This window comes from Oculina patagonica, chromosome 3, assembly GCF_052425735.1.
Source record: "Oculina patagonica isolate OP01 chromosome 3, crgOcupat, whole genome shotgun sequence".
NCBI lineage: Eukaryota > Metazoa > Cnidaria > Anthozoa > Scleractinia > Oculinidae > Oculina > Oculina patagonica.
The window spans coordinates 13,434,685-13,502,843 of NC_135760.1; the positions used below are offsets into that span (position 1 = coordinate 13,434,685).

General features: G+C 38.8%; 10 protein-coding genes and 1 pseudogene across 13 annotated transcripts in view; 5 read left to right on the plus strand and 6 right to left on the minus strand.

Moving 5' to 3' along the window:
- Positions 1-266: 266 nt before the first annotated feature.
- Positions 267-10,202, plus strand: LOC144646786 (uncharacterized). The gene is made up of 5 exons (XM_078506473.1): positions 267-555; positions 7,312-7,368; positions 8,610-8,784; positions 9,388-9,521; positions 9,947-10,202. Exons 1-5 carry the CDS (start codon positions 406-408, stop codon positions 10,193-10,195), a joined length of 765 nt encoding a protein of 254 aa, XP_078362599.1. The 5' UTR covers positions 267-405; the 3' UTR covers positions 10,196-10,202.
- A 140-nt stretch (positions 10,203-10,342) lies between these two features.
- On the minus strand, positions 10,343-19,012 carry LOC144646754 (ubiquitin carboxyl-terminal hydrolase 30-like). Its single transcript, XM_078506437.1, has 12 exons — positions 18,862-19,012; positions 17,159-17,217; positions 16,948-17,056; positions 15,965-16,065; positions 15,531-15,581; positions 15,160-15,207; positions 14,284-14,332; positions 14,065-14,153; positions 13,603-13,662; positions 12,932-13,087; positions 11,953-12,242; positions 10,343-10,911 (listed from the first exon to the last, which is right to left on the minus strand). The coding sequence occupies exons 1-12, from the start codon at positions 19,010-19,012 to the stop codon at positions 10,692-10,694; spliced, it is 1,383 nt and encodes a 460-aa protein (XP_078362563.1). The 3' UTR covers positions 10,343-10,691.
- A 56-nt stretch (positions 19,013-19,068) lies between these two features.
- LOC144646798 (PRKR-interacting protein 1 homolog) lies at positions 19,069-22,836 on the plus strand. The gene is made up of 6 exons (XM_078506487.1): positions 19,069-19,191; positions 19,317-19,395; positions 20,006-20,106; positions 21,011-21,096; positions 21,748-21,815; positions 22,464-22,836. The coding sequence occupies exons 1-6, from the start codon at positions 19,075-19,077 to the stop codon at positions 22,559-22,561; spliced, it is 549 nt and encodes a 182-aa protein (XP_078362613.1). The 5' UTR covers positions 19,069-19,074; the 3' UTR covers positions 22,562-22,836.
- Positions 22,837-23,551: 715 nt separating this feature from the next.
- LOC144646715 (complement component 1 Q subcomponent-binding protein, mitochondrial-like) lies at positions 23,552-29,610 on the minus strand. Its single transcript, XM_078506398.1, has 7 exons — positions 29,073-29,610; positions 27,993-28,081; positions 27,692-27,744; positions 26,958-27,054; positions 26,047-26,091; positions 24,677-24,850; positions 23,552-24,283 (listed from the first exon to the last, which is right to left on the minus strand). The coding sequence occupies exons 1-7, from the start codon at positions 29,281-29,283 to the stop codon at positions 24,134-24,136; spliced, it is 819 nt and encodes a 272-aa protein (XP_078362524.1). The 5' UTR covers positions 29,284-29,610; the 3' UTR covers positions 23,552-24,133.
- Positions 29,611-29,820: 210 nt separating this feature from the next.
- LOC144646714 (serine/threonine-protein phosphatase PP1-gamma catalytic subunit B) lies at positions 29,821-36,425 on the plus strand. The gene is made up of 8 exons (XM_078506397.1): positions 29,821-30,042; positions 30,124-30,255; positions 30,360-30,590; positions 30,778-30,882; positions 31,056-31,127; positions 31,912-32,063; positions 33,338-33,472; positions 34,790-36,425. Exons 1-8 carry the CDS (start codon positions 29,988-29,990, stop codon positions 34,895-34,897), a joined length of 990 nt encoding a protein of 329 aa, XP_078362523.1. The 5' UTR covers positions 29,821-29,987; the 3' UTR covers positions 34,898-36,425.
- Positions 36,426-42,861: 6,436 nt separating this feature from the next.
- On the minus strand, positions 42,862-56,266 carry LOC144646737 (uncharacterized). Its single transcript, XM_078506420.1, has 12 exons — positions 56,013-56,266; positions 55,536-55,919; positions 54,447-54,584; positions 53,894-53,967; positions 53,452-53,532; positions 52,391-52,615; positions 51,938-52,013; positions 51,026-51,172; positions 50,441-50,603; positions 46,345-47,068; positions 44,928-45,638; positions 42,862-44,252 (listed from the first exon to the last, which is right to left on the minus strand). The coding sequence occupies exons 1-12, from the start codon at positions 56,029-56,031 to the stop codon at positions 44,121-44,123; spliced, it is 2,874 nt and encodes a 957-aa protein (XP_078362546.1). The 5' UTR covers positions 56,032-56,266; the 3' UTR covers positions 42,862-44,120.
- On the minus strand, positions 48,739-49,848 carry LOC144646800 (uncharacterized). The gene has a single exon (XM_078506490.1). It carries the CDS (start codon positions 49,744-49,746, stop codon positions 48,739-48,741), a length of 1,008 nt encoding a protein of 335 aa, XP_078362616.1. The 5' UTR covers positions 49,747-49,848.
- Positions 56,267-56,300: 34 nt separating the features above from the next.
- The window catches only part of LOC144646781 (2-methoxy-6-polyprenyl-1,4-benzoquinol methylase, mitochondrial-like), a 120,745-nt gene continuing 108,886 nt past the window's right edge, over positions 56,301-68,159 (plus strand). The window contains exons 1-7 of one of the 2 annotated variants that reach the window (XR_013569477.1): positions 56,301-56,509; positions 57,022-57,171; positions 57,388-57,546; positions 58,260-58,366; positions 58,496-58,584; positions 59,436-59,547; positions 60,351-60,526. Coding sequence is in view for 1 of the 2 variants with exons in the window: in XM_078506467.1 (XP_078362593.1) it covers positions 56,332-56,509; positions 57,022-57,171; positions 57,388-57,546; positions 58,260-58,366; positions 58,496-58,584; positions 59,436-59,547; positions 60,351-60,452 (897 nt within the window). In the remaining variant the exon portion in view is untranslated. Of the gene's footprint in view, positions 56,510-57,021; positions 57,172-57,387; positions 57,547-58,259; positions 58,367-58,495; positions 58,585-59,435; positions 59,548-60,350; positions 60,597-68,159 lie in introns of those variants that run through there. The other variant, XM_078506467.1, reaches the window with a different exon arrangement.
- On the minus strand, positions 61,231-62,293 carry LOC144646716 (dynein light chain 2, cytoplasmic). Its single transcript, XM_078506399.1, has 2 exons — positions 62,168-62,293; positions 61,231-62,035 (listed from the first exon to the last, which is right to left on the minus strand). Exon 2 carries the CDS (start codon positions 62,033-62,035, stop codon positions 61,766-61,768), a length of 270 nt encoding a protein of 89 aa, XP_078362525.1. The 5' UTR covers positions 62,168-62,293; the 3' UTR covers positions 61,231-61,765.
- LOC144646717 (dynein light chain 2, cytoplasmic pseudogene) lies at positions 64,375-65,853 on the minus strand (annotated as a pseudogene). Its single transcript, XR_013569469.1, has 2 exons — positions 65,702-65,853; positions 64,375-64,899 (listed from the first exon to the last, which is right to left on the minus strand). The product of XR_013569469.1 is annotated as a dynein light chain 2, cytoplasmic pseudogene (transcript).
- Positions 65,983-68,159, plus strand: part of LOC144646719 (serine/arginine-rich splicing factor 1-like) — a 3,212-nt gene continuing 1,035 nt past the window's right edge. The window contains exons 1-3 of one of the 2 annotated variants that reach the window (XR_013569470.1): positions 65,983-66,280; positions 67,044-67,431; positions 67,548-68,106. Coding sequence is in view for 1 of the 2 variants with exons in the window: in XM_078506401.1 (XP_078362527.1) it covers positions 66,096-66,280; positions 67,044-67,431; positions 67,548-67,772 (798 nt within the window). In the remaining variant the exon portion in view is untranslated. Of the gene's footprint in view, positions 66,281-67,043; positions 67,432-67,547 lie in introns of both variants that reach the window. The other variant, XM_078506401.1, reaches the window with a different exon arrangement.

Consider the following 68,159-nt stretch of genomic DNA (forward strand, 5'->3'; position numbering starts at 1 on the left):
ATAGACTAGTATGAGAGACTGATATAAATTAATAAAGTGCAATTTCAATATCTCCACTGAGTAGCCACTGAAATGGTTTTATAAAATTCTAAATTATGGATCTGTCAAACTGCGCGTCAGGTTTCAGTTTTTAATAATTTGCAAGACAGTTCATTTGTCGGTCCTGAATAGAAGGTAAAATTAAAACCTTACGACCACTGACAAAACGCCAGTATTTTCTTGCTTGTCAGTCAATACATTTACATTTGCATTTATCGCATTAAAAACAGGTGAAGACTTTTGTTTTGTTGAGACCGTATTGCATTGGGCGGCAGTTCGAGGCAGTGCCAGTTCCTCTGAAGAAAAGTCAAGCCTTGACTCAAACAAGGAGCTCCGCTTCTATTCAAAAGGAAAACTCTCGGCATCATGTCGAATTCTGTGGAAGTTGGATTGGCGAAGTCGACTGGTATGATTGGAATAGCAGCCGGCTTATGCGGTCTTGGCAATTGTATTTGTGGGTTCATATGGCTTGGCTATAATGGCTACGGAGGACACGGACTTTGGTCTGGATTTGGTGTGAGTTTCCGGATCTCAATTTTTTGTTCTACTAATGGTTAATATCAAGTTTATTTGTAACATCATAAATATAAGTTAAAAGTCTTGTATAAGAACGCTTGAACATTAATACATGTATTTAGGCAATGTTTATTTTGAACGGAAAGGAAAACACAGACGAGACATGATGAAAAACCCGTAAGATATCAATCGCGATTTTCTTCACTTGGTTCTTTAATTTCCTGATCGATGAATTTACTGATGACAGTGTGATTTCACTCTAACTATTGTCCCTTTCTACATTGTATGAGGACTGATTTCCACTAGTGAACTAAGAATAACGTAAGTATACACGAGAGGCTGATAAGGACGGAATCAACATAAGAATATTAATTAAAATCGGGAAAGCCTCCACGATGATGAACGATTTTTAAATCATTTCCTTCTTTGTTAAGTTTTGATCACACTAGCGACATAACATAAAAGACACGATCACGGAAACGCAATAACACACCCCTGGTGTTATGTTGCCAGTGTGAACAACATATTACGACATAAAGAAAATATTTATCTCCTTATGTATTGGTTATGTTGCTAGTAATATGTAGTTAGCGAAAGCCTATAACGAACAGATTAAGGTTTTTTAAGAGTGTGTCCATAAGAGGACCAGGCAACATGTGATACAGCTCATGTCACCAAATTCGCCCAAACTTAGCATAAATGTTGGGTATGGTGAGCTATTTACTGTGGCAAAACATCAACTCAAAATATATTATTCCCTTCAAGTTATGGCACCTTTTGAAAAAATGGCCATTTTTCACTAATTTATGCATATTTAATTAGCTGACTTTGATTGACCAGTTCCACAAGAAAAAAAGACTTCTGAAAATAAAATTCACTGCGTTATATTCTGTGGTTATTAGGCTTTAAGTACAATAACTCACTTCAACCGTCTGATTTGATTTCTTCTCTTCAAACGGTCTTTTGGAAGGTACACATTTCGTACTGTTGGAAATAGCCTTTAACTAGTGCCCAATATCTCCCATGAGCAACAACTTATATACATTATTCTTACATGGGTAATGAAATCCATCATTAAACTTCACAAAAATGCCACAAAATGTCTGGGGACTTTAATATTCTATTAGTATTGAGGAACTAAACACACGTGACTTAACGATTTCTTGCTATTTCATCAAAATTCACCGAAACACAGAAGCCATTTATTTGCCTCAATTTGGCATAAAATCGGTACGAAATAGCTAATCAAGCATAAATCTATAGATAACAATCAAAATATTGGCGAAGATTGGCAGTTAGGGCATTTTTCGGAGCGTTTTCAGAGCCATATAATTCGGCAATGTTGTGATAGTAAATGTAAAAATAGCAGCGAAAGATTTTCTTCAAAAGCTCGCTCAATTCAACATTTAGGCACATCAAAGTTAAGAAACAAGAAAGTAATACTACATACATGCCACTTATCGACACACAGATGCTTTCTTTTGAAGAATTTGTTCTTCCTCGCTGCACTTCGATCCTTCGATCGATCTCAATTGACATGTACTGTTGCTTTGAGGCGCGATGAACTTAGCCAATACATCGTGGTTCATTCTTCGTGAAAGGTGTAAACAGGTTGTCAATAAAGTCATTCAAAGAGCTGTTCAAAGTTCACGGAAGGACACTTGTCTCAGCCAGTTTGCATGAAATAAATTTAACTAGAAAATAAACAGCCGCCATGTTGTATTTCTACCTTTGAGCCTGCCGTTTCAGTCAGCGGTACGGGCGTTCACTGGGGCAAGTACGTAGTGTAGTCATCATATAGTTGTTTGACTAAATCCTATATAGGGATATTCATAAAAGGGATACATAGCCTAGCCCTACACAGCTATACACGCCTATACATAGCCCAACACAGCTATACACAGCTATACACACGCGTGTTCATTTGCTTTTCCTCCGCAAATGTTTGTTTTTGTCGGAATAAGTAGCGGATGGCGTTATCTACCCTCTGAACAACCGGGGCTTGATCTTAGCCTTATAAGTAGTGTGCGTTTCTTGTAAAAGTGAGAATTTTTTTCAACTTCTCCATTGAATTTTTTTGATAAATAGTTGAAGAGAAATACACTGGATGCAGTGTAATGTATGCGATGCAATCGGTTTTGATGCTCTGAAATTGAGCTCTGAAATGTCGGAAACCATTAAATAATCAGAGCAAGTTTTTCCATCTTATATCAGGTTAAAACTAGTATGTTTATTGTTTTTTTGTTGTTTCTGTCTTTTTTGGGAGGTGGGGGAGGGGGTGAATATGGACATTCGAAGAAATGGCGGTCAGGTTGTTAGCCTGGCCTGTGTACATCTATTCCTTCTGTTCAAATCGTCTATATTATATTACACTTTGGTAGCTAGGAGACTGAATTTGTACCCACTCTCTTTTTCGGGATCCCACAAAGTTCTCCATCTGTCCATTTACCGATAAATGTCATTACTGCAGTTTTGTTTCAGAAAAGGGCTTTTATGGGGACAAATTTTTCCTCTTGAGTGCCCACATTGCAAGTGACGAATTGCGGCTTCAAATGATAATTTTCTTCATCACCGACTCAATTTAAGTGGCTATGTGAGTTACAAAGACGCGAATGCAGACTTTTGTAGAGTGCTTAAACCCCGCATTAAAACTAAACAAATTTATTGCAAGACTAGTACTACGCAAGACGGCCAAACTTATTAGCTAATGTTTCAACCAGCACAGGTAGTCTTCTGTCTTTTTCGAGGTCAACGCGAGGAAAACCCGTTTTATTCTTTGTCGTTTTCTCTCTCTACATTCACACCTTTATAGATATATGTATATATTTGCTGCGCCATATAGACTGCGTCGCTAAAGGCATGTCGTACGTGAATACTTTGTTCAGTTCAGCACAGACGCTCCCCTAACTAAAGCACTTGCGCAAGAAACGATTACAAAACCTACCTCGCTATCCACCGTATAGTGATTTATCCCGTGGTAAACGTTATTCTCCAATTTTGCTGAGTTATTCATTTTTCCCCATTTATGCCCCAGGGGTAGGGGAATTTGGTCAAAAAATGTAATCGTTATGCGCGGTATTAATCACTATTTCCGCCAGGGGAGGGGAATTTGAACAAGCTATAAAAAAAATACAAATGTCTGAAAAGTAACTGGGAGACGTTGACATTTTGATTTGTTTAACTGTGTAGCGTCTTTTATGCTAAAAATAATTGTTTATGCTCCAAAATGACGCTAAATGGCGGTATAAAACTGCTCCGACGTTTCGGCAATACTGCCTTCTTCAGGGTGCCACCCCAAAAAAGGCAGTATTGCCGAGACGTCGGAGCAGTTTTATACCGCCATTTAGCGTCATTTTGGAACATAAACAATTATTTTGATTTGGTTGCCGTGCATGCCGACCGTTGAACAGAAAAATCAAGAACTCTGTTTCGGTGAAAGTCAAATGGAACAGTTTTTTTTCTGGAAAATCTCTTTGGAAATTGACGGAACGTCAGAAATTTTCTTACCATTTGTAAGGTTTCCCAGTTCCAGTCTCCCATCCTTCAAGTCTCCCACCAACGGAAAGAAATAACAGGAAACTGAGCTACAAATGGTAAGCGACATCTATTTCGGTTAGTTTGCTAATTTTGGAAAGAAGCCTTTCCATTTTTCAGTGGTCATTCCAACCGGTTCTCTCCAACAAATGGTAAGCACCCTAGAGTTCGTTCAGCATCACATTGCGGTAAACCCTTGGAGCTGTAGCGTAGGAAATTGTTTTCCCTACGACAATTTGAAAATATTTTCATTTTCATCACAAACGCATCCAACGAACACTCGCGGAGGAAAAGCAAATGATCGCGCGTGTGGTCACGCGTGATGGACGCGTGATACCCAGTGAACGGCCGTACCGCTGACTGAAACGGCAGGCTCAAAGGTAGAAATTCAACATGGCGGCTGTTTATTTTCCAGTTAAATTTATTTCATGCAAACTGGCTGAGACAAGTGTCCTTCCGTGAACTTTGAACAGCTCTTTGAATGACTTTATTGACATCCTGTTTACACCTTTCACGAAGGATGAACCACGATGGATTGACTAAGTTCAGCGCGCCTCAAAGCAACAGTACATGTCAATTGAGATCGATCGAAGAATCGAAGTGCCGCGAGGAAGAACAAATTCCTCAAAAGAAAGCATCTGTGTGTCGATAAGTGGCATGTATGTAGTATTACTTTCTTGTTTCTTAACTTTGATGTGCCTAATGTTGAATTGAGCGAGCTTTTGAAGAAAATCTTTCGCTGCTATTTTTACATTTGCTATCACAACATTGCCGAATTATATGGCTCTGAAAACGCTCCGAAAAATGTCCTAACTGCCTTTTCTTCGCCAATATTTTGATTGTTATCTATAGATTTATGCTTGATTAGCTATTTCGTACCGATTTTATGCCAAATTAAGGCAAATAAATGGCTTTTGTGTTTCGGTGAATTTTGATGAAATAGCAAGAAATCGTTAAGTCACGTGTGTTTAGTTCCTCAATACTAATAAAATATTGAAGTCCCCAGACATTTTGTGACATTTTTGTGAAGTTTAATGATGGATTTCATTACCCATGTAAGAATAATGTATATAAGTTGTTGCTCATGGGAGATATTGGGCACTAGTTAAAGGCTATTTCCAACAGTACGAAATGTGTACCTTCCAAAAGACCGTTTGAGGAGAAGAAATCAAATCGGACGGTTGAAGGGAATTATTGTACTTAAAGCCTAATAACCAAAGAATATAGTGCAGTGAATTTTATTTTCAGAAGTCTTTTTTTCTTGTGGAACTGGTCAATCAAAGTCAGCTAATTAAATATGCATAAATTAGTGAAAAATGGCCATTTTTTCAAAAGGTGCCATAACTTGAAGGGAATAAAATATTTTGAGTTAATGTTTTGCCACAGTAAATAGCTCACCATACCCAACATTTATGCTAAGTTTGGGCGAAATCGGTGATATGAGCTGTAGCACTTGTTACCTGGTTCTGCCCTGTTCTCTCACGGGCACACTCTTAAAAAAGCATTCGAACCATTCAGTTTATAAGCCTTTATTTCAAAAACAAAGGATATCTTTCAGCTCTTACACAAGGTCAGAGGATAAAGCGGTTGACTTAAAAAAAGCTAACACATGACAAAATCAAATATCGCCGGCCGGTACAACACCCTGTTTACGAGACGTACATGCCTTGTAAACAGGGTCTTGTACGGAGAAACCGCTACTCCGGCAAGAGTATTCTCCTTGTAAACATGGCCTAAAAAATACTACTTAAAATAATAATCTTGGGCTTATTTGTGAATGTGTATCTAAACATTTTTAATGCTGATCAAGCTCAAGAAAGTACATGAACATCAGTCATCGAAAGTATCAACAGAGATTGAGCTGAAGAACTGAACGAGCTGGTGACAAGCATGCTTGAGGTTTGCCGACGGAAGATAGTCCAATTTCGTTGATGTAGTTCGGAAAACAGATAAGAAATACCCGACATGAAATTAAACAGAAAGCCTTTATTTACACTAATTTTTATTCATAACATTTATTGTTGAAAAACAGATTTTTAAGTAAGTGTGTTCAGCAGTAGTTGTCTTGATTCTGCAATTCTGGCCGTGCAAAAGGAAGTTTCGAATTTTTGACGATAAAATGTTAATTTTAATTCATATATTTTTTAGATTGGTGTCTATTCTTGCATATCAAAAAACTTGAAAAAATGTCTTTAGCCAAAAGGAATTAAAATGGAATATTTAATTTCATTTCAATATATTCAAATTGCCTATGCATGAAAGAAAACAAATATGACATTATTTACACAATACTGAATGGACAAACTATATTACAAAAAGGTTTTCCTTTACACATCAATAACACTTGTCATAAAATGTACCGCGAATTAATCTTTGCAATGTGCCGGTAGGAAATTTCGTATTTTAGCCTGAAAAATTTCAAGCATTATGGCCTTAAATCTCCGGCCTGAAACTGATCGATACCAATAGCTTCAAATATGACACATACCCATTCTGTATTATTCAAATCAAGTGATCTATCCTGCCCTCCCCACCCCGCAAAAATTTCTCGATCCCCCCGTTAATATACTGATTAGTCTCTTTACCGCAGTGCCAATCTTCCCCCCCCCCCCACCACCCACAAAGACGTTTTGGGAGTCAGTGGAGAGAGCGTGGGCCTGATAACGTTTGCATTTTGAGAGCAAAACAAATCTTTTCACCATATGTTCTCAACAATTTTTTTCAGTATGCTTAAGTGCTGTGTAGTTATCTCTGATAAATAGTTGCAAAACCAACCTAGAAGGAAACAGATCGGACTGGATACGGCTGCAGTTCGCACTTTTTGGGAGGATTGATGGAGAGAGACTTAATTAACTGACAACACTGTGGCAAGACACGAAAGAAGGGCCCTGTAAACCCCCCGGTCCAACCCCAGCTTTAACGGACACAATATTTTACGTAAAATTTTTATAACATTGTATTTCATTGGCGTAACTACTATGTTGCACTATGTCGCCGAGGTTGGAAAAGGCGGATCAAGTTTGAGGCAGTCTTAAACAACATTTGTACTGTTGTCCCAGGTGTTGTATAGCTTGCCGGTCTAACATCTGATGAACCGGCTCTTGTTTTATCAGATCATCTGCATCTCATCCAGATCATGTTATAATATCACCCAAAACCTAATAGTTTTTGTCATTTAATAATTGCATCCAACCCTTTTTACAAACGTTTTTTTTTTTGCAGTTGATCTTTGCAGCCCTCTTGGGAATCTTCGTATGGCGATACAGGAACAAGACGTTGGTAAGTAAATATGGTAAAATCCTCGTCCAGCGGACATGGAGTCTTTTTAAATAAATAGACACAAGTTTAAAGACCCTCCCTCCCACTAAATGATGAATGCTTAATGCTCCTGTCGTAGATTCTCCAGTTTGTATGAAATTATTACCAAAATAAATATGTTTAGTCCAATAGCGAAGCGCGCGATTGACGTCACGACTCATACAAGACTCAAACAAACTAGCCAGCGAAGCTTGGCGTTCTAGTCAATCGGGGAGAGCTACCAGGTGCTTAAATGAACATCATCATCAAGCCCTTCAAGATCATGGGCTTCTGAACAGCCTCGTCTCTTTTTTAATTTCATTAGAACTTCACACCGCTGGTAAAAATAGTTTTTACTCTAATCTTATGAAGATATCCGAATATTTTAATTTTAGTAATTTTAATCCTGATTTAGTAGACACCGCAAAAGTGACAATGTTTCTGCAGTCAATGAAACAGAAATATATTTCGTATTGACAGCATACTCTACAGCATTCTCAAAAACTAGAATTTTATAGATCTTTTAAGAACGAATATGCTACCTCCATTTATCTAGAGTTAACTAGGAGAGTTTCTGGTAGGAGAACATTAGCTAAATTACGTAATCATAAGTTAATGATCGAACTAGGCATATATAACAATACGCCCAGACATAATAGGCTCTGCCCGGTCTGTGATTGTAATAAAACCGAAGATGAAATTCATTTTCTCTTTTATTGTTCCAAATATACAACAATAAGAGATAACTTTTACAAGACAATACAGCCTATCATCTTAAATGTCAGCCGACTACCAGTGCCTGACTTGATTTTAGAATTAATGAATTCTTCCGATCATTTTGTGACCATGCAATTGATTAAATTTATATCATCTTGTTTTGATTTACGTAACAAAATACTGTCAATGTTATTAATTTTATATGAATCATTTTTGTTTTTACTATATATTATTATTATTTTATTATTTTTATTATTATTATTATTACTAAATAAGTTGACGCTTTTGCAATATTGTAACAAATTTACAGTCATGCAAATAAAGCTTGTTGTTGTTGTTGTTGTTGTGGTGTGATGCTCGTGATATCACTGACAATTTGATTTTTGGGGTATGGTGGGAGGTGTAGGAATGGGTTACATGGGTAAACTGCTGTGATTAAAACCCTTTTCAGCAAATCTTATCCGGACTAACAGCTATTCCTGTATCTCTGTCTATTGTTTCTTCAGATGATATTTTTCCTGGTATCTTGCATCATTCTTGTGATTATTGTGGGAGTACAAGCCGCCATAGCTGCTCTCGGTTACATTTTCTGGCGTCTCTTCCGGGTCGCTACAGACTGCCAAACTTATGGTGGAACATGCCATTGTCGAAACAGTAAAGGCGAACCTATCCCCATCGATCGTAAGTGCATCCATAAATCGATTCTGCTGAACAATGCCTTTTATGGTCGCCCTCAACCTCGTTCCCAGGGTCTCTCTCTCCCCGACCCTAGAGAGAGAGAGAGAGAGACCCTTGGAACAAGGTTAAGTCGTGCTCGGATCCCACCTGAGCCCGCGGCAACTTATAAGATTGCTAAGCAACATACACGTGGCATCTTTCACAGTTCTCGCAAGAAAGACACGTGAACACTTGCAAGTTCACGTGCTATATTTGATCGAATGACAAAAAAAAAATGGGCTTGTTCCCAGAAAGTTAGAAATAAGAGTTGTTATGGTAAGACACGTCACTACCAAGCCAGATACTTTAATGACAAAGTTTCTCATGAACTACTCTTCCAATTTGAAACTTCCTCTTCAGTATATTGCTGATTAAAGGGCCAGAGGCGGGTCTAAGGGGAGGGTGCAGAGGGTGCGCAATCCTTCCCCCACATATGACTCGCAGCTTTCTAATACAACTTTTATTCTGCCAAAAAAATCAGTTACGCCAAAACTTATGGTTTTAAGTAAGAGATAGGCCCCCTTTTTAACAGATATTGATTGATTTATTTAATTTTTCTTTTTCAAGTGGAGACATGTGATGTGATCTCCTCCATTGACAGCATGTTCCTGGCTATGACGATATTTTCTGCTTGTGGTACGATTGTTACACTTGCTGGTTCCATTGTGGGATGCATGGGCACGTGCTGCGCTAGAAATCAGGTAATAAATGTATTTTTAATCTGGTAAGTAACAAGGGCAAAATTTAACACGTTTTCCTTCACAAGTCTCTTTTTTTATTTGTCAAAAGCTGACAATTTTCTTGAGCAACAGAACTGAAGTAAGTACTGCAAGTACTGAAATCATTGCTTGAAATACTGTCAGTACAATCCGAAAGAGTTTCCTTGCATGTATCCGCTATGTTAACTTCCCAGGTGGACGAGGTACTGTAGTTACGTATCAACAGTCTATAACGAAATCGCTTGTGATTGGCTATCCGAAACCAATTCGCGGGAAAATTGTGTCTAAAAATAGCTTTACTTGTTAAAACGCCGTTTTACAGACGCAGTATGGAAGTTGCACGCTCCCTAATGGGCTCCCGAACTTGATAACGTTTGATTGGTTCTGTTCATCCTCTCTCGTTGCAGCAACCCGGCGCAGTGGTAGTGGTTCAGCAGCCGTCTGGGACCCAGTCTTCCGTGCTTTACACTACTACCCAGCACCCCGCAGAAGGTTACCCAGCTCAGTATCCCCAGGCACATTCTGGCCAATATCCTCAACAACAGTATCCCCAGTACCCCGCACCTTCAGTCGGCCAGTACCCTCCACCCCAGTACCCAGCGGCCTCAGGACAGGGCGAAAATCCTGGAGGCGAAGCAATACCACCAAAAGCATAGAATGGTTCTGCTTTGGAGCGCTCTGTTTATGCATTTCGGTAACCATGATGGCGTCCGTGATAGATATGGCCAAAGATCCGTAGGATAGTTCTTTATATTAATAGCAGTATGTCGTCTTGTTTTTTCGTACAACCATAGTTAACTATGGTATAACAACGTGAACATGTAGCTGTCGCGATCTCAGAAGACAACAACAGTTTTATTGACGAGCAGTTACTAGTTCTATAGAAACCGGAAAACCGACCATATAACACAAGCATCTAGATTGAGAAAGGGCTAACTTCTTCAGTCATTTCTAACCAAACAGTATCTGTTGTATAGACCTATTAAATACGTTAAAACTCCAAATGATTAAAGTATCACATTATTTTGTTCTTCATTCATCTTAATGACAATCAGCGCATTACACCTGTAGTATTGCGTACAACATAACCAAGATGTAACGTAACACGCTAACCAAACATGTCACGCTCTACCCAAGACGCCAAACGTCACGCTATCTAGTAGTTCTCTCGTAGAAAAGCATATACGCGCAGCTTGATAAGGCTTGATCACGTGACGCCACCTCCACATGTTCATCTGACGTGTAAAGCCATTTGGACGCATGCTCAGTGCCCTGCGGCGTTTCAAATCTCCTGTAAGTGACGTAATGACCATTGTCAACGGTTCCCAAGTGAACAATGACCGCCATTAGTTGGTACACTGCACGGCTGGTACTGCGAGACAATAACAAAACTGATCCGTTAAAAAGGCGACAACTGCTTCCTAAAACTTGAAACTACAATTTTTGAGTTGCAAATTTTAGAACGTGGAACCATGTTGATCAGAAGTGCGTGGTCACATTTCTTCCATCAAATTTCGCAGATTTTTGGTCCAAACTGTTCTGAAATAAGTGTTAGGCAACTTTACCCAGAAAACATTATCTTTCCACATTTAACTGAAGATATAACCTTTGTTTGGGGATAGAAATCAAAGTTCGGCTATAAATATCTTTTTTTTTGAAGGCGCGCGGAAACAACTTGAAAACGTTTTCAAATTGCAATCCATTTCCATTCGAGCCATACGCAGCCAACGCGCTAACAATTGTTAATAAAAATGGACCATTATTTTTAAGTTTTCTTACGACACAAATGTCAATTTTGGCTGTTCAGAAATCTGTTAAAATTTGTGACATAGTCCCTTTAACCTTACAATGACCACTACACAGAACCACTTCCAAGCCTCCCCCCAACCCCCCATTCTCCGGAAATAAACTTGAACAGGCGGAAATCCGTCTATGTTTGCTTGCCTACGTTTCCAAGTGGGGCATAAGACAAAAAATACTCGGATTTTTGTCCCCCCCCCCGGCTTTTTCCCCACTAGGGAGCTACAGTTAAACCCGGTTATTTCGAATTCCCCATTATTTCGAACTAAAACCCAGTTCCCTTGGATTTGCCTTTAGTCATTTACTATCGGCTATTTTAAACTTCCGGTATTTCGAACTATTTTTTGGTTCCCCCTGATGGTTCGATATAACGGCGTTCAACTGTACTTTATAAATGTGGCAGTTATTCTAGCACAATGCGTCGTGTTTGCTTCTATACAACATGTAAATTCATTGCCATTACGGTTGAACAGCTACGGTTTTAACACATGCCAAGCTCAAAACAATTCACACAAGGAACCAACCAAAACTCATAAAATTTTGCAGATAAGCGCAGAAAAAGAATACCAGTCTCAAAGAATCAATAAGTAACACTTAACAAACAAATGTTTACCTCTTTGTGTCTGCCTTTACAAATGAAGTGACCAGCTCATCCAGATAACCATTTAGCTCCACGCCACTGGCTCCTGTAAGTTGAAGACCTCCATTTGTTAATGAAGCAAACTTGCGTGTATTTTCATTAGCACAGTCCTTTTTAAGAGAGTTATTCGGCTCCAAAGGTTCGTATAAAAACGGCTCCATGTCAAGGAACTCTGGAAATTTAATGAAGGCGTTGTTTTTATACGGGACACCATTAGAATGCCAGTAAGTTCTTTGAATATGGATACAAAGACACCGCGGTAACTGAAAACAGACAAGAGGGAAAAAGGCTCAGAATAAATTTATTTTTAAAAGCAAAATCGTTGCAGCAGCATTGAAAGATTTTTTTGGACTTTATTAACCAATCAAATTTCAAAGAATATGCGAGAATTTGAAAAGTTGTCACGCCGCCAGTACCATGCCATAACGGCTACGTCATGTTACCTAAGGGCATAAGGATACGCCATTGGGATACGATGTTACTTAGCAACACATGATAAAAACCACCAGTTAGACAATGTTATTTAATATTTAAACTAATAAGCGTAGCAACAACAAAATCTTGAACCTGATTGGTTCTTTGTTTAAAATACTAACTGATTCATGTGCAGCTCCATTGTCATCTGTTGTTACTGGACAGATTATATTACAGAATTCACTGGGAATCATGCTTTTCATTTCAAATCTGTTTTGCTATGTGGAAAGAGTATCACTTGTGTGATGACTCCAAGGTCTGTTCATTGTGATAATTTCTTGTCAGTGAGGAGAGAGTTTGGCAGAAATAACTGTGTCACAATTATAATAGCCTGCAAACAGGCTCCTAGTGGGGCATAGGGCGAAAAGAAATCAATGAGCTCGGGAAGCCTGTTCGTAGGCTACAATTATAATTGAAACTTTGAAAGCTGCTACTGCTGCTGCTGTATAATTTGAATGCAAAACTCAGTAATGTTTACTTTTCCAAGTGTGAGTCGTTTGATAAATGTAGTCCTAACAGCGCTGGCTGATTCATCTGTGGTTTGCTGCTGTTGTCGGCAGCCATGACACTCCACTGAATCCACTGTCTCTGAACAAACAAACATGCGCAAAAGGTCTTCTAGTGCTAGGCCCATCTGTGGATAGAATCACATGACAAAGTTCAAAAGATGATTTTTTTTAAACTGATTACTATTATATTCCATTGTCACATTGCCTGTTTGAAATTGTGTTAATTCAATAGGGGTAATAATAATAATAATAATAATAATAACAATAATGAAGCATTGTAGGCACAATGTGTGCAGAGAGGGGCTATGTAGCTGTAGCCCTTTGCATGCATTGCAAGCCTTTAGTAAGTACCTGTTGTATTTAGACATTGATTGCTTGGAATATCAGTTTATATTTGGAAAACTTTTCCAATAATTTTCAAAGTAATTATGTCGTATTTATTTAGTTTTGCTTTCACAGAACTAGGAAAATTTGTGCAAACAAGCTTAAAGCATCAAAACAAAGATTGTAACCGTAGGGTGGGTGCAAAACACAACTACTAAATCTTAGGTCATTGGTTCAAGAGGAACACATCTTCCTAAAACATTGTTGAATACCCATCATCCCCTTGACCCCAGGATAAACTTGAATGTTAAAATACCTGGAAAGTTGTTGGTAAGCTGAGTGACAGACTATCATAACTGTCAAACTTCACTGGACACTAAATAACAATCAACAGAAATACAAGAATATCAAAAATTATTTACATACTACATCTATACATTATTGCATGTTTAAATCACAGTGCAAAGCTACAATCATTGGCAAAAGTCATTGGCCCACCCACCCCTCCCCCCATTCCCCACGTTTCAGTGTTGGATAGCGCAATGTGCCCAAACTCCTCGTGCAGTGCGTTTCAGTTTGTAAGCAAAAGTAGGCAGCAATTGAAGGCATTATTTTTTTTGTATGCTACGCAACATTGCAAAGGGGGAGAGGAGAAATTTCTTAACTTTTTCATGTTTCAAGTAAGAAAAACACCAACTGCTCCAAGGTTTTGTCAATGATTGTAAATATCTTACATAATTATTAGTGGCAGTGTTATTTCTATGACTTTGTAATTTACCTTTGTTCCACATTGCTTACACACCAACTGGCTTGCCAACAAGCCATGGAATGGTAGATGAGGTTTATTACAGTCTTTTGTGAGGGGCACTAAAATGATAAATTCACATTTTAGTAACAAACTTGTACTTACATTACTTTCACTGTAATCTGACTTTCATAACTTGGATTCAGTTCAGAACCAAATACATTTCATTAAAATTCACAAGTTGTAGTGTACCTTTGTTTCTGTGTACCATGGATTTGTCGTCAGTTGAATCATCATGTGTCTGTAAAACAGAGACCAGCACTTACTGTAAACACTCACATAGCTTTTAAAGGTCATTCCTTAGTATTGCATTGTACTTCTCAAACTCATTAATAATTCATCAAGTAAAACAAAGAAAATTATAACCGTGACAGTGGTTTGGAAACCCGACCTTAATTAGCATAGATTTTTACGATTTTATTTCTCCGTTTACTCCGTAGTTTTTGTTTCGATTGAGAAGATATATCACTTGAAACACTCGAGACAGTGTTTCATTGGCTATCCAAACACCTCGAATTTCGTCAAAAATACTCCGCTGCGCATCGTATATTTTCAACTCTCTTCTCCGTGTTTGGATATCCCAATGAAACACTGCCTCTCATGTTTGATATATTACATCCTGTACTGTATAGCTGATATTATAAGGAATTATGGGGCATATTCAAGGTCTTCCTACTCCCAATCTAAAACCGGGACCCCTCTTTTTTATTTAAAAAAGAAGTTCCCTTGAGATGAACAACCAGTTGGAGAAGTTTGAATGAAAACCTACTGTCAGTTCTATTTTGATGGAATGACCTGAAATCTTGATCTCATATAGTTTTTTTGCTTTTTAATTAGGCTTTTAATATTTTCTAATTAGGTTTTTTTAAATAAATTTCTGTTTGTGAATGTTTTTATACTTAGCTATTTTTAAGAGGGCAACAAGTTCCTTAGTGTTACCCTTACTAAATTAACTTTGATTTCATTTGATGACATTTTATCTTTGAAAAGACAGGGAGACCTCATCCAGTAAAACCAAAAAAAATATGTTGTTGACCTAGAGTATTTACAAATTTCATTACCACTCACCTCAACTGTGGCAATATCACTCAGATTCATTACACCTGCTGGCTCATCCTACGAGTTAAATTAGTACATTACATTTATTATGCACATAATTATATAAAGAGCATGACTATTCCTAAGCAACCACTTTCTTTTTTACTGAAAAATATAAGAGGTTGTTAGGTGTTTTTTTTTGTTTTTTTTTTTTTTTTTTTTATTCTCCCTTAATTTCAACATGAACATTAAACAAGTTTTTGTTTGATGGACTGTTATGATATTATTATAATTATGAGATAATTTAGTAAGAACTGGTAAACACCGTACAATAAAATTATACAGTTATACAGGCAAGATTTCAGAAAATATTGGTAGGAACAAATAAAAGTCATCCTCACCATTTCATCCTCAAGAGTGGAGGAAAGAACATGAAATAATTCATGGGCATCCTGTGAATAAAACAAATGTTGTCAATTCCACAGCTGCACAGCAATGTCTTTAATAAAAATACTGGTTTGTCACTGACAGGAGTTGAAAATGAAAATAATTACCTGTATATGACATTATATAGAGCCCCATGCATGACAATGTTTACCATGTATTCCTTAAAACAAAAGCAATAGTACATGGATATGGTATCAGTGGCAGATCCAGACCTTCAGATAAAGGGGGGGGGGGGGGGGCAACATCATGACCCTAGAATAAGGGGGAGGGGGTGCTATCAAAAATAATTTTTCTCAGCCCTTTGGGCCTCAACTTGTTCTAAGCATGGCCTCCCAGACCCCTCCCCTAGATCTGCCACTGGGTATTTATTCTTCTGTTACCTACTGACCTGCTGTTCTGTAGGTATTACCCAGCCATGCGAAATAAGTGCATTTAACACAGGGTCAGGACAAATGATGTCTTCTCCATCCAGACAACCACTGTTTAAAGCTGAAAATGATTTAATAAAGTAAGTCAATAAATATTAATATACCTTCAGAAATTAGTTCCGGTTAGTTACAGTGCACTCCAGTCTAGTTCCAGAAGTTGGCTGGATAACAGTTCAAACGGAAAAAAAAAAAAACCTTTTTAAAGATGAATTCCAGTCCGTACTGCGCAATCACGGCTGCAATGTTTATGTGAGCCTCACACGAAGAAATGTTTACAAGCAAAACTAAAAATTCCGTGACAAACTTACCTTTTTCTTCATTATTAGCACCAGATATCATTGCAGAACAAATAATAACGAGTAGAAGAACCTTGACGCTATTTCAAACCGACGTTTCAGCTCATCGGGAATTCTTAAACTAAACGAACCGTAATGGCGGACTAAAAAACTTCATGTATGCTGTCACCGAAGTGTAACGTTTCAACGAATTCAAAACAAAAACAAAAACAAACCCCGAGTCTGCGCAGTACGAACTGGAAATCAGCTTTAAAAACGTCTCGCTGTAAGTGTTAATAATAATAATAATAATAATAATAATAATAAATGGTGTTTATAGTGGTCATGCACTTAGCTTCATGTCTCTACGAGATAGCTAGTTTACAGGCATGCCACTGAAACAGAGGAAACAAATATTTTTAAATGAATACAACAAGTTTAAAAATCCCAACTGGCAGGAGGCAGACCAGTTGGCTATATACAAAGCGTGGTCAAGGATTTGAACTCAGGACAACCGAGAAACAAATCTAGCTAGTGGCCAGGGCAGGTCATGAACCGGAGACCTCTGGATTACAATACCAGCGCCCCAAACCACTCAGCCATGCTTGCCTCCTATAAGTGTTTCCCAGTACACACTTTTTATAATCACTTGATTTTAATGTACAAACCTTTTACTAGTGTTTTTAACTCCATTGCTAAGCTTGATAAAGGTTTACCATCTTCATCAGCAGAAAAATCCTGTAACCAGGCCACAAATGACGGCAAAAATGCAATTCCCTAAAATATGAAGATTAAAACGTAAATATTCCACCTGTACTGGAAATGGTACACATTGGTTAAATCACATGTACACATCACACATCACTAAACCATACAAACCTGTAATATAGAATTCATAAAACAAGTGTTGCCAAGATTCATGAGACCAGGAGGACGATCTGGTGATAAGCAAAGCAACAGTCTCACTAAATTTTCAGGTAAAATTGAAATACTGTAAGTTATGAAATTGACTATGCAATATTTGTAATTGGGGGGGGGGGGTGGGTTCCATATGCTTCTCCCAGTTTCTGTAGCATTAAGTGGCTAGGGGTAATTGTAATCCCACCTGGATAGTGGAGGGGGACAGGGGGGCGGGAGACCGGGAGAAAAGGGGCGGGAATTAGGAGAAGAGAGGGCGGAAAGTAGGATTCCTAAGGTGGCGGGAACCGGGAGAAAACAAGTAAATTTTGCAATGTTCGTTATATTTTGCAATAGATATGGGACAAAGAGGAGGGAACCAGTACGGAAAGGGGCGGGAAGCAGGAGTAAGAGGTACGGGAGGTGGGAGGTTCATACCCCCCTGTCCCCACCCACTGGTTAGGATGCTAGTTCTTCACAGGGTTAACTCCTGGCATCTGGGCTCGGTTGTTCAAAGCACGATTAAGCTAATCCAGGATTAGCGTGAATTTGGTTTCAATTTTCAAGAGAAATTAAAACCTCGATCATCTTTTAATCCTGGGTTAGCGTTAATCGCCTTTCGAACAACCCGGCCCTGATGTCCAAGTAGACATCTTACTCATTACGAGGGATTGCCACCACCCACCACCCCCTGGCACCATTTTGATGGTACCTATTTATACACCTGGATGTAGAGGGCCACTTTGAGAGTTACGTGTCTTGCCCAAGAACACAACATAATGACCCTGGCCAGGGTTTGAACCTGGATGGCTTGATCCAGAGTCCAGCACGCTACCAACAAAACTTTAGGCAACCATGCCTCCCACAAATAAACTGCATTAAGAACACATAAAAAGGGTCTCTCTATCGTGGTTTGGGTTGGTTCGTGTCAGGCCGCCCTCCTAAATAAACTTATTTGTCCTATAGCTGTGTGCTTGTTTGTTGTGTAGTGGAGGCAAAATAGGGTCTCTCTAAGAACGTACCATGTGTGAACTGACACAGGGTGGTGCTGTCTGTAAGGCTCAATGTGCAATTACCTGAATTTTTAATATCTCTATTTATCTCTTAATTGGCTGTGAGCAAACAGCTAATTTTGGATATCATGTTAGAGAACCTGCTTTCAGTGTTATGCGCAAAATTAGTGGCTTTCTTTCGACATCCATCTTTCGATGTGCTAAACACACAACATGGATCAAAATGCACCATAGCCCTGGATGACCTTTTATTTTTTTTTTTTTTTTTCGGTGTTAGGGTTAGGGTAAGATAGCTATGATCGTAACACTTAAAGCGGGTGTTAAGTATAATTTGAGCATGGTCACATATCTCCTGGGATTCCAGTAAGTGTTACCAGCCTAACAGTTAGCTGGACCTTTAAATCATTCTGAATATCACAAAAACACACCCAAAAAAATAATATGGGTGATGTTTTACATAATTTTAGATGACTTGCAAGAGTGATGTGATTTGTGTGCTAGACACTTTTTTAAGTTTCAGTATAAGTGCTAATGCGTTCTTTATCTCCTTTTTCTTAAGTGAGCTGCAGTCAGCTAAGATTTTGAGGATCAACATTCAAATGATTCAGTGACATGTTGTTCTTTGATACATGTTTTTGCCATTGGCTTTCGAAAGAAAGAAGAAATACTAACCTTTCCTAGGTGCCTTCTTCTTCTTTCCATTAGGAGCCAAAAATACATAAAAACTTGCTCCAATCGCCGCAGCGGCTGCAAACACTGTCACACATCGGCCATCCATGCTTCTTTCTCTTTGCTGTAATCTTCTGGCATTTTTGGATATCATTACACGAGGTAGTTTTCTGTTTTGGCGCGAAACGCTGGACACTAGTGGGAGAAAAAACAAAGATGGCGGACGAAAGTGATGCAAAGGATACAAAGAAAAAACCTTCAGAAAAGCCTACTGTTCCTCGCAGTGCAACAGAAATACAGAAGCTTAAGTTAGAGAAGCTTATGAAGGATCCTGTAAGTTATAATTTGGTAAAAGTTCTTTGTTAAAGGAGTCGGTAGAACCTTAAAATCGGTACTGTTTTGGTCAATTAACTTTAATAATTAAATGGAAAGCAAATGATGTACTATGTGCTTTGCAGGATAAACCGGTGTCAATTCCCGCTGGTCCAAAGCAATGGAAACCATCAGAGGCGCCTGAATTTATTCGTTTTGTTATGGGTAGGTTTTGTCGCTGATTTTAAAGTACTGATTAGCTTTGTATTGTCAGCTCAGTGGCTAGGGTCAGTTGAGAATACCTACCATACAATTCCTACATACACATACATAGCATACCGGTAGTTCATTTTGCAAAGCAGCTACCGAAGCCTGCTCTTAATGAACCAGTCTGACTGCTGGACAAGTTTTAAAGCAAACAAACAAACAAAGTTTTAAAGAAAAAATGATTTGTAAACACAAAAGAAAGTTTATACTGGGGAAAGCTGTGGTATTTTCTTGCACAAAATTGATATCATAAACAGTGTGTTTTTCTACTTTGAAATGTTGGTAGTTATAAAAGATACTCTGATCCAGAACTGAAGTGAGACACTTCTGAACCCCAGTTTAAATCATTTTGAACCAGTATGTCCCCCCCCCTCCCCCAGCCCACCCCCACTTAGCTTAGGCTTATGATTGTTTTTTTTTTTTTTTTTTTTTTTTTTTTTTTTTTTTTTTTTTTTGGGGGGGGGGGGGGAGGGATTACACCAGTTTTTTTTTCAATAAGACCATAAATTGATTTAACTGATTCCAAGTCATCATAAACTGAGAGCAAGTTTCACTCTTCATTTGTCAGGTTCTAGTGCTGGAGCTGGTAGTGGAGAGTTCCATGTTTATCGTGCAACAAGGCGGAGAGAGTATAATAGGATGGCATACATTGAAAAGACAGCAGAACAAGTATGAGTTGGTCAACTGTTATATTTAATAGACTAGCTCTAGCCATTAGCCTCTATTCTCAGTACCTCTTTTATCCAACTTAGGAAAATGTCTCCCCCAAGTGCCATTTAACAATTTGACAAAATAATATTGAATGTTTGTCATGATCAAAACAGTCGAGACGTATGATATAATTTTATGACAACTAAAAAGCTGTATTTCATTTAGTGCCAGAGTTGGAAAATAAAGGTTTCATATTTATGAAGTGTTAAAGGTAGATGTGCTCGAAAGGGAATGTGGTGAATTTTTTGCCTATGGGCCTTTAGTTTTGAACAAACACATAGGCGTCGGGGCAGGGGGGCTGAAGCCCCAAGCCACAGCCCCCCAAACAAAAATTTAGGGAGGCTTAGCCCCCCCACGTTTTGGTGCCGAAAATATTGCAAGCGCAGCATAAAATTAGTTTGTCAAGATGTTCCATCATATGAGTGAGTTTAAACATCTTCGAAACTTCCTTGGAAGTCTTCAGGAAGCTTTGGTTATCTTCGGAAAAGTTCGTGATTAAGGATTAGAAATGTTTGTATGGCCTTCGAACAACAATTGGAAAATCTTCGGAAATCTTCAGCCTAGAAACTGCTCAGAAATCAAAAAGTTGCTAGAATGGAAAAAAGTTACTTTAAATATGTAAACCTGCTGAGCATTTTTGGGACAGTCTTAGTCCCCCCACGTTCCCAAATGCTTCCCCACCTCTGAAACAGGAGGGGGGTGGGGGCAGGGTCTCATTCAAGTTTTAAGTTAACCAGCTTAGGACTATTTTCAACAGTTTCGTAACATAACATTTCCTGATTTTTAAGTTTTGAAGTCTGCCATTAGTTCATCTATTATTCCTGCTAGCAATATCTGCTCCTTCCTTTTTTGTGGTTTTCAGCAAGAACTTGATGAAAGTTATCGCAAAAAGCTTGAAGAACACAAGAGTCAAGCAGAAGAGAAAACAGCTAAAAAGAGAGCTAAAAGGTGAAACATTTTGCACGTCAATATAATTTGTTTTTTTATTTTTCACTCGTTGTCTAGGAAAAATGTTTTGACACCACACAGGTCTAATGCACATGCTATTTTCACGTGTTTCAGCATCTCACATGGCTTGTGCTTCTTCTTTAGTCTGTAGTCGTAACTTGAGTAAATGCCTGGCATGGCTGTCTCTAACAAATTGCTTGTTAGTGTTTCTATCAATGCAACAAGACCTGTAGCTTGTAAATGCAGAAAGAAATTTGTGACTGTTGTTTCTGTTTCAGTAGTGTGAAAATATAACAGCCAGAAAATGTCTGAATGTTCAGGGCTACAAAAACAGTAACATGCTCAGAAATAAACTGTGTACATGAGATGAAACATAATACAGTCGACTCTGCGCTTTTTTCTTTTTCTTTTTTTTTTTTTTGTTTTTTTTTTTTTTCCCCCCCCCTATACATGTACTAAAGTCTATATGCCTTGAGAATGTTCCACACAATAAACACCCCTTCTCTCTGTAAGAGGCCCAGGCATTTATTAATTTTGGAGGTTGTCAGCTTAGGCTTTAATAAGAGTGAGGCCTTAAAATGAGGGGAGGTTTTTATTAAAATTGTTAACCATACTTCAGTTCTTTAAGGTTGAATATTTTTATCTCCTTAGGCAAAAGAAGAAACAGAAAAAGTTAGGTGCTAAAAGGAAAAAAGAAGAAGGAAAGAAAGAAGAAGCTGGTAAGTCTCTTAACGTCTCACTTAATGGGAGACAGAGTCCTAACCATACTGGAGCATACTGTAAAATTCCGGTTATGAGCCCTGGGCTTATACAACTTCGTAACAGGTTTTGGTTGGGCTTATATGTGGAATAAAAAAATTTTTTTGAGGAGGGACAGGGGGGGTGTTGGTAAAAATTTTTTTTTAAAAAAAAAAATATAAAAGAGTTTTCCCCTTGGGGGCCGGGGGGGGGGGGGGGCTTATATTCGGGAGGGCTTATAAGCAGTGTATATTTTTGTTTAGGTAGATGGGCTATAGGGGCGGGGCTTATAACCGGAATTATGGATTTGTTACCTCCAAAAAGGAATATCTAAAAGTTTTTTTAGCACAATTGGACCCGCTTTAAAGTTTATTCTTAAAACCATATCAGTTGATAAAAAAAATTAAAATTAACAGTGACATAAAAAGATATCAAAATACTTTTATCTGGCAGCCCTTCTGCTGCCTTCCTCGGTGTAAAATGGCGACTTTGAAGTCATAATTTCACTCTGACAAAGGCAGCAGAAGGGCTGTCAAAAATGAAGTACCGGTACTTTAGATCTTTTTAAGTCAGAAAAAAATGCTTTTTTTAACTGATCATTTTGACTAATGTGTCATTCAATTCAACAGGCACAGATGATCAAAGACAAGTTAGCAGTAGTGATAATGATGATGAGGAGAAGTCAGATGAGGATGAAGAACCGCACTTTGTAGTTGGGGGAAAGTAACTTTTCATAGTCAACAAAGGACAAAAATCAACATCTGATTCACTTGTGGCTGTGTTTGTGGATATATCAGTCACTCATCTCTTTATACTCATAACTAGCCTGATATTATGAAGTAAGTCCAAGGAGCAGGATCTGTGTTTTTCATCTGCAAATGAATTTATCTTCAAACTGAAGAAGACCAATAAACCCTTAAGAAAGACTGGGACAGATATAACAGATCGTCATCTGTGACAGGTGCTGGTGATGACTTTTGCCATAATTTATTTTCTAAATTCCAGGGCCATTGACTGACCGGGCTGACCGCCCTGCTCGATGATCGGCAATAGAAATGGCAGCCACAAAAATCCCTCAAGCACACCGAAAGGCAGCAGACGGACCAGAAAGACGCAGACCGACGGGACACATACCTGTGATGCGAGGGAACCCCACGGGCCCCGAAGGTGGGACACGACAGGCGACCCGGCCACGCCGGCCGACGCCGCGCGGCCAGGGGAGGAGGGCCATGGAGCTAGATGGAGGACGGAGATGAGGAGGTCAGGAACTCTAAGTAGAAGTTTGGTGTATGTCAGAATATGAGAAGTGCGATAGAGTGATGAAGGGAATAGATGTAGAGAGTTTCGGCCCGGGGAGAGAGTATGATGTTGTAGTTTAGCGTAAAGAATGGATTTTTTTTTAGTACGCGAGGACTGCTTGATGGTATATGATTTGTGTGTTATTGAAGCGGTGACCGGTCAAATGACGCGAAAAAACCGGACAAATCGTCATTGGCGGACTGTCGTGACCTGCCGTATTGAGCCCTGAAATTCCCTGCTTGTATATTACTTTTTTAAGTTGGCGCAATTTCTTTAACATTGATGGGAAAGTCAGTTGGTACCTTACGCAAAGCTCTGCAAAGGAAAGCTGGGAAGGACTGCATCAACGCATTCTGAGGTCCTAGGCAATAGGTCTGATGTGATAGTGGATAAAGTACATAGTACATGTATATGAGAGTTCAAGGGTTTTAGACATTTAATAAAAAAGTATAGCCTGGCACTGTTACCATCTTTTGATTCCACTCAGTTTTCTACATTTCATGTTACTACATAAAACCAGCAAGTGAAGGCAGACCAGATGTGTTAATAAGTATGCAGCTTCAGATTACAGCATCTTTTATAATGTTGTAGCAAGTTACTGTGTTGGATTGAGAAAAACATCAACAACTCTTGAAATCAAAACAGCAACATAATCATGATGTTGAGCATTGTGAGACCAGTTTGTACGTCATTGTTGTTCTCAAGATGTCCCAATCCTTGTATGAACATTGTGTGCAACACTGTCCAAATAAAGGCATGAATTTGAAGTATTCTTACTTGCACAAGTTCAAATGCCACGTGGTTGAATGTTTTGTCGTTGTTCCGTAATGCTATTGTTCTCATTGACTAAACACCCCTGCCAGTAATGAAGCGGCAAGGCTTTGCCATAATCAAACAAAATCTCAAACCCCTTACAAACAGTCTAAAAAACATTGGATCTGTCTGCAAGAGATGCTTTGAGAAGATCTTTAGAAATAAAACTGTTCCTGGTTGCACATTTTTACTGGAGCTTGACAAATCCTTGCAAATCTTCCAGAAACTTGACATAGTGCTGTTGTTCCAGAGCTGTGCTGTAGTCAAGAAGCCATTGGCAAAAGTTGTTGTCAATTCCTCTTTCAGCTAACATGTTCAGAAGCATAATGTACAGGTTCTGTTGAACAAGGAAAAAAAATACCACTAAATTACAACTTACAAAGTTTCCCTACATATTATTATTTCGTAAAATCCAATATCTTATTATCCAACTTTAAAAAAATATATTAGAAAATCGAATTATAGGAGATACAATCATATAGCACCAATGTATTCTGGCTATTTTCACAAAATGAAACCTAACAAAATCTTGAGATTTTTGCCAAAGATGTGTAACAACCAGGAACAAATAAATATACAGGCACCACAGATAGGAAACAATTACAAAGAACAAGTTGAAAATCGCTTGGTTTAATTGTAATTTATCTCCTACTTGCAATGGTAACAAAATTTTAATGTTACTCAACTACTTATTTTAAGCCTTGGCGAAAGGACTTGCTCTCATACTTACACTATCCATGTTCTCTGTTTCAGCACAATAGACAGTTTTCTCTTTGTCAGGAGTATCCACAACTGATACATTAACAATGTTGAGCATTTCTGGGCCAGCACTATCATCTCCCATTTCATCATCTAATTCATCTAGCTGGGTGTTAAACTCACAGTAGAATTTAAGAGTCTTATCCTAAAACAAGTAAAGCAGAACTTAATTAATTGTGTTGTATTTCAACATTTCAGCTAGACTGAAAATTATGAGACTCAGGGCATAATCATGTACTCTGTTTTCACAGTACTGTCTCTCCACCCAGGTACAAGGCACTCCTAAATATTTTTGGACCAAGGGCATTGAATAAGTTTTATTAGCAATTCACTTTTTTCACAATCCCATAAAACACTTTGTTTACCCCCCAAATTTTTGCATAAGCATTGTTTTCAATTTGTCTGGGGAGGATTGTATGTAATTGTAAATCCCAAGAGAAATTGAAAACAAAGCTTATGCAAACATTTTGGGGGTAAACCAGACAAGATGTATTATGGGAACAGTGAAAACAACGAATAGCAATGAAGTAGTGGGTTATGAAACAACTTTTTCTAACTTCCTCTTAATTCTTTTAACCCTTTGACACCCAAATTTTCCCCAAAAAACGCTTTATTTTAGCCGCTAAACTGAAATTTTGGTACTATGGCCTTGAATTTACCTCAGCTTTGCTAAAGAAGCACTTTTTTACACTTCAGCAACATTTTGATAAAGATTCTGTGTAAAAACTTACAATATTTTACTTTAGTGCATGCACATAAGCCAAATTTTGAAAAGGGGACCTTGACCAATAAAATATTACAGGTGTACTGGCCTGTTTAAGCAACGATTTTGCACCAAAAATGGATTGTGCTTTTCTTTGATTAGCTCTGTCAGAATGCAACCGAAATTCAAAATGAACAGTCCTGTAAAAAGGTCGATCCAAGCTCTGTCAGATTCTTATCACGAAATTCCACTGATGTGCTTATTGATGATCTCACAAGTGAATCAATGACTGCACCTCCAAATAGTGCCTGAACGCGCGTTTAGGAGTGAAAGGGTTAATGTTAAAAGCACCCACAGAATTCACAGGGGAATGTCATTTGGCATCAGTCTTCAAAAGTCTTGTATAAGTCAGAGGCCTTGTGTTTTCTCAAGGCTTTCTCACAATCTTAAATGCTGAAAATTTCTTCTTTGACTCTTTCATTCTTTATAAATTTTAAAAAAAGCTCTCAAAAGTCAGCTCATAATTTCAGTTGCATGTGTTTTATTTATGTAAACTACATTTGCATTCTCCAAAAGAATGACTTCTATTACAGGTGTTGGACACTTAAAAACAAGCAAATAATTATTTCCTAACTTACAGTTTTCTTTGTGATTTCCACAGTGAAGTAAGGATATGACACAATCTGATAAAAAACAACAGTACTTAGTACTTTACTCACAGGCCATTCATTCATTGACTCAAAGAGTCAAATCTTGGGGGCAATTAAGGTGGATCAAACATAGTGTGTGACTATCCAAAAGGTAGCTATTGGGTACAAAGGTTTATATTTGTTTCAAACAACCACTAGAAATTAAACAAGAGAGGGTGTAGTACGAAAAAATTTAAAACATTTATTTCAAGCAACTATTCTTCTGGTTGTCTGTGACAGTTTCTGGCATCAGTTGATGACAGAGTTATCAGTTTACTTCACCCATAGCAGTGTTGTTCGCAATCACGCATCTACCAATGGTTTGGCTCAGGATGGGGGGGGGGGCAGGCAACCAACGGGAATTTGACTTAGCGTAGCTCTATCTGGTTAGTCCCCTCAGTGAAAAACTTTACTCAGTCACCATCTTGGTTGTGGATAGAGCCTGGTCAAGGGAAGGAATTTAACTTTCAATGGAGACCCAAGGATGGGGAAATTGACATTTGAAAACCTGAAAATGTCAAATTCCCCTGAGGTTGCCCGCACCCCCATCCTGGGCCAAACCATACACCTTATTCCAAAATGGCGGACAATACATTATTCTTTTGTTTTCATGTTAATTGGCCCTCGTTGCCTCGATCGTATCTGCAGAATTCAAAAGAATCATTGGCTTAAAACGAGGCAATAAGGGCTAATTAACATACAGGCAAAAGATTAATGTATTTGCCGCCATTTTGGAATAAGGTGTATTGATAGGTGCATAAATGAAAGACACTGAACAGTGTGGTGTTGATCAAAAACAAGTTTTTATTGTTCCAGGTAAACAATAATGCTTCATGTTTTGTAAATAATTCAACTGTCACCTTTCCCATGACATCATGATCATCATCTTCGACATCCTCCTCAAGAGGACCCTCGTCTTGGTTTGTATTCTCATTTAAATCAAATGACACTACAATCCTGAAACAAATATGCATGATTGTAAGTACTGTTGCTGCTGCCAGTCTACATGTCTGTCTGATTTGTAAGTAGATACAATGTACAATGCACAGCATGCAACTATACACTCCTGTAAAAAGTTCTGAAGAAAGGCCTGCGTGGCTAACTAAGGATTTAGAAAAACAGCAGATATTTTGTTACATGACGTTTGTACAAATCAAAGTATGTGAATATTCAGTGTAAAATATGTCAAGTTTGGTGTATTGCTAACCCTATTTACCAAGGGTAGATATTTTAAAATCCCACTCTCTGGGGGGGGGGGGTGCATCTCAGGACTGTAGGCAGAAGGGAGGTGATGGGTGGCCCCTTGCAGGCCACAAAGGTCCACCTAATCAGGGAAGAGGGTTAACATGACTCTCACAATGCAGGAAATGTGGACATCAACAATTTGATTTTTCAAAATTTCCCAGGGGAGAAATGATACCCTTGTACCCCCACTCATGCCTCTGCTGCTCACACCCACCCCATGCAAAATCCTATTTACAGTCCTGCATCTATACCCTTATGTATATATACCCTTTCACTTTTTTTATTCCATCCTTTGCAAAGAAAACAACTACAGGTTGCATGTACACTGCACAACCGAAGGCTTACTTACTTTTCAGCATTGTGTTCCCTCTCCAGCTTAACTAGGGTCCCTTCCACTTTAGGCTGTTCAAAGATAAAAGATATTTGTATTATGTAGAATAGTACTTTGCACATTTCAAAAAGTGCCATGATGTATCATGACACATTGCCACCTTTAAAAAAGTGTATAATACAAGGTTGATGCTTATCCTCGATATATCTATAATATATTAATTCTGTTTTGAACAAGTGCTTTTATTATAAGCAGTCTTGCTTCTTTTTCATAGATTTTCCAGCAAGAAAAAATTTCAAGATAAAAAAAAAAGGCTTACCTGAAACAAATTTGAGGGGGGGACTTTGGACACTGCTTCTTTCTCATTCTGTATTTCTTGCGTGAGAAAACTCATAATCTCACTGTCAGCTGAAACATTTATACATAGATTATTGGTCACCTTATAGAATGATGAATGGGTACAAGCAATGCTTCACCGAAAAGATACTAGGTGCTCCAACATTTGAGCTATATGGGTATGTGCTGCTACGAAGAGTACAGCGTTGTCAAAATAAGCCGGCAACCAGCTACTCGGAATATAAGTACGTCAGTTCTGAGTGTGTGTTATCAAGTTCTGAGTGTCTCATAGCCCCCTACTTTTTGGATAGAACCTGCTACTCAACAAAAACCCGCTGACAACCCTGAGAGTATGGTTTCACAAGCAGTTTAGGTGTAGGGTTCAGAGATTAGAGGTTTTGGCCTACATGTAGGGTCACATTTACTGGGAAACTGTTCCATGACCTGAAAATCTATGAAGAATTTAGTCTAGACTAGAAATTGACACTTAAAAATGAAAGATTCTTTTTCTGTATCCCCCATCCTTGATAAAGGGGGGGTATTACTTTCAGTATGGGAAGTGCGTGGCCGGGTAGTTAGAGTGCCAGACTCAAAAATTATCTGGAAGTCGCTGGTCCTATTCCTGTTTGGATAGGGTAAGAATTTTGGTATCTAGTATAGGATACGGTTGCAAAATTCAACTGAATATGGTCTAAAATATGGAATACCTCCCCTCCCCCTCCCGCACTGCCCCAATCAGTGGTATCAGTCGACCATTCATTTTTTTTTTCTTGTCCCTCCACCACTCTAAGGAAGGTATCCTCTCTTTACTACTCCTTTGGTGTGATAGCACTGCGTCAAAACCAACAAACACAATCAGCTCTTTCAAGAAATATGAGAGAGTGGTAACTAGCCCTCTCAAATGTGTCAGCTGTGCTTAGTTCCTTGGCCCCGGGAGGGGGGGGGGGACAGGGCCGGGAAATGTGTCACAGCCAATGATTTTTACTATTTATAGTAGGATATTTGCAGCTTAAAACGCAATAACGCTTCATTTACTTCTAAAATAGAGTGTTTTAGTACCTACCTTGCGTGTACTTATGCATTTCACACGAACAAACTTTTGAACAAGCGCAAGAAATCGTTAGTCTTGGGTTGTGCGAAGCACCACGTGTAGTCGCTGCAAAAATAGAGCGAGACCGACAAGACACTAGGGAACTATTAGGCACACTTCTGCTGCATAGCGCCCGTGTAGACCTCGCAATAAACAATCTTGCCAGTCCTCCAACAGTCGACATCTTAATTCAGTTGGTAAAATATAATATTTTTTGCCCGCAATTTAAAAGTGAAAGATGTTCTTCCTGCCGGAGAATCGGGATAAGGCTCGGCCGCATAGTTCCCCAGTTACTGGGCAGCCGAGCCTTCAGCCAGTCTGCCCCACCTCTCGCTCTGTAAATACCTGTGCGGGAAATTTGATGATCGCACTGTTTCATGAAAATTAACCACGTTCAACTTTCTCTTTTTATGCTTAACATGAAATAAACACCGAAGCCTTTGACTAACACATGAGTTATTTGTTCACGTTTCCAGAATCCCTCTCGTCCGGCTCCCTGATGGTTTATACAAGTTCCTGTTATTACATTTTTTAATTAATATTTATGTCCATGTTTGTGTTCCTGTGATATTCTAGCAAAATGTTATAATAGAACGTTTTAAACAGCACAAAGATTGACTTTGGCTTCAAGTTCCTCTTCGTAAATTCTGGATTATTTCCCAAGTCCAGTCCAGCTTTCCTTCTGTTTTCATAATACCGATCCTATCAATACCGGCGTTTGACGTCATAGGCCTGAGAAACCGCCAGCGGAGTCTCTTCTACGGCGCCATCTTAATATCGAAGAGCGTAGTTTGTAGAATCTTTAACCATCGAATCATCTATCCACCCTCTAACGAAACAATTCTTGTCATATTTATCGCATTAAACGCAGAAGAAACTTTTTAGGTTATGGCCGATGGTGAAAAGCTCAATGTTGACAGCATTATAGGTCGACTTTTGGAAGGTTGGTTTCGATTCAGATATATTGCGTTCGGTATTCAGACCTAAGATTTTTACGGTATTAAAACTAACTCTTGCTTTTCAGTTCGAGGTTCAAGACCAGGAAAGAATGTACAACTTACAGAGGCAGAAATTCGAGGGCTATGTTTAAAATCACGAGAAATTTTTTTGAGCCAACCGATCCTTCTGGAACTGGAAGCTCCGCTCAAAATTTGCGGTGAGTAAACGCCGGTGTTGCCGTTGAAGTTTTTCACGCCCAAAACTATGTACATTTGTGTTCGATTTGAAGATAATTTAACGTTAATATTTGATTTGTTACAGGAGACATTCATGGGCAATACTATGATCTTCTCAGATTATTTGAGTATGGCGGTTTTCCACCAGAATCAAACTACTTGTTCTTGGGCGATTATGTGGACCGAGGAAAACAGTCATTGGAGACGATATGCTTGCTTCTAGCTTATAAAATCAAGTATCCAGAAAACTTCTTTCTTCTACGTGGAAATCACGAGTGTGCGAGTATTAATCGAATTTACGGCTTTTACGACGAATGTAAGTAAATAGTTTGAAATTGTCAAATCGCTTGTTGTCGTTCATCGTTAATTTGAGATTTTTTGAAGGCGACTGCAGCTTCAAATTCATCGTTAATACATACTCGTTGTTTCTAAAATACCAATCCCTCACCTAGAATACGTATTTTTTTGATTGAAAATGTTCTTTGGTTTGTTATTCTTTGAAGGTAAAAGAAGATACAACATAAAGTTATGGAAAACATTTACGGATTGTTTCAACTGTCTGCCTGTAGCGGCTATCCTGGACGAGAAGATATTTTGCTGCCATGGAGGTAACGAGATTTCGCTGAAAACTAACAACCTACAGCTAATCACGAGTTAAATTTATTCTTGTTTGTTTGAAGAATACTTCAAATTGAGAGCGTGCGACGTTTGTGTGTGGATAGTAGTTGTAATGGGATTTCGAAACTTTCTGTTGATTCGGTACCGTTGATTCTATTCGCAGGTTTGTCGCCTGACTTGCAATCCATGGAACAGATTCGCCGAATCATGCGGCCTACTGATGTCCCTGACCAAGGTAAAGCGAAGTACAACTCAATGGCGAACATTCTAGCGTATTTGGTAAAATGTCGAAGTGTTAAACCGTTTCTCCCAGTGTGACCTTAATGGTTTGATATTTTCAAAATGAAGCTTTTGTTGTGGTGCGTTGCTTGGAACGGAAAGATAGGAAATTTCCCGTTATTGTTCAATTAACATTATTATGTACACGTACTTCAACCGTGAAACCAAGGACTTCAAATTAAAATATAAAAAGAAATTGCGAGAATCGTCTGGGAAATAATGTCAAGTAACTGAAAATTGTGATACACAGTAGCCGTGAATGATATCGACAAAAGTACGGTTTGTTTCGATTCAACTTTACTCTGTCTTAAATGTATTTAAATTATTAATGAAAAGCTGATTCGGCGAAGACACCTTTCATATATCGGAAGTTTTGTGTAGAAAAAAAAAAATGGAAACTCTGCAGCTTTTTAAAATGATGGTATAAAAGTATGAGTTTGGTTTATGATGTTACTGCTGTAAATTTTCGTGCTTCAATTTTGTTAAAAATCGTTTGCTTCTCAAGACTGTTTCTTGTATCAAGATTTGTTTACTTGTCATGGTATATTGTGACAAATTTACTTCAAGTGTAGGATATACCATCAATTTACATTAGGCATTAGGCGAAAAATTGTTAAATTTGAGGCTCATTGTACTCTCAGTGGAAGGTCTGAGGTTAAAACCATAAAAAGTAACACTTGTGAAATTTACAGTTACATTGCACAAACTCTTGTACAATAATTAATTTGTTTTATTTTTAGGATTACTCTGCGACCTGCTGTGGTCAGATCCTGACAAGGATGTCCAGGGATGGGGAGAAAACGACAGGGGGGTATCCTTTACCTTCGGCCCAGATATTGTGTCCAAATTCCTTGCCAAGCACGATCTGGATCTTATTTGTAGAGCTCATCAGGTGAATAATCTAACTGTCAATAATAGCTCCTAACGTGCCATTTTTATCTCAGATTATTATTATTATTGGTCATGTTAGCACATCTAATAACATATAAAGGAATAATCTGACTGGTGGAATAAAGATGGCTGCTGTACATTTTACACCAATACCTTGCGGGGAATGAGAACCTAACACAGGCACATAGAAAAGCCATAGTTTTGCAAAATTCTTCCCCATTCTTACAACATTGTTTGTGCTGGTTGAACTTCAAAGTCATTTCCCTCTGATTTGCCTCATGGACTCAAACACAGCAATTTTAACCCCGGTTTTTCAAAACCAATTTTTTGATTTCCCTTGGACTAGAGGCTTGAGAAATTATTAGGATATGAAAGCAAACACAGCACAGTGACTCCCATTCAGCACTCGCATCATCAGGAGTCGAAGCACTGCCGTTATGCCAACATGTCTCCCACTTCAAAGAATGTTGATTATCTAAGGCACGTACAGGACACGGTCATGAACCGCACGAAGCGTGCGGACGCCCGACACGGCGATCGAGACCACACTGCAACGGGCGGACGCGAGGGAGCGAAACGATGCGGCGGCGTGAAACAGCAAAACGGCGAAACCGCACGAGAAACGGCCATGAGGCACGAACGGCGGCGCGAGGGAAACAGGGAAACAAGCAAGAGAGCAGCGCAGCACACACCGAAAACAGCGGAAGAGGGGAAACACGAAACCGGGCGAGCGGGAGGAAACCGGCGAGAAACCGGTCAGTGTAAACGTAGCCTAAGTCTAAGACCAGTGGGGGATCTAGGGGAGGGGCCTGGGCCTCCACCTTATTTTCAGGCCAAACAAAGGCCTGTAACTCTGAGAAAAAATCGGGGGGGGACGGAAGGACGGGGAGCCGCCCGCGGGGGAAGACGGGCGCGGGGGGACGCCCACGCCAAAAGCAGGCCGAGGCAGAAACGCCACAGGGCGGGGCAGAGGCAGCCACACCCAGGGGCCGGGCCAACAGCACCCCGGGGGCCCCCCCGGGGAAAAAATTTTCTCGGGAGTGGGCCCCCTCTTGTTCTTGGAGTCCAGATGATCGTGCTCCCACATGCCTCTGAAGGCCCCGCCTTATTCCCCACACAGCGAAAAGGAACAATGCTGACGATGAATGCTACAAGACAGAGTTAACAATGCAACAAGTTTGCTAAAATAGATGAACTCCATGTTCTGTAGGTGACCTCAGGTTATGTTGTACTGTATCTCACTTCATGATTTATTTGCTTTACATTTAATAATAGGTTGTTGAAGATGGATATGAGTTCTTTGCAAAGCGGCAGTTGGTGACTTTATTCTCTGCTCCTAACTACTGTGGAGAGTTTGATAATGCTGGAGCCATGATGAGTGTCGATGAAACCCTTATGTGTTCATTTCAGGTAAAGAGTTTTTTCCATCTTTGCCCTGATACTGTCAAAATCACTAGAGTGGTAAAATGTATTCACTAGATTTTGTCTGGAGCTACATGAATCTAGATCACATCAATTAAAAACTTTTATCATGTGGACACTATTTATTCATTGGGAAAGCCAACACAAAGCTTTGCGGCTTTCCGATACTTTCTGCTACAAAACAGCGTGGAACCCTTTTAAATTAAACAAAAACCTGCTTTTCTTTAAGTTGAATACATCTTGTGTGTTTTACAACCCATTTGGCTTGATAGCACCATTATTGTTCATACAAATTCTGAAAAAAAATGTTTACATGGCCATGGAGCGACTGTAAAAAGTCACATTGCTGACAAGAAGCTCATAAATGCGAACCACTTGATTTTTTTAAGATCATGTGTTAGGAATCTAACTGCTCCTAATCCAAATTTCTAATGGATTTGATTGTATCAACAAATAGATTTCCTTAATTGGTCACCTTGTCTTTTTTACAGTGTTACTTGCCCTTGAGCAGGCAAGTCTTATGCTGGATTTCCACTAAAGCATAACCTTAAATGTGCATTAACATACCTTCTACGCCCCAGGGTGGAGGAGGGGAGGGGGTGAGAGCCGCCGGGCCCGGGAGGCGCATGGGGGGCGCGCGCGGGACCCCCAGGGCAGGGAGGGAGCGGGGGGGGGAGAGGGGGGAGGCGAAGAGGGAGGAGGGGGGAGAGGGGGGGGGGGACGAGCGGGGAGAGGAGGAGGGTGACCGGACGGGAGCAGGGACGGGGCCGCGCGGGTGCGAGGCGACCACCGAGACGCGGGGGCAACGCGAGAAGTACATGAAAAAAATTAAGAGACAATGTAGGAGGCCACTGGGGGCGACGACGGCGGCGGACCGAGTGGGAGTGACGGGGCACGAGCCCCCGGGGGGGGAGGGGGGGGAGGGAGGGGGAGGGGGGGGGGCGAGGGAGGGGAAGGGGGGGAGGGAGCAGGGGGAGAGGGGAAGGAGAGACGGGGTGACGAAGTGAGAGGAGGAAGAGAAACAAACAAAACGACATGCGTAAATGTTTATGCAAGTCGTTTCTACATTGTCTCAAATTTTTTTCACGCACGTAAATGCACATGAAGAATTCTGCGTCAGTGGAAATCCACCTTTAATCTTGTAGGGCAAGTAGAAATTATTGATTTTTTTATGTGGTTCTGAAAGTCACTTGCCCAGATGACCAAGACACAAAGGGGGCAGGGGGGGGGGAGGTTTTTATCTCCAGATTATTTCTTTCCTGCTGTTTCTTCTAAAATTTATGAAGTACAATATTCTATCCACAGATTCTAAAACCTGCTGACAAGAAAAAGTTCCCATATGGAGGGTTGAACTCTGGCCGTCCAGTTACACCACCACGTGGAGGGCAACAAGGAAAAGGAAAAAAGAAATGATATTTGTTAAATATTATCTTTGGTTTGGACTGTAATATAATATTGTCATACAATTTAGTTATTATTTTGTAGAGTAGCATGGATAGAGTCCATGACAGTTCACACAGTCAACATGTCTTGTCCTACTAAATAGAATATGGACAAAAATTCCCTTTGAGATTTTTTTACTATATTTGATGCATGTAAGTACATCAGTTTGTTGATCACATACACATGTTTGTATCTATTCTTTTCTTTGTTGTGAATCTCATTTTTTGTAGAATAGGGATTTAATTCTGTGTCAAACTGTAACCACATTATATGCAAATGTACATTTTGTCATTCAGGTGATTAAGAAAGAAAGTCATTTTAAACCCCCCAATGGAATAGTGAAAGAAAGACACAGCAAAGCCTCAATGTATGCACTGCATTTAGTTGTTTGCATTTGATGCATTGATGTGATAGAAATTGTGTTGGAGACGGTGACAGTGTTCTTGGGTAGTCAATCACTTTGGTTTTATTAGTGATTATGAAGACAAAGGAAAAAAAGGAAAAACTTGGACTAGTTGTATTAACAATATTGTTAAATTTGACAGTAATCATTGCCCCAAGAATACTAGCACTGCTGACTCAATTGAGCATAATCAACACACCTAAGACTTTCACAATTTACTGTTATGAATTGTTAACTCTTACTCACTATCCGCCCCTCTTGTGTCAAGTATGACAAGTAACGAAATGTGTCAAGTAACAAAGCCACACTACACTGAAGGTTATCCGCTACAAGAAACAGAGTCATCATTGTAAAATAATGACAAGGGAATTTGTACTATCTTTTGTAATAAAGTACAAGATAGTTTTCTGGGTATCATGACTGGGAATAATAAACTAATTAGTTTTTTTTATTGTACGTAATAGAGTTGTGGTGTGACATTTGAAGTTAATTTCAGGCATTTCTTGACAAGTATATGAAACATTCAAACTTGAATTATTTTTTATTTACATAGCAACTTCTTCAACTAGGCCACTTGGAACAAAATTAACCTATCAATAATTGAGCACAATGTCATTGGTTTGTTCCCAAAAAGGATTGCAACCCTCATTGTCAATTAATGCTTCGATTGTCTTTTGCAATGTTATGGTCATTTTTTGTCCAAGTGCCCTGGTTTAAGTTCTCACAAAACAACATTTATGTGGAATAACAGTTTGTTATCCACCAGCTACCCGGACAAAACAAAAAGAATTTTCTTCCATTACCATGAACTTTTTTTTACATTGCTAATTTAGTTGTAAACATATACTGAACAAGTCGCTTGTAAACAACTCTTTTATCAACAGCTCATTCTTTTGTAATATGAAGCTCTTACTAATATTAACCTTATATTATTTTATCAACAATTAAGCATATGCAATGATTTTTTTTTCACTTTGATAAGAACAATCATTATTGTTATGTCCATTTCCTTTCTGCAGTAAATCATGTGACATTAATTGCTAGTTAATTTAATTATGTACATATAAAGAAATAAAATTTGTATAGATTGCATTTCTTTTGTTGCTGCTTATTTGAATTTCAAATGTACACCAGTTCTTTTATTTTTATTTTCATTGGAAGATTGTCTGAAACTGAGGGGTTTCTCTCACACTTCCTGCACCAGACAATACGGTGCACTGCACTCCAGCTCAAGCAGTCAAGTTTAAGAACTAGCCAGGTTTGGGCTGTTCTTGTCCCAAGCGCTGCTTGTCCCTCTTAGCCAGAAGAGCCTGGGGCACGAGAAACAAGTGGCTCTGGGGGCACATGATTTAATTGGCTAGATCTTTAACAAATGCAATTTAAATTTAGGAAATCAAATCGACCGTTTTAAAAACTCTCTGTTGTGAGGTATATTACTATGGTTGATTTGATTGGCTAGATTTAAATTTTTCATTGTTAAAAATCTAGCCAATCAAATAATGTGTCCCCAGAGCCACTTGTTCCTTATGCCCCAGGCTCTGCCGGCTAAGAGGGACAAGCGGCTCTGGGGACGAGACTGGGTTTGAGCAAACACTTTACTCCTACGGTTCACCGCGGTCAAACGTCTCAGGCAGGTTTTCTTTCCATTTCGCCGTTTTTTGTTCAAATTGAAGTGATTACGAGCAAGGATACATAAAAATAGTTGCCGAGTGAAAGCTAATCCTATTCCCTCAGGTAAACCAGTGTTTTTACCTTTAAATGTTTCGCATCCGAACCAAAGGTGCTTTGACAAATGGCGCCGACAAGTCCGCATATCGCTATTTTCAAACACGTAGAACTTTTTTAGTAAAGCTCCAAAAAACTTAGAAAACCCCTAGGATACCGGTTATGTATCGAACTTTGAACTGTGAAAATTAAAACCTTATCTTTGCAGTACTTTTCTTATTTTTTGCATATTTCTGTCGTTTGACCGCGGTGAACTCTACGGTGCCTCTCCACCCAGGTGTAGTAAGTAATGGGTGCCCGGTACCTGTGAATTTAATGGTGGGGGAATTCATATTATAGCCTCATGCAAAATAAAAGATAATTACCCACCTGATGGGCTACTATGCTCAAATGTGACCAGAAACAACTTTTTATTTATATTTCTCCATATTGTAAAATTCCCATGATTAAGCCCCCACTCACTCCTGTAATACGCATGCATAAATTTGTGTACTTTCCCCTTTCCCCTAGCCTGAATTTCAGACCTCCCTCTGTGGTCGCCTACTCCCCAGAAGGGACGTCTGAACACATCTGGCCCTAATGCCGTCCGGTGACGTCACTACCCGAAAACCGGGTAGTGATTTTGATTGGTTGATTTAAAAATTATTTGCACAATTATGTGAAATTATGACTGAATTTTACCGCGCGAGGATTGTAATTTGAAAACGTTTGGAAAGAGTTCACTTTCCCAGAAATGAATTTATTAGTCATTTACCTTGAGTTTATTACTTTATTAATAGTAATGGAAATCGGTAGGTTTTAAGTTGGCGACGTTCGTCGCTTTGACATGCAGTGTTTTGCCAAATTTATACAAATGTATACGTATTCTTGTTTTGTCAACAAAGCCGCCTCGATGAGCCAGTGATTTCTGAACTCAGTGCCCACGGTCAAGTAGGATATTTTTGTATCGAATTCCGTTTTTGTGAACTCAGTAACCGTCTAAATTGATTCATTTAAGTACTCACGAGTGTGTTGTATTTGTCCGCTGCGTAACATATTATATTTTGATCGCTAGATAAAGCAAATCAGTTCAGATTAAATCGGTTCCGTAAAAGAATATAGCCTGCAGTCGATTAAAATCTCATTCATTTGTCTCAAGTTTTCAATAGTTTACTATTAAAACAATTTTATACCCTGTAATCCTTTATTGAAGCGATTTTTCTTTCACAATTTCATGACCTCGACAGAAACTTTTCCGCATGAATTAAAACCAAAGTGTAGTGACGTCACCGGACGGCATTAGGGCCAGATGTGTTCAGACGTCCCTTCTGGGGAGTAGGCGACCACAGAGGGATGTCTGAAATTCAGGCTACCTTTCCCCTACATAAAAATCATTGACCCTCCCCATATTTGCACCATCCCCCCACCCTCTAAATAATGACTGGCTCCTGAATGCTTGCCTTAAAGTGGAAGGTGGAAGGGAATGATGACGACGACGGGATGCCGGTTAATTTTCATGTTCGAGGGTTATGTGAGTTTGTGACGAAAGAGAAATATGCTACAAAACATGTTTTAACAAAATGCAATATTATTTTATAGTGAAATGAGTTGTTTTCTTTGACAGTTTATGAGGGCATGTGTCGACATGTGACTTTCATTTGACATAAGACGCGAAAGTATAATTATTACCGTCATTTCCAAAAGGCTTCAAAAAACATAACACACATCAAACTGAGTGACCATTTCAAAGAAAAAAGGTTTTACTGAACACGTTTCAGCAAAAGTTTATAATTCCTAGAAAAACTTCTGGTTTCAGATTTAAAACGACGGTTTGGAATTTTACAGACATGTTTCCTCAGAATCGTCTGCCCTCATCACTGCAAATGTTTACTCAAGAGATGCAAATTTGACTATGAAGAAATAGGAATGCTAAATTGACACGTATACAAAAAAATAAAAAAAAACGTGCGGATAACAAAGACAGCATGTGCAAAGTTTCTTTTATCTTGAGCTGGAAGGTAGTGCCGGCTTGATCGCCATTTTATATCTGAAACTTGTGACTTTCCTGCTGTCCAGACCTGATTTAACTCTTTAAGCCCCGAGGCGACTGGTCTTTTTTCCTTAATCGATAAATTTTAAAAGTGTCTATGTATGATACACCATTTTAAAGGTATTGATCAGAATGGTTCATAAAACATGTCAACAGATAATAAGAAAGCTAGGTCCTTGAAAGGAATGGCTTTAAAACGTAAAAATAAAAAGATTTAAAAATGTGTGTATCTCCGTTTATAGTATGTATACCCCTAAACTATTGCTTTTTAATGGCGGCAAAGCAGGGGAAGCGGGCGGGTGGGCGGGCCTGATGTAGCCCCACCAAACGAAAATTTGGGGGAGTTCAGCCCCTCCACGTTTTGGTGCCGAAAAAATCGCGAGCTCAGCGTAAAATTGGTTTGTCAAGTATTCCGTCTCGTGAGTGAGTTCAAACATCTTTGAAACTTCCTTGGAAGTCTTCGGGGAACTTCTTTGTTTTTTCGTTTATCTTCGGAAAAGTTCGAAAAACGATCGGAAACGTTCTTCCCACACGTCTCTTACAGTAACCACTGGGTCCACTGCTAGCCGAAGGCATTAGTCTGAGAGCCGGAGGGAGAAACCTATAGAATATCTTATTCCATTGAAAGAAGAAGGAAATAAGATCTGACACTAGTAAGGCCATAAAAAGGTAGGACTATAAATTAATTAATTAATTAATTAATGGTAAAATAAGACAGGGATAGATAGGTTGATAGTGGTAAACGTAGACTGTCCACAGCCCTCTATTTTTTCGTGTTTTTTCTATCGATGAGCGCGCGGTGAGAACGGCAAGAGAACTGGACGCCAGCGCAAAACGGAAGAAGCAAGGGGGTGGGGGGCGGGGATTCAAACATTTGATGAGCACTCGTCAACAGAAGCAAATGGTTTAGCTAGAAAACTAGCCTCTGTTTCTTCTGTGTGCTGAAATCACTGGTAAGCTCTCTTTTCGATGAATTTTGATTTCATGGCCTACTTTTCTTTTTATCGAGCAAAGGGTCTCATAATCTTTATCCCGGCGGCATATGTGGTTGAGTTTGTTGTTGGTTCTCATCCTTGCTCCGAGGGTTTTTCTCCGGGTTCTTTGGTTTTCCTCCCTTCAAAAAAACCTACACTACTAAATTTCAATTCGATCGGGAAGAGTGAACGAAGAGCCACTCTGTGGAAGTGCCGCTGCAAATTCCCATTTATAATCTCATAATCTCTCTCCGAGCATAATACTTGAGGGAGAGCATAATTTGGATATGCCGACACTAAAATCCGTATAATTCCCAGTTTCTGAGCATAATGTACTAGGTAACAACAATACACTTCAAAAAAATTGTTTGCCCCGGAGGTTTTCCTTCTTCTTTCTTGGGAAATAGAAAAGAAAACTTGTGGAACCAGGGTACATGCATTCATGATCCCACTATACCGCCCAAAACTTATCACAAAATTTCAGAGTTTTGGGGAGTAAGAGATCTTGTGGGGTTGACAAAGCGCGTATTGCGGACATTTCAAAGGGCTGAGGAAAAACTCGTGATTTAATTTACTGTTATGAAATTCAGTTAGATGCGAAATTTACAGCATAGATCAATCAATCAATCAATCAATCAATCAATCAATCAATCAATCAATCAATCAATCAATCAATCAATCAATGTCATAGCGCAGGATGAGGTTGCTCTCTGTATCCGAGCCAGAGGCTTATGTAAAAGCGCATGACAATAATTAAAGTAGATTTACTAGTATAAGTAATAATAACTAGTAATAATAATTAGTAATAAATAAAAAAATATTAAAGTAGATTACAATGTAATTATGAGTAAGAATATAAAAATGTACAAATGCTTTAACTCACCTACCCCAGAGCTATGTATATTTAACTGTTACTAAGTTCAAACTGATGAAACCATTAATACGCTCATTCATATAGAGAAATATTTCTTACTAGTTAACACTTCGCACTTCTATTTCTGAGTATAAATCTCTTTGTTATTTTTTTTCACATTTGATAATTGACACGAAGTCGTCGATACGTCATGTAACTGTTTTATCGTTGATCTTCTTGTTGAAAAGCCACGCTGTTATGCTACTGTTTTACTTAAAACGCATTAACATGTGGAAAGCTTTCATTTTCTAACATGGCAAACGAAAAATACACAGTGCAAAGAAAACCGTTGTCCGTAAAGCGATGTTAAATTTGTCTGTTGTCCGTATGAATGTTAGAGAAAATGTATGAGCTTTTCGTTGGCACATAAAACACTGCCCGTAATAAGCGGGTGTCCGTGGGGTGGGGTTCCACTGTATTGTGAACTGATAAATTTTCCCCTTCCTTTCCTAAGGCAACAAAATTGCAAGTAGAACGCAAAATTTAGCCGGTTTCTTTTTAAACATTTTTGATCAATTTTTTCTCTCAAATCGCGACATTAAGGGCCTGTTTACATGGAAGGCGGGTGCCCCGGCTAACCGAGTTACCCGGCTAACCGAGCTACCCTGGGCGAGCCAACTTTTCATACGTTTCTTAAGAAAACGTACTGAAGCCTTTACATGCTAGAAGGGTAACCCGCCTTGCCGGGGCACTCGGTCTACTTGCCCGGGGCACCCTTCTAGGCGGGACAGCTTTTTGCCATGTAAACGGTTATGACCGAGCTATCCCGGCTTGCCGGGATAGGTTTTCGCGCGTGTTTTTGAACTAAATTTGAAGTAAATGGCATAAAATGTATATATTCTGGACCCAAACAGTGCTATTTGATCAAAATTAGTTTTATCGGTCGGCTGGAAAATATTTCTTTGAGCAACAGCTAATTAATTCGAAATTTTCGTTGGAATGATTATCCTAATTCACGACACAAAAATTTAATTTCAATTTGACAGCCAAATACTGTTGAATTTCGATTTAATTTCGCCAAAAATGAACGCAGTAAATTTCTGAGAACTTGCACATCAAATTAAAATAGGTTTGAAGAGGAAAAGCCTTGATTATTCAGTAAAAAGTCATATTTTTCTTCAACCATTTGGAGCTACAATGTTTTCCCACACCGTGTCACGCTTCAATGACGCTGTCTCATCTCGGGTAGAAGGGCTGTGAATTCTACATGTAAAGGCGGGCTAGGTTTTATCCCTTCTAGCCGGGTAACTCTGTTAGCCGGGGCACCCTCCCTCCATGTAAACAGGCCCTAAGTAAAATTAAGGGGTCGCTTAGCAGCTCTCACAGGGGATGAATGGCTTGCAAGAAGGGTTTCGTCCTACTAAATAAAATGGCGCGTTACTAATTGATGGTAAACTAGCCTGCGAACAGGCCCCGGAGTGGGGTTACGCGAGCGAAGAAGGCGGGGCCGCACTCAGTCTTCATTCTTAACTCGGGAGCCTGTTCGCAGGCTAGTCAATTTACTATCAAATCAGTAGTGACGCGGCATTCTATTTTGGGGGTACTCTGCTTAGCTGTGGCAATCGAAGGTTATCTCGTTCCCAGATTTTTTTTTGTCCACTTGCAGCAAAGAAGGGAAGTAGCTATTTTCTAGATTACTGTTTCGGTATTTCCCAAGATTATTTTAGCAGGTGAAAGGTTTGTGTCTCTCTAGCTCATTTTAGTGGCTTCAACTGAGCCTCTTTAATACTCCTTAATACAGATGCCTCAAAAGGACAGGACGGAGCATCCAAATTATGAAGGTATCTGTTTTACAGAGGAAGAGTCAAATTTAAATTTTGGTATCTTCGGCAGAAGGGAACTGTCCACACATCATCCGATCTCACCATGGGTACGAACTGAATAATGAAATGTAACGTTATTCAGAATTTTTTTTTATTTCTGATGTCTATTTCTGATGTCCACTGCTCACTATAACAACTAAGCAACCCAGATATATTAGGAAGAATGAAGTATTGTAGCTTAAAAATTGTATGCATTGAAGTATTTATACCAGATTTGTTCTGATAGCCTGTTCTCTCAGACTGAGTGACTGTAGCAAAACACATACAGTACGCTGCGGGAGTCAGTTCATTATCGTGTGTAATCAGATAATAAATTCTTTTAAAATATCTCTTGCGTTGGTTGAAGAATTCAATCAGTGTTCTTAAAATTGGGTTTATGGTTTAGCTGTGCAGTGGTTAAGCACCATCTTAAATATGTCCCAAGAATTCAGACCATGGTGGGTCTAAATGTTCAGCATTTACTCTCTTTCTGTTACCTTAATGCAACTAAGTATGTAGCTATGTCTTATAACTGTGTAAGTAATATTTATAAAACGAATATCGTGTTCATGCTAATAACATTATCATAGATAAAACTATAGCTAATAATATTATCATAGAAAAAGTGCTTATTAATATAATTTGTATTCATATTGTACCACCGGCAGGTAAATCTTAGAACAACTTTTTTCCTTTTTTCAATCTTAAATGGAAGAACTTTTTTTCAATGACAATAAATACAATTCGAACCTACTTTTAAATAACTTATGAGACAATGTCACCACATATAAATAACTAAATAAATACCTAACAGCAATTTTTCATCTACTATAATAACTGAATGAGCAATATTGTGTATGAATGCAGGTGTGAAACCAGCTACTGGGTGCAGGAAGGCCCAGCGAAATATTTTGCAGAAAAATTTAACGATATCATTAACTTAGTTTACAATGACTGCATGACTTGCAGTTTTTTTCTTTTTATCTTTGTATAAAGAACATGTGATAATTAAACATGCTTGCCTGAGGATGTTCATTGTGGATACCTTGATTGATTGGTATATCATTGTTTCAGTGCCACATAAATTTATTCTTTGCACAGCTTATATGTTTTCCCTTCTAACTTTGCATGAGTACTAAGCTGCTTTCCAACATTGGACGCACTTGCCCACACGTAAAGAGCAGAAAACTTGAATAATTATTGATTTGACATACCCAGTTTACAACCAACAAACATGAAATTGCACTAAGCAACAAGAATTATTCCAAAAACATGAACAGGCAAACATGTTTTATAGCACCGTAGTGTCACATATAACAATATAATGGTACAATAAATTGTTATTTATTATCGCTGGGGTGGGTGAGGAATTGGTCCATGCGGAGCATACCCCTGTTGTCCTGGGGGTCCATGGGGCAATGCTCCACCCATATTCTTGCCTGTCCATGATTCCATTTTGGGACCTCTACTCATTATGTCCTAAAAATAATACAAAACAAAGTTAGCCAAATTAGGGGGAATGCACTTTATCAAGGAACAAAAAAAATATACCTCACCTTTAATTATTCCCTTTATACAAAGGGCAGCGGACAAATGTCAGACCAGATCAACTCTGATTGTTGATTTGAATAAGAATAGCATCTATTGTGCATTTCCTCATGCCTGAATGAATAGCTGCAATTCGTATTCAAATCAGCAATTCAAGTTGATTTGATCCAGCTTGTCCCTGCCAATTTTTAGATGGTAGCCTGCGAGCAGGCTCTTTATTCGGGGGCAATGTGAATTGAACTCTTCGAGCGCCGAATCTATTCAGGGGTAATGTGAATTGAACTCGCGCTTTGGGCTCTGTTGATGGTCACATGTTCACAATAACTTTATCTCTTATCTTCCATACAAACCTGATCTCTCTGAAGTGCAAGGCTAAATTTTCAACTCCATACTTATTTTTTAGAACTAGCCTGTGTGCAGCCATCCTGCCCCGCTCAACACAGGCTATTTTAGAATTTTACTTTTGAAGGAAGATATGAGTTATCACAAAGGACGGCTGATAAGTTAGGTCGTGGGACAATGAAAAAACAATTAAAGTTTTTAGAGGTGAACAATGTTGCCAAAACATGATCACAGAACGCTATTTTAATACACATTTCCACTCACCATATTTCTGCCAAGTGCTTGGCCACTGGCATGAGGCAGCGATCCATGGGATGGACCAGGTGGGCCATAATTCATTTCCATGTCATACACCCCTCCCTCCATGGGACCTCTGAATGGAGCATCTTGGTTACCTCTTGTGGAACTAGGAGGGCATGGTTGAAGTGATTGATGGGCTGTCATGTCACGTGGACTGCGCGGTGGTTCAGGAGTTCTCGGTCTTTCAAATGCACTTTCATTACGATCAAAAACTTCTCCATGATGTGGATAACCTTTAAGGTACTCTGCTTGTTTTCCTATTCGAGGGCTAGATGGGGATGGCTCAGGAGGAGCCTGTCTTAGGGGCCCCAGGCTACCATGTTCCCAAGGGGCTGGTTTCATACCACGGGGATCCAAAGCACCTAGTTTGGCAATACCAGGAGGTCCCAAACTAGGAGGGCTAAGAGGGGGTACAATTCCTCTTGGGGGTGGGAGAGGTGACACCATTTCAGATACTGTTGGTCCCTTCTGTTTCTTCTTTTTAGTTTTGTCTTTCTTTTTCTTAGAAGGTATGGCAAGATTCTCTTGTTCATACTCTACAATGTCCTCAGCATCAACAAAGTTGTTTTCTGTCTGTAACTGTGAGAGTCTCTGTGGGTATTTTGGGGGTGGAAGAATATCTTGAGCAAGTTGTCTTGAAGGTTGATTTGAATTCTTGTGGGAGTCTGGTATGACCTGTCAGAACAATCACACAAACTACAATATCAGAGAGTGATCCTGAGAGTAAATCAGTAAATAGCAAAAAAGAAGGAGAGAAAAAAGATAACACAAAAAGTGTAAGGAAGAGTCAAAAGGGGGGGGGAGGGATAGGGGGTTTTTGTCAGATTAGAATGGTAGTAAAGAAAAAAAATTATAAAACAAAAGGTAAAAAAAAAAAAAGGGCTAATAATCATGGTGATGATGATGATGATAATGACGACATACAACAATGAAATATGGTCAAACCCTATTTATAAATTGTACACCATAGTGATACAGAAACTGTCCATACAAACAAATATTTGACCCTATTTTGCAGATAGAAAAAAATACGAGCTAGGGAACCCAGGGGGGGGGTACTGGATTTTAAGTGAGGGGAGATCGAATGGGAGCAAAAATCAAGACAAATAAATAAAAAATTGACCCCTCAAAATAATATCAACAGCAACATGATTGTTTGTACTTATCACAGAACACACAGCCAAGGCACTACAACAAATCCAGATTGTTTTGAATACCCAAAAACACCCGGAATCGAGAATTCAAACCCAAAAAAATCCTCGATCATCCCCGTCACTTGAAACCCCGAGTACCCCCTGGGCTAGGGACCAAAAACATTGTGCATGATAAAATAGGTGTTAGTACAAAAAATGTGGTTTGACTGATTCAGAAGTTAATTTACCTGAGGTTGTGAGTCCATAACTTCTCCTCTCCTCTGCTTTTGTTTGCTGCCTTCATCTGGGTAATCTATTAAGTCCTCATCATGAACTACTTCCTCATTATCACTGCCAAGACTTGACACACTAAGTTCAACACTAACACTGCAGTTATCAGCATTATCAGGCTCACTATGTACACTTGACGCACTTCCATGACCTTGCTGCAAACGTGTGCTGGAATATTCCAAGTTCTCCTCCTCGCAATCAATCTCAATGTCACCATCCTCCATGTCAATAATCTCCTCCTTTTGATCCTCCATGTCAAGATTACTTACGACAACTAATATGTTGCCATCTTCAGTCCTCATATCAAAACTCGGAGCTTGATCTACTGACTGTCTGGAATCACTTTCACTAAGAAACCCACTTTGCCTTGTTAGTGTACTCTGGCGTTTGTTTGTGATTGAAGGCCTGTTCTGTTTATTCCTGTCATCTGCATTGTTCAAATTTTTGGCGTCACTTCTTGAATCTTGTTCTTTCTTTTGACAACTTTGCTCATTTTCTACAGACGAATCCACATGTCCTGAGCCACCTTGCACTTCAAAACCATGAAGGTCTGACACGTCACAGTTCTGATCATGGATAGACCCTCTGTGCTGTTGTAATTGGTCGTTTGTTGTTGAATTAACTGCTTTGATTGTGGGAGCAGATGCCTGTGGCCTTGATGTATCAGTTTTGTCATCTTGACTATTGAAGAATAGGGTTATTTACATTTGTTATTTGAGTTAGTAAGACTCCAAAGACATATCTCCTCTACACCTGGGGGGGGGGGGGGGCACTCCATATATGGGCTATATACGTATGTGCCGCTGTGAAGGGTATGGTTTTTAAGGAGTTTAGTCTGGGATATGGTATAGACATCAGAGAGTTTTGGTCTAGAATAGGGTATTTTTTTTATTTGCTGAGAAACTGATCAGTGGTATGAAGAATCAAGTCCAGAATAAGAATAGAAACTCGGAAGAGGAAGATGCTTCCCTAGACGTGCATAAAATCATCGTGACAACATTGTTGACAGATGGTTTCCATTAAAAACACTTATACTGATGCATTTTTAAAAAAAAAACAAGTCTGGAATAGGGTAGGGATTTTCAGTATCTAGTCTAGTATATGGTTGCAAAACCAGCTGAAGATGGTCTGGTATAGGGTAAGGGTTGCAGAGTCCCAGCGACACACCCCGACTCAAAAATATACAAGGTGCCCCCCCCCCCCCCCACCGGGCCTCTACACTACACTTACTTGCAGCCCTTAGCACCAAAAAAAAATATGAAATTAACTATTTGTTGCTTCCAAAACTAGTTGCTGATGTCAAACTTTATTTTGCTTGAGTTTACGAAGTAATAGTCTTTACAATCTGCTTATCCTACAGATTTGTATTATGGTTACAAACATGAAAATTTTACATGTCAAGAGCAACATTACCAAACAGTTGTAGTTCTAAAGTAAAACATCAGTTCCTAGTCTGATAAAATGATTTGATAAATATATTAAAGTGCACCTAACCCCCGAAACAATACTTTCAAAATTGATTGTACATGAGTTAGAGAGTTGAATGGTTAAATATTTCTTCATCTCAATGTTGCGTTTTTAAGTTATGAAGGTTTATTTTTCCAATATGTTAATGAGTATGACGTCTACCCAGGCTTTAAAGCATACTTGTTTTGCTTATATCATTATTTACTCGCCATTACCAGACACCAAATTTACAATAAAAATTGTGGAAATTGCGAGTATTATGATAATGCTTTTTAAATACTGCTTGTGTGAACCAGTCAAAATCTGTATATTGAATGAAGACTGGGTAGACGTCATACTCATTAACATATTGGAAAAATAAACCTTCATAACTTAAAAACGCAACATTGAGATGAAGAAATACTTAACCATTCAACTCTCTAACTCAAGTTCAATCAATTTTGAAAGTATTGTTTCGGGGGTTAGGTGCACTTGAAAAAAATTATAAAAAATAATAGTAATCAGTCGATGTTTGTTGACACCATTCTCAAGACTAACAATAAAATTAAATATGCGATGTTGTTAAAAAGTTTCAAAATTTGCATAAAGCAAAAATTCCTAGATAAATACTTTTGCATGATATTGCATATTTATTTATTTTTTGTTATGAAATTTAGCGATATAAAATCACGACGTTTCGACCTCTCCGAGGTCATTTTCAAGTGCGAATAAAAATATAAAAAATTAGCATAAATATATTAAAAATAGTAAAATAGGCAAAATTGTCACGAACGCTGAAATGCGATAAAATATGTAAAATAAGTGACAAAATATTAATGAAGTTAAAAAGGGTTAAAAACTTAAAAATACAGAAACAATAAGAGTAATTAAAAAGAAAAACCGACCTAAACAAATTGTTTTGCGCGGATGGAATCGCATTGTTTGTTCAGAGTTGGTTTCAGTTCTTTGATAAAAAACATTTCATAAATAAGGCAGTCAAACTTGCTCTGACACTTCTTCAAAATTCTAAAAAACTGCGCAATGTCATCTGGGGCCATACCGTGTTGTTCCTTGAGATGATTACCAATGGTTGATCCCTTGTGTTCTTCAATTCGTTGGTGAAGATGTCGGCACGTGTATCCGACATACCCTGCATCACACAGGTTACACTGAAAATTATACACAACGCATTGTTGATTCACAAGGGGTGGCTTGTCTTCCCTCACTTTGATTTCATCCTTGATTTTCCGACTCGTGTACATGGGGCTGATGTCTACCTTGATCTTCCGGCTGAGGTCTCCAAGCTGTCTGCGGACCGAATTTGCAGATTTCTGGTCTTTGAAAGGCAGCACAATTCTGATTGGGTCTTGCTTCTCAAGATCGTTTTGTTGGGTAGGTGCACCCTCGGACACTTTAGACTCAATAAATTGACGGATGGTAGACTGTACAAGTTCTTCTGGGTAGCACAGATGGGAAAAGGTCACTTTGAGGCGTTCACACTCTTGATGAAACAATTTCCACGAAGAAGAGAGCTTGAATGCACGGTTGAGCATGGTGTTCAATAGTGATCGTTTATATCTTACATCCACATGGCTATGATAGTGTAACAATAGCCTGGTGTCCGTAGGCTTTCGATACACCTTCGTGTCTAGATGGCATCCATTCCTGATGATATCCATTCCCAAGAAGGGGAGTCTGCCATTTTCTTCAAGCTCCATTGTGAAGTTGATAGAAGGATGACTGTTGTTTAATGTAATTAAGAGCTCAGAGGCTGTTTCTACATCAGGCATTGCGCTAAGCGTATCATCGACATAGCGTTTGTAGAAGGCAGGCATCTCGTTTCTGGTTTCTAATTGTTTCTCGATGTTGCACATGAATGTGTTAGCCATGAGAGGTCCCAGTGGCGAACCCATAGCAACACCGTCCACCTGTTCGAAAAGGCTTCCTTCGAACTGAAAAAGCTGATTTTTCGTCGCAACTCGTAACAACTCAACGAATTGAAGAACACAAGGGATCGGCCATTGGTAATCACCTCAAGGAACAACACGGTATGGCCCCAGATGACATTGCGCAGTTTTTTAGAATTTTGAAGAAGTGTCAGAGCAAGTTTGACTGCCTTATTTATGAAATGTTTTTTATCAAAGAACTGAAACCAACTCTGAACAAACAATGCGATTCCATCCGCGCAAAACTATTTGTTTAGGTCGGTTTTTTCTTTTTAATTACTCTTATTGTTTCTGTATTTTTAAGTTTTTAACCCTTTTTAACTTCATTAATATTTTGACACTTATTTTTACATATTTTATCGCATTTCAGCGTTCATGACAATTTTGCCTATTTTACTATTTTTAATATATTTATGCTAATTTTTTATATTTTTATTCGCACTTGAAAATGACCTCGGAGAGGTCGAAACGTCGTGATTTTATATCGCTAAATTTCATAACAAAATCTATATCCAAGAAGTTACTTGTCAGGATTGCATATTTAATTTTATTATTAGTCTTGAGAATGGAAACGTTGACTGATTAGTATTATTATAAAATTACACAACTTATTCCTAACTCACAACAGTGAAGAAGTTAATCACAGCCTTAACAGTTTTACCTTTCTGTTGTATTGAAGGGTGTGGACATAAATGCCTTTTTTCCTGTATGGTGCTCATCGTACTGTGAGTGAGCTCTGATCACCATTCCACAATAGTTGAGATTTTTGTTATGAATGTAATCAACTGCAGTGGCACCAAAACAGTCCTTTACCAACAGGTCTCCTGCAACAAATGTTTCTTTTTTTAATTATCAAAATTTAATATTTCCAAGGTCACATTATGCATAGTTGGGTTTATTTGAATCTACTGATCTAAATATTAAAATAACTAAGGCCATCGGAACATCTGGGATGGGTAACATTTCCATTCAGACAGGGAAAAATACAATCTCAGTAAATGGCCCAGTTCACGACAAGCCTCTCCTAGCTCAGTGGTCATTGCGCCCAACCAGTATCCCGTATTGTTATGTCAGATTTTTCAGGCAAGTACTTTTGTGGTTCGGACAGACCTGTAAAATACACAAAATACACTTGTCTGAACAGACAAGGAAATTGAGAAGAAGGTTTCTTGCCCTGTTATTATAGTTATTTTTATACTGGATAGCATAGTTGTACTTATATATTTATAGCACTTGTTGTACAAACCTCCCCTATCAAGAAAGAAGTTCACAACTTCTCCTTGACCACAGATTGCGGCAAGATGAGCTGGAGTTCTTTTTGAGTTATCATTATCCTGAAGGCCTTCTATGTTTCCTCTAACTTCAAGAATCATCTCACAAGCTGCTGTATTCCCTGTCAGTTAAGGTTAATAACAAACACTTAAATCGTCTGTCATGTTGTGATATGGAGATGAGCTCAACCTTCATGTAAAGCAACCTCTGTTACTGGTATGTCAAAATTTTTCTGGATAGGCATGATCCCAGGGGGGTAAAAATACTCCGGCTTGTAAATGACGGGGATGATTGAATGAAGGCAAAACTCAGGACCCCAAAAAATCCCTAAGTCTTCCGACATTACCCAAAAAAATCCCTGGGCCAAAAATAACCCCCCAAAAAATCCCTTGTCAAATTACCAGGAGGGGCAATAATATAACACGAAGAAAATCATAAAAAATTGAACGCCCGTGTTTGTTTATTCATCATACCATAAATACGCCAAGGCACTTTAGTTCGTTTATAATATCCAAAAAAATCCCTTATTTAAATCAATTTGCCAAATTTTCCAACCCAAAAAAATCCAGGAATCGAAAATTTCAAACCCAAAAAAATCCTTCGATCATCCCCGTCATTGTGGCAAAATAAGTCCAAACAGTCCAGGAAAAACTGAATAGTTGCTAGGAATACTAGATTAGAGAAGTGTTATAAGTGAAAATTATTTAACAGCTATTATAGCTGTTAAATAATTTTCACTTATAACACTTCTCTAATCTATTGCTTTAGTTTGGCAGTTAGCTATCTAACCTACAGTTACTGGTTAAGTAATTAATCCATATAATGGCTTATAGTTAACAAATCATTGCAATTTACTGTTAGAATTATCATCTTTTCTCCTCTTTACCTTTTTCAGCTGCTGTATGAAGTACCGTTTTACCATCATTGTCTCTTAGAACTGCAGACTGAGGTGTTAATAAAGCCTAAAGATTTAATTTAAAACACTGGAGATCAGTCACTGAGCAAAAGTAACAGTGTTAATGGTAGTTCACAATTTAGAATTTATATCTGAAACTTTACAGTAGCATAGTGTGAAACAACCTTGGTGTGTACAGTACTACGAGGCTGCCTAACAAAGATTTTGTTGTTTCTTACAGTGACCACACTTATCCATGACAAGGTTATGCAAAATCCAGATTCATTCAACATGTTTTTTGCATTTGTGTATAGTTGGCAAGCTTGAGTGCGGACTGGTGGATATCTACCTTAACCAGGTTGAGTTATGACATTGCCCTGCATCACATGCACTTTGAAAAACCTTATTACATTACACAAACCTTCATAAGACTTTGCATTGTACCTCAAGACACTGCAGTGATCCTGCTCCTTTTACAGCCCAGTGGATCACAGATTGTCCATAACAATCTGTATCATTAAAGATCGCATCTTCCTCTGGGTCAATTCTGGACAGTGCTTTTTGTAACAGTTGAAGATTTTGAAGCTGATCAAAGTGACACGCCCACATGGCCGGCGTCAAACCTTCACAGTCCACAGCATTTAAGTTTCCTCCAACCTGAAGTAATAACTGCATGGGAAACACATAATAATATTAACAGATTGTGAAAGTTATTGTTTTAGTACCTGTTTACTATGTAACTACAAAGATGAAGCAAAAACTAATTGTACATTCAAAAAAATTGGGTAAGCACTTGTGAGTTCTGTCCTCTAAGAGTTGATTTCGATGTATGGTTTTCTTCCAATCAAATTCCTGAAATTTTAACTAGCCATTTTGGCTAGTGAAAGCCCAGAACCTTACTAGCCAAAACTGCATTTTTACTAGCCGTAGCGTGTGGCTAGCTGGCTATTATAAGTCTTGAACCCTGGTTAGAGACAAGTATAGCCAAGGTATATGAGGTATAGCGTATTTACTCGAATAAGCGCCCCCCCAATAAGCGCCGCATTTGGGACAAAAAAGTTAATAAGCGCCGCCCCCAAATAAGTGCCGCAGTCCCAATGCGGCGCTCATTGGAGGAATTTCGTTTAACTAAGAACAGCACTACAAGTCCCACAAAGCAACTCTAAAACAAACTTGGACATTTCTTTCCATCAAATGTAATTGTTTTACCACTCGCCCATTAATTTTTTTATCCAACATTCTTACAATACGTAGTTCTGTAAATGTTGTGAAGGCCACGGACTTTGCCAAGACAGCTAGCACCACTTCTCTCTTCAGCAAGAGACGAATACTGACAGTCAAAAGACGCTATTTTCAATTGCTGTAAAAGTTTAGATTTGTTGTGACGTCCAAATTTTAAATAAGCGCTGCCCTCAAATAAGTGCTCTTGAATAAGCGCCGCATTTGAGGTGCGAAAAATTTAATAAGCGCCGCGGCGCTTATTCCAGTAAATACAGTAGTGTCACCTTAACATTATCCTCGGAGGTACTGGCAGCTGCCCAGTGAAGTGGCGTCCTTCCCTGATTGTCTTCAATGCTGTGAGAAGCCTGTGATGAAGACAGAGATAATAATTAACCAGACTGAAATATTTTTTCACTTGAAAGGACATACATGTATGTCCTACTAAGACACCATCTTGGCCAGACAAAACAAAATTTTGGTCGGACAACACCAAAGACAAAAGGTTGGATTTTATTCATCGTTTGCCGTTAAATGATTTTTGATCAAACAATTGTCCGGACATCATGTCCGACCACACTTGGGATTTCATCGGACATGAGCAAATTTTGGTCGGCCAAGGTATCCGATGACCGACTGTTATTTGCAGCCCTGCAAACTAAGAAAAATAAAGAAAAGACACAGCATGGCAAGGATTGCATACCTGAATGAGTATTTAGTTTAAATTACCTTATTATGGAGTAGCAGGGTCAAGGCTGCTGTATTATTGATATGTGCGGCAACATGTAGGGCTGTTGTGTTATCTATATACAAACAAAAATACAGAAAGAAGAAAAACATTATTGCGGTTTTCAGAGATATGCAAACTCTGAAATTTAATCCTCCACCAACGGTTTACGCTTTTTGTTGCCGTCAAACATCTTAGCGAACCTTTCTGGAAACAGAAGTTCACTTCAACTGGGTCCAAAGGTCACGTCTGTCAGTTATGATTGGTAGATTTCGATCCATTTCGTTTGTTTCTGTTTTTCATGGTTTGTTGGCTGTCGCTATAATTATGATTGACAGCAGTGGAAAACACAATCGTTAGTTGGATTTTGAATTTCAGAGTTTGAGTATCAATGAAAACCACAATAGCAAGGAGTTGATCAAATTTGTTTGGCAAAATAAACATCAACTGGTGTATATAAATTATTAGTCCTCTGATAAGAATTTGCTTATAATTAACATCAACATTTATTATTACTCTTGTACAGATATAACCTTAAAAAATAGGGCAGTTTACCATTTGCTTGTAGGTCCAAGTCACAGTCAGCAGTAATGAGTATTTCCAGGCACTCTGTGTGGCCAGGTGTGTTTCCATGAACACAGTACATTGCGGCATTACGTCCTAAACCATCCACTTGCTGAACAACTTCTGGATCTGTGAAACATGATGTCACATAATTTTGCATCAGTCAATTCCAGCAGTGTCCATCCCCCCCCCCCCCCAGGCATCCGCGGGGCATTTCCTAATGTTGCCCGCCCTGAGGGTGGGGCATTTGCGTACCTCAGGCTGACCCCCGGGCATTTGACACGTGCTTTCAAAACCGTGGAGTGAGTCGCGTTTTCGTGATGGAGGCGTTTATAGGCCAAGACGTGGACTACAGTGCAGATTAGCTAGTTCATGAAGGACTAGAGAAGCTCGTGGATGTTCGTGGATGTTTTTAAAGGTATATTTTCTCAATTTTAGATATTTCTTCATTGCTAAGAAGCAACAACTTGTATTATATTCTTAAATCACCTATCGAGAGATTGAAAACAATCAACCCGGGAGCCGGGTATTTGTCCGGTTCCTTCATCCCCACCTCGGGGAATTTGCCAATTTTTTTTAGAGAAATGCTAATGCCCGGGGGTTAGCCCGGGGGTGATGGGCACTGCTGGAATTGACTGATGCATTAGCGTGCAAGGGTATCCAATATCAGGTATCCAATTTCAACAACTTCGAATTAGATACCTGTAACTGGGCACCTTTAATAGGACAATTACCCGGTACGTTAATTACACCGATAAAAATCTACCTTACCATCTGTACATATATCAACATTCAAGTTCTCCTTACATAGTGCATTTCCTTATTTAATATAATTTATAATTATATGTAAATCAAATTAATAAGCACTTTTGTGTAAATGGCAGGATTCGATATGTATCAAGACATTTTCCCTCTTAAACTTTAATTAGACTTGCTGCTAATAACATTTTGATCGCAGAAATTCGGTATTAAAACATCAAGCTTTTTGTGTTACTCCATTAAAAAAAAGCAAATAAGCTTAAACTTTACTGATAAAACAATAAATTTTCACATATCATCTAATTGTTTAACTGATTTTACCTTTGTCTATGAGTTCCTTCAAAAATTTTGAATCTGCTGATTTTGCAGCTTGTAACACGAGAGGAAGAGAAGAAAATTCATTCGTGCCAAGACTTGCTGAGAGTCGGGGTGATTCCAAATTGTACCACTTCCATTCGAACGGATCAGGGATTCCACAAGCAGGGGACACAGGACTCACACCACCATTTAATATAAGACTTCCACTTAATCTTCCATTTAATCTTGGTGACGCACTGTTTGAAAGACTCCGGCTGCGGAGTTTTTTGTAGTATTGTTGCAAGTAGAACAGAACGAGATTCATGGAGTCCCGCAGTTCAGCTGTCGTTTCTTCGCACGAAAGTTTCGAAAGAAACTCCTGAATAAGCCCCGCTGTTTTTTGAAAATCTGCAAAATTGAAGATGACAAATATCAAACAAACTTATCTATAAACCAATTTGATTACATTAACAACTGATGACATAACAGGAAATACGTTACCCCGCTTTTTTACGACCATCGTCAAAATTATCGTTGCTTGCACCTTGCGAAGGCTAGGACGCGCGGGAAAATATTTTTAGCAAACTTGACGGATTGTGAACCACCGCCATCCTTAGCTTACTTTCTACCACAATTATATCCCACGTAGTAAATTCTTAAAAAAATCCCCTTTACAACAGTACGGTGTTACTGCAGAGAGGCCAATTTCACGTAAAAAGCTGGAAAATTACCAAAACCCGAGATCGATCACTTTTTCCTGGGAAGGAAAACAAAATTTTGATCGCTAAGAATTGTGGGATTAACATTCGACATCCTCAAGATGGCGGCGTTTTGTACAAAATCCAGGGCTTTTGCCTTGGCTATTCCACGTTGTTCGTGTTGTGGTGGTCATTGGTTATCCAAGATGAAATATCGTCTGTTCTCCAACTATGAAACAGAAGAGAGAAGTACGCATTTTGGATACAAGAGAGTATCCGAACAAGAAAAGACCCAGAAAGGTAGACATCAGTGCACGGTCAATGTGTTCTGTTTTATACTTTCTCTTTTCATCTTTCTTTTGGCTCCAATTGACTGGCAGCTATGAATTGGCGAACAAACATCCAACATTTAGTTGACAAATATCTGACCAGATAAAATATGCAAAAAACCTTTTGAAACAGCACATGGTGTTTGCCTTGGAAACACCACCACTCCCCCACCCCCTACCCCCTACCCCTCCCCTTATGCTTTGGAAATTCTAGTTTAGCCAATCCTTTCTTTAAAAAACTTTGGCTTTTGAAATTGCTCTTCTAGGAATTTCCAGTGTTGGACATTGACACTAAATATATGCCTTTAGTTAGACTTTTTATAATGGCTCTGGGCAAAACATCCAATAGATTTTCTTGAGACACAACAGGTGACAATCTTTCACGTTTTTTCAGGTTATCAAAAGAATGCAAATATAAACTTCAATTAATGTTTTTTTTTTGTCATTTCTCCATTAATATATACTGCAATTCTGTTTTTTCAGTTTACAAGGTGTTTGAAAATGTAGCAAGTTCATACGACAAAATGAATGATGCCATGAGCTTAGGAATACACAGATTGTGGAAAGACAGACTTATCAGGGTACTAAACCCCCCTGTGGGAACAAAACTGTTGGACGTTGCTGGAGGAACAGGTAATTGGTACGTAAACTATCGACATACTCACCAATAACATCGAGTGAACTGACAGCCATAACAGGTGTTATAGGACGGATGCAACCCTTCATAAAAGTCCTGTTACTGACATGTAAAAGAAAATTGGTTTCAACTTGTTTATAATCATACTTGGCAAAGTGGTTTTTAAATTGGAACCCTAGCACCCAAGCCACTAACTATTTGTTTTGTTGCAGGTGACATTGCATTTAGGTTCCTTAACCATGTAAAGAACAGATCACAGAGGAGTAGACGAAGAACAGAAACTGCTGACGCTCATGTAACTGTGTGTGATATCAACAAAGCCATGCTTGATGTCGGACAACACAGGGCTGCAAGATTCAATCACTCTTCAGGTGCACCTACATGGTACTTAAATGTTTTCAACTCACTTGCAGGTTCAAACCCCATAGGATATTTTCAATTAATGCTTTAAAGATTGAAGGTATTGCTTTGCAACATAATTTTTGCCACCACTGGCTACAACAGAGTCCCAAAATGTTTTGGCTATGGTGCCAACCAAGTTACAAGAGGCAGTAAAATGGAGATTAATGCATAAAATATCCTTGGAACAATCTCTCAATTAACACTTAAAGAAACTATCAGGGGTGGATGGACATATCGTATTTTCTCAATTAAACGCCCCTGGCGTTTATTTCAAACTTGGCTCTGTGGATCTGGCATTTATTTGAACGGTGCAGTTTATTTGAGCAAAATGTTTATTAAACAAGGGTTTTTAATCATTATTTGTGACATGAATGTATCTTGCTATCATACCTTAAGCATATTACACCTCAAATAAATGCCTAAAAGGCTTACTTACCACTCTACCTGGGAGACCCGGCATTTATTCGGGGCCCGGTATTTAATCGAGAAAATTAGGTATATAAGAACTATAACCTGTGACACAACTGCAGAACGAAAGAACGCTGTTTCTACAAAATTGTTCTGTACAGTCTTGACAGTAATGTAGAAATTACAGTCATTGCAATGAGCTTGAAAAAAAGACTTAGTGTCGCCTTAGAGGTGTTGCTCATTAGACTGAGTTATTTCTTTACTTGTGGTGCAGGGATATCATGGATTCAAGGGGATGCTGAAGAGCTGCCTATAGCAACTGCGTCATACGATGCTTACACAATAGCCTTTGGGATTCGAAATGTGACAAGAATACACAAGGTTACACTTCATGCATGTTTACTCATTTATACCTGACTCTTCCTTTCAGTGTTTACAATTTAGACATAATTTTAAGGATTTGAAACTTTTAAGAGTGCATTCTTAAACTATCCTGTGTTTAATTCTCAGGCATTGAGTGAGGCATACAGAGTTCTTGCACCTGGTGGAAGATTCCTGTGTCTGGAATTCAGTGAAGTGAAAAATGAGCTCTTGGCTAGGTATAATTATTACAATAATTTATTAATTAGTTATTTATTTGTAATAAATATTTTTATATTTATTGGTTTAAACTTTTAAATTTATTATAAAATACCAACTGCTGAAAAAAATTGCTGGACAGGCACCTCAACTTGTTTTACTAGTGGATGCTACTGGGCTTAAAAGCTGCCCTGCTACCAGTGTCAATTCATTGAAAGAGGGAGGGGATCAAGGGAACTCTGCTACAGTGGAACCCCGATATAACGATCCTCGATATAACAATATTCCCGATATAACGATGAATATTCTGTGTCCTGTCAAAAGTTACAGTAAAGAGTATGGGACAGAACCCCGATATAACGATCTTCGATATAACGATATTCCTGATATAACGACCAGAATTTAGTGCACCGAACGTAAAATCTTTCCCGATATAACGATATTATCAGTACTCAGTACCAATTTAAGCAAAACATTGAATTTAACACAATAACCTTACAGTAATCGAGTAATCTCTAATGTTTCTGCCAACAGCTTTGTACAATTATATACGAAAATGATACTGTGTTCTAAGCCTCTTTATCAACTTTATCCTCTTTATCCTCCTTGTCATTCAATAGTTCTCTAAGTTTCAGTATCTTTGATTAAGTTAACCCCGATATAACAATTTTTTTGGTTATTTTACGGCCATATCGTTATATCGGGAGTTTCGATATAACGATACCTCGATATAACGATATAATTTTACTGCTCCCTTGACATATCATTATATCGGGGTTCCACTGTAGTAGGGTGCAACAATATTATTGTAATCCACAAATGTGGGTTTCTGGATGTTTATTACTTATATTTTGTAACTGTTTTCTGACAGTGCTTATGAGAAATACTCCTTTGATGTGATACCTGTTATGGGACAGATCATTGCTGGAGACTGGAAATCTTACCAGTATTTAGTGGAAAGCATCAGACAATTTCCAAATCAGGTTTGTTTATTTCAGTTTTAATCTACAGTAGAACCCCGGTAACTCGAACTTTGGATGACTCGAACAACCCCGCTAACTCGAACATACTTCCATTTCCCTTGGATTTGAACTCACTTTTAAGTCATTTTTACTCGGTTACTCGAACTCGGATAACTTGAAAACCCCGCAAACTTGAACTAAATTTTGTTTCCCTTGATCAAAATTTGGGTCAAATTAAACCCCGATAACTCGAATTCCGGTTCTTGCAACTCGCCACGGTTGCCCATTGATTAGAGCAACAAAACAGATCACCTAATTGACAGCCCTTTTCCACTCTTATCCTAAGAATTTATGATCGTATTAGAGTTTCTGACAAGATAAGTTTAATTTGCACTGTGCTGTATACTGAGGTGCTGAAAAATCAGTAAGCTATCAGTTATTAACTTGGCAAATTAAATAACATTCAATCTACCCCGATAACTTGAAACCCCGCTAACTCGAACAGTTTTTCGTTTCCCTTCAGAGTTCGAGTTACCGGGGTTCTACTGTATCTATTGTATTACTGAGTTACCTTTATTTTCTTCTTTCATCTTATATTGACAATTTTTGTTTTGTGAAGGGAGTCATTATTTCCAAAAAAAGGTCTTTTACCAAGAATAAGGAAGGGGCCTGGGGCCCTTCCCCTAGAACCACCACTGGGTACCCACTGCCTCCTCCCAAATAAAGGAAAGAAGGAAAACAAGAAATGATAACATATGCTGCAGTTATCTAACAAAGTTTGTTGCAGCTGTCACTGATTTTTGATATTAAATTTTGTTTTTCAGGAAGAATTTGCAGGCATGATAGAAGATGCTGGATTCAGCCATGTGACTTATGAGAACTTAAGCTTTGGAATAGCAGCCATTCACTCTGGCTTTAAACTATAAACTGGCTGCTTGAGTACCAAAAACTTTGAGAATGAACTTTTCTACACTTGTTAATGTCAACTGTTATCAAGAAGCTTTTATTAGATCAGTATGAACAATATGGTGTTAGATAAAAAATAAATAAATTTATTTGCAATTGCTTAATGACCTGACTTGTGAGTTTTTTTTTTGTATATTGGCCTGCAGAACAGCCAGTTAATTTTGTCGGTCGCGTGAAGCGCTGCCTGTTCTGCAGGCTATTTCTACATAGGCATACTTGGGGAGGGGGAAGGGAAGAAGGAATCCCCCCTTTTCCTTTCTCCTTCTCTACCAACATGGATGCTATGCAGGTCATTTTTAAAATTTCTTTTGATTCTTGCAATGGCACAATTATGCATGCTTCCTTTGTTTTGTTGTTTCATGTTTTCGCGAAAAAACCTCCAGCATAGACAGATTGGGCTTACATGTTTACATCTTGTGGCCACCAAATTAAGATCATGGGATGATTCATTTGGGATGTTATTGTGCTATTTGTCACATGCAACTGAGTGCGTGGGAGTATGTACAAATGGAACAATTGTAACCTCCCAAATGAGTCATCACATGCTCTGAATTGGTTGGCAACAAGGATGTAAACACATTAGGAGAATCTGTTTATTCACCCCGGCCCTTAACCACCATGAAGACTTAACACAAGAATTCCTAACATTGACTTGATGACATTTTCCTTGACCAAAGAAATTTAATAAGGGAACCTTAATTAGAGTTTAAAAATTATTACTTGTCAAAGACTACAGACTGGTAGTCGAAAGCTTGTTTTTAATCAAATTTTTAACCAGAGATCGCATTTTAATTTTTATACATCATTAAAAAATTGACACTTCAACTGAACTAAAGCAAACTTTACAATCTTTAATTTATTACATCTGAGTTCTTTTTCTAAAAGACACAACATAGAAAATGGACAGCCAATTAGTATAAATGTTTGTGTACAGATAGTTAGCCATCCCTTCAAGCATGCATGGCAACAGCTGAAATTCAGGTCAACAGTGTTGTTACAATGTTGGTATAACATACAGGGGGTATATGTGCGTTTCTGTTATAAATTTTACCACTGGATTCATTCTAGAATTATTTATTTTTTTACAAAGCAAATGTAAAACAGAACAACAAAATGATCTTTGCCTAGGCTTGACACGGGCATATAGCGTGTATTCGTACGACTCTACTACATCATTGTATATTAAAAGCCTGAAAGTCTTCTATAAAGCATATAAAGGGCGACCGGCGACCTTGTCTCTATCGTTTTACAGTATTTTCTTATGGAAGTTTAATTAACCGGACTTAAACAGCAGCACGGCTACTTGACCAAGGTAGAAATATATGAAATGCTTTGTTTCATGGGTCACATATGAACCAAAGTTCCTTCCAACAATACAGTGCCATGTAGGGTTGTATTTCTTGTCAAATTCTTTCTTGATGTAAGCGGCGATGTCTTTCTCGATGTTGAACTTTTCCATAGCTTGTGTAGCGCACTCGACTGCATCTTGCTGCATGTCCTCCGACATGTCGGCATTTTTGATTACTGCTTTCCTCTCGGTCATCTGGAACGAAACGCAAAACGTTCTAATTAGTTTTCCACTCCATGCACCTCCCTTTTAGCCAGGGTACCTCCCAAATGACCACGCCTATGGGGTAAGCAACAAAGGGGAATGAAAAAGAACCAAATTACTTACCCTGTCTAAAAACAGTTTTCCGCAACTTTCACAGATCTTCGCCACCGAAATTCTCTTTCTCAAACAACTACCTCAAACAAACAACATCGCTTCCTTGGAGTTTTTGACCCACGCCGTGAAACACCCAATTAGTGTAAACCGAATTTCTAATTGGTTGTTTTATGCAGACTATTTCGGCGTCCTATATCGACCCAGGATGCATTGCGGGAGGAAAGCGTTGCGTGACATCCCAAATAATGGTTGCGAAGGAGACGACAATTTGTCATATCTACAGATACTGGGATCTTGTTATATCCGTTTACCCAAAAATGTATTTAAAAAGCTAGATACAACTACAGTGTATAGCTCCATTTTGCACTGGGGCCCATTTTATGGAATTGGAACATTTCGTGACATGGTCTGATCACGCAAGGTCACGCAACAAGACATGCGTGACCTGATTGGGAAGTGGGAAGCACCTGTTTTCGCAACCCAGTTTTCTGACAGTTTAGCCAGGCCTTATGTTTCACAAGAAAATGATGTGCTATGTTTCTTTAGCACGGTTAGCGCGCGAGAAAAAAAAAACCCTGAAAGCTGATTAATTAAGAGAAACAAACCACTGCTTGAAGTTTGAACGACTGACCTTGGCACTTGCTTCTACAAAGGGTCAACGCTCGAAACATCGGGCTTCCATGATCGAAACAGCAGTTTTTTCGTGCAACATTAAGATATAATTTTTTTTAACATTTTTATGTGTTAGATCTACGGAAAAATCATGTGGGGAAACATATAGTGTTAGCACTCGCTTCAGTCAGTTAGCATACGCCATGCTTCCTCCAAACCATACAGTCCACACAGATTGTGCACGTCAGAGATCCACTCAGTAGCAAGTGCTGCCTGGAATCTTTTTTTATTGTTTTATGTATTTGAAGGAACTTGGAACATATTTCCCAATCGCTCGGCCAATTAACACGATTTCAAATCCAGTCTTCTTTCCAGTTCCCATTTTTTTTATATATAATAACAATTCTTTGAAAAATCATCAAAAATTTTAGGAATTGTATGGGACCTTCCATTACAAGCCTGTGATAGAACTTTTAGATTGCACGAATTCTCAGAAATAACGGTAATAAAATATTGCTGAAGCGCTGGTTTTCAGAACATGGCATTCAAGAGAACACCTACCACTTTCTTTCCAGTATACTAATTAGGAGTGGGATTAACTTATAAAGTCGGTACCTCGCGAGGAATGAAAATAGCTATGGGCCACGCCCACAAAGCGAGATGTTGGTAACTTTTAGGGGATAAAACTTTAAAAATTAACAATCGAGCTTTTGGGGTCAATTTTTTTTCTAGTATTTCCCACAAAAATACCTCTATCCCGAGTTTAATCATGATTGTTTACCTTTTAAAAGAAGTACAGTGGAACCCCGCCTTACGGCCACCTCGTAATACGGCCCCCCGTTATTACGGTCACTTTATTTTGTCCCGGCTAACGCTCATACTTTCCATAATAACACCCTATGCGGCCACCCCGTATACGGCCAACGGCCACATCTGAATCCAACCGTATTCCTCACCCCGAGTACGGCCACCGAACCAAATACCCATTTTCGATCAGTTATGTTTTCCTCAATGTACGTGCTGATGAATCTCATAGCACTGCGAGTGGTGATAAATAAGTGAGAAGTGGAAGAGACCCGGAGGGGAATGACCCACCCGGCCCCCCGTCGGCCCCGGCCCGGGGGCGTTAACGGGGTTTCACTGTAACCTTAATTTCTTTTGGGATGTAAATGAAACACGACTGTTTGGTTCATTCCACTGGAAAATTTCTGGGACAGATTGATCTTCTGAAAAGTTATTCCCCGAATACATAATCATGCTCATTTTTTAACCTTTTGCACTAGTTCCAGGCCTTTGGTCTTGTACGGCCATGCCAAAAGATACAGTCAAGGGATTGTATAGTTAGTTAATAATAGTTGAAAACTGCATAGCGTCTTTTATACTAGAAATAATTGTTAATGTTCCAAAATGACGCTAAATGGGGGTATAAAACTGCTTCGACGTTTCGGCAATACTGCCTTCTTCAGGGTGTATAGTTAGTGTCATAGCTCAAGCAAAACCTCGAGTTAAGTGTTAGTTCTGGATCTGTTGTACAGAACAAGCAAATCATTTTATTTGAAAGGCAACCCCAGTCTATTGGAGTAAAATTGCAAAAACAGCAAGGATAAACCTGAAATAATAAATTAATTTTATTGAAAGTAAGGACTTTCCATAAATATCACTTATCACAGTTTCTAGATCTTAAAGAAAACAAATATATAAAAAAAAACTGGTGTTTCACATCAAATGGTTTATATTAGTATTTGTAACTCGCACAAACTTAAATAACTGACTTAACTGCAAAATATATTTACAATAAAACAGTTTCATATACAGATTTCATTGCTGGACAGCAGTTCTTTCTATTCAAGTCTTCAAGTTCAACCAGACTTGAAAAGAAGCACAGCAACTTGACCAAGGTAGAAGTATATGAAATGCTTTGTTTCGTGGGTCACATATGAACCAAAGTTCCTTCCAACAATACAGTGCCATGTAGGGTTGTATTTCTTGTCAAATTCTTTCTTGATGTAAGCAGCGATGTCTTTCTCGATGTTGAACTTCTCCATCGCTTGTGTAGCAACCTCTATGGCATCTTGCTGTATGTCCTCCGACATGTCGGCATTTTTGATCACTGCTTTCCTGTCAGACATCTAAAACAGAAGGGAAAGAACAATCATAACTCTTGTTTACAGCACAGCCATTATTTTACAAATACAGTCGAACCCCCACTTATGGACACCTTCTGTAGGAGGCGATCTCTGCCACATATAAACACTAACCTCTCAGAAGTGGACACCTCTCCAAGGGTGCCTGCCTATGGGAGGTTTGACTTTATACAGAGGAAGACATATCTAAGTCAAAGATTCTGCCAAAACCTTTTTTCTTTTAAAAAGCTATTAGGTGAAAGCTTTTAATTAATTAATCAGAACAAGCAAAAAACATCAAAGGTTATAAAATCTGCCTGAAAACCTTGCAATACAATTTTTGTTTCCATGGCAACCAGGGTACTTTCATTTTCCTAAGCTAATATCAGGGTACGATTTTAACAGGAAATGTAAAAGAATGTTGCAAAAATACATAAAACACTTGTGCCAAAATCTTTCTTATACCTGACATCAAAATAGACCAATGTGATGAAGACATTTTAAGCTTTTGTACATACTCATAAGAGCCTACAAAAAAGACAAACTTGTTTATGTAATTTTTAGCTAATCAAACCATATTTTTGGCAAACTTAACGACAACTTTTAATTTTATTTCGTTAATATGCGAGGAAAAAATCATGGCCTTGCATGTCTTCATAATCAATTTAACACAGCGAAAACGCAAGATCGAAGACCGTCCACAGAAGTTTCTTGAGTTACCGTACCTAAGTTAATTCGGCTTTCTATACTTTCAAGATACATTGTAGACCTGAAAAACTGGCATTTTAGTAAAAAACAATTTACCCACCTTGACTTGAAAATTATTTCAATCGCAAAAGATAACGCCAAAAGAATCGAAAAGTCTAACGTCCCTCGACAGCACTGAACACACAAAATACTTTCGCCTAGACGCTTCATAAAATAGTTCGCTTCCTGGTTGTCTCTGATTGGATACTGCTCTCAAACGGTACAATTTGATTCGTCAAAATGATGGTACTATTTCCGCAGCCTATATCAACCCACAATCCCATGCGTTTGTTTTACTTTGGATGAAGGCCTGGATCAAAGCCCCTGCTAAACAGACAGGACGACCCCTTTCTTTATAGGTCACAACTCGTGGCCGGCCATCTTTGAAAGTTTTACTGACGCAGATCGTTTAGACTTCCTTCTTTGAGGACGTTTAACAACTCTTACTTAAGGCAATGATGAATCGAAGTAACAACAATAGTAGGCGAGTTTACGTGGGAAACTTACCTTCCAATGTAGACGAAAGAGATTTGGAAGATATCTTTTACAAGTACGGAGAAATTGCAGACGTCGACTTGAAAATTCCTCGGTACGGGACTGGAGGCACACCGTTTGCCTTTGTCGAATTTAATGACCCAAGGTACGAAAGCAACTTGTAGTTGCCTGTTTATTACTGTATTTAGCTAGTTAGTTTAATGATATTAAAAACTCTCTCAGAACTTTGAAGCCACGTTTTGCCGTTTCGTTTGAGTACGGCGTCGTTTCAGATTTGGTGCGGTCGGGTTTCAGTTTCGCAGCAGTTTCGACACTTTTACTTTGTCTGACTTGAGCTGTGGCGCAAAAACAAGCTTGTATCTAAGAAAAGTCCTCATTTTCATTTTGTAGACTTATTATTTTCTCAGCATTCCTCGCTATAAACCTTAACTTTAACTTTTAACTTGAATTTTTTTTCGCAACTGTGACGTGTACATGCAACCTGCTGAAGTGAGGCTTTTTGAACAGAAACGTTTTGAAAATCTTTAGCCACATTTTTTTTGGGGTGATCCAGAATTTAATTTTCTTGTGAGTTTAAATTTTCTTGTGAAGAAAGTTACCATCATTGTGAAGATTTGCTTTTGGTTTCAAAGCTGTTGACACTCTAGCATAAAAAATTTATAAGTTTTCTATACAACAGTCAACCAAATATGTAAATTTTTGTGTCAATGAGTTTACTGGAAGCCTTCTATTGATTCAAGAGTTTTTCTTTCTGCTTTCGCCTTTGCTATCATCACCCTCACCTGCAATTGTTACTTCAAAAGAGTCCTTGTATTTCTTAATGCTGTATTCTTTGTTTATTTCTCTGCTTGTATTTAATTTTTCTACACCAACTTTGTTTGAAAAGTAAAATGTTTATTGCTTTACAGAGATGCTGAAGATGCTGTTAGAGGGAGAGATGGCTACGAATTTGATGGTCAGAGAATTCGTGTAGAGTTCCCTCGTGGGGGACGTGGAGGAGGCCGATCAGGTGGAGGAGGTGGATTCGGTGGTGGCGGTGGTGGTTATGGTGGTGGGGGTGGCGGTGGCGGTGGTGGCCGAGGTCCACCCCCACGGCGGTCTGAATACCGTGTTTTAGTCTCTGGATTGCCTCCCACTGGTAGCTGGCAAGACCTCAAGGACCACATGCGTGATGCTGGTGATGTTCAGTTTACTGATGTTTTCAAGGATGGAACTGGCATTGTGGAGTATTCTCGCCATGATGACATGAAATTTGCCCTGAAACACCTTGATGACTCCAAGTTTCGCTCTCATGAGGTATACAAATCCAGTCACCCTTTAGAAGTAACATTTGTGGAGGCTAAGTTTCAATTTTTTTTCAGCGTGTGCAAGAAAAAATCTTACACTGTGTTGTTCTCCCTTTTATCTTTAAGGGTGAAGTTGCATTCATTCGTGTAAAACGTGATAATCCTGGTGGTGGGCGTGGGTCACAAAGCCGAAGCCGATCACGTTCAAGAAGCAGATCACCAAGAAAGAGGTCACATTCCCGCTCCCGCAGTCCTCGTCGATCCAAATCCAAGTCCCCATCCAGATCACCAAGGAGGAAGAGATCAGCCTCTCCAAGGCGTTCCAAATCTCGTTCTCGTTCACGTTCATAGACATTTCCACTGCATACCTGTTATGTTTAATTTGTATTGTATAGTTTTCACATGAGGGAGAGATGTGCATAGTAAGCTCTTAGCTGTAACAAAGCATAACTTTTTATTTCTGTACTCTGTAAGTTTAGATGCATCTTTTACTCTTCCATGATATCATTTTCAGGGCAGCACAAGCAATTTGTGATATTGGAAAGGAAAGCTAGGAAAGAAAACAACAGTCAATGTTTCAACACTTATCTTGCTAAGGAAATCAGAAACTGGATAAGGAATCAGAAAATGTCCTCTGGGAACAATAGGATCAATTGGACATAGGACATTTTCTTTGGATATCATGGTATGCATGGTTTCTCAATATACAATGATAAACCTACATGAAAAATTTGCCTC

What these genes read in the sequence shown, in the direction of transcription:
- LOC144646714 (XM_078506397.1), top strand. Translation starts at nt 29,988, where the DNA reads ATGGCCGATGGTGAAAAGCTCAATGTTGACAGCATTATAGGTCGACTT. An exon ending in TATAGGTCGACTTTTGGAAG is followed by an intron (nt 30,043 to 30,123) that starts GTTGGTTTCGAT and finishes CTTGCTTTTCAG; the next exon opens with TTCGAGGTTCAAGACCAGGA. An exon ending in GATATTTTGCTGCCATGGAG is followed by an intron (nt 30,883 to 31,055) that starts GTAACGAGATTT and finishes TTCTATTCGCAG; the next exon opens with GTTTGTCGCCTGACTTGCAA.
- LOC144646800 (XM_078506490.1), bottom strand. Translation starts at nt 49,746, where the DNA reads ATGGGTTCGCCACTGGGACCTCTCATGGCTAACACATTCATGTGCAAC.
- LOC144646715 (XM_078506398.1), bottom strand. Translation starts at nt 29,283, where the DNA reads ATGTCGACTGTTGGAGGACTGGCAAGATTGTTTATTGCGAGGTCTACA. An exon ending in AGGGAACACAATGCTGAAAA is followed by an intron (nt 27,055 to 27,691) that starts GTAAGTAAGCCT and finishes TATTTGTTTCAG; the next exon opens with GATTGTAGTGTCATTTGATT. An exon ending in AAACAGAGAACATGGATAGT is followed by an intron (nt 24,284 to 24,676) that starts GTAAGTATGAGA and finishes CTTGTTCAACAG; the next exon opens with AACCTGTACATTATGCTTCT.
- LOC144646786 (XM_078506473.1), top strand. Translation starts at nt 406, where the DNA reads ATGTCGAATTCTGTGGAAGTTGGATTGGCGAAGTCGACTGGTATGATT. An exon ending in GACTTTGGTCTGGATTTGGT is followed by an intron (nt 556 to 7,311) that starts GTGAGTTTCCGG and finishes TTTTTTTTGCAG; the next exon opens with TTGATCTTTGCAGCCCTCTT. An exon ending in CGTGCTGCGCTAGAAATCAG is followed by an intron (nt 9,522 to 9,946) that starts GTAATAAATGTA and finishes CTCTCGTTGCAG; the next exon opens with CAACCCGGCGCAGTGGTAGT.
- LOC144646716 (XM_078506399.1), bottom strand. Translation starts at nt 62,035, where the DNA reads ATGACCGAGAGGAAAGCAGTAATCAAAAATGCCGACATGTCGGAGGAC.
- LOC144646737 (XM_078506420.1), bottom strand. An exon ending in CCTCCGAGGATAATGTTAAG is followed by an intron (nt 52,616 to 53,451) that starts GTGACACTACTG and finishes TTTCCCATGCAG; the next exon opens with TTATTACTTCAGGTTGGAGG. An exon ending in TCATACAGCAGCTGAAAAAG is followed by an intron (nt 51,173 to 51,937) that starts GTAAAGAGGAGA and finishes CTTAACTGACAG; the next exon opens with GGAATACAGCAGCTTGTGAG.
- LOC144646798 (XM_078506487.1), top strand. Translation starts at nt 19,075, where the DNA reads ATGGCGGACGAAAGTGATGCAAAGGATACAAAGAAAAAACCTTCAGAA. An exon ending in GCTAAAAAGAGAGCTAAAAG is followed by an intron (nt 21,097 to 21,747) that starts GTGAAACATTTT and finishes TTATCTCCTTAG; the next exon opens with GCAAAAGAAGAAACAGAAAA. An exon ending in AGGAAAGAAAGAAGAAGCTG is followed by an intron (nt 21,816 to 22,463) that starts GTAAGTCTCTTA and finishes TCAATTCAACAG; the next exon opens with GCACAGATGATCAAAGACAA.
- LOC144646754 (XM_078506437.1), bottom strand. Translation starts at nt 19,012, where the DNA reads ATGATATCCAAAAATGCCAGAAGATTACAGCAAAGAGAAAGAAGCATG. An exon ending in TAATACCTACAGAACAGCAG is followed by an intron (nt 15,582 to 15,964) that starts GTCAGTAGGTAA and finishes TTTTATTCACAG; the next exon opens with GATGCCCATGAATTATTTCA. An exon ending in GCTTACCAACAACTTTCCAG is followed by an intron (nt 13,088 to 13,602) that starts GTATTTTAACAT and finishes TTCTATCCACAG; the next exon opens with ATGGGCCTAGCACTAGAAGA.